This window comes from Pangasianodon hypophthalmus, chromosome 21, assembly GCF_027358585.1.
Source record: "Pangasianodon hypophthalmus isolate fPanHyp1 chromosome 21, fPanHyp1.pri, whole genome shotgun sequence".
NCBI classification, from domain to species: Eukaryota; Metazoa; Chordata; class Actinopteri; order Siluriformes; family Pangasiidae; genus Pangasianodon; species Pangasianodon hypophthalmus.
The window spans coordinates 18,192,877-18,264,965 of record NC_069730.1 but is presented as its reverse complement, the minus strand read 5'-3'; the positions used below and the strand labels follow the sequence as shown (position 1 = coordinate 18,264,965).

General features: G+C 37.4%; 1 protein-coding gene across 2 annotated transcripts; it reads left to right on the top strand.

The window, feature by feature from the left end:
- Positions 1–19,289: 19,289 nt before the first annotated feature.
- On the top strand, positions 19,290–52,374 carry tmtopsa (teleost multiple tissue opsin a). Of its 2 annotated transcripts, none has more exons than XM_026946159.3 (4): positions 19,290–19,796; positions 26,146–26,474; positions 38,051–38,284; positions 48,538–52,374. In XM_026946159.3, exons 1-4 carry the CDS (start codon positions 19,439–19,441, stop codon positions 48,781–48,783), a joined length of 1,167 nt encoding a protein of 388 aa, XP_026801960.1. In that variant the 5' UTR covers positions 19,290–19,438; the 3' UTR covers positions 48,784–52,374. The 2 variants fall into 2 exon arrangements, with proteins under 2 accessions (XP_026801960.1, XP_034170421.1); XM_034314530.2 differs by lacking the exon at positions 48,538–52,374 and adding an exon at positions 39,175–42,821.
- Positions 52,375–72,089: the final 19,715 nt, after the last annotated feature.

Sequence of the window (72,089 nt, the reverse complement as noted above, 5' to 3'; positions counted from 1 at the left end):
TGAGATTTCTTTTTAGGAGTGTTCAGGAAACTGAACCTGGCTGCTACTGAGTAAAACTACAACCAAAAAAAAAAAAAAAGTGTGTAAAAAGTGTGTATCTTGGCACTGGATGTAATCTCTGGAGTGTATCACCTCTCTGCCAGAGCGATGTGAGATGGCCTGATGACTACAGAAACATTGAGATGGTGCAGGGGTTTGATTGGGTGATAGGTGGTGGTGGTGATGATGATGATGATGATGATGATAGAGGCTTGTTTACTTCCAGATTTTATACGGTTCCTGCTTCCTGATTACTCTGTGCACCAATCCCTTGTAATTAGTCCTGTTTGGCTGCTTTCACTCTTGGTATTTTTTTTTTCCAGAAAAAGTGCTGGCTGGAGTGACTTAAAAAAAAAAAAAAAAACAGCTTATGCAACACACTCATGCAGCTCATGCAACACCACTCTTATCGTCCTAACTAGTATCAGCGAATTAAATAGCCTAACTTGCTCTTTAGATTAGATTTATTATGTAATGAGGTTGTTTGCCTTCACTGTAGCTTTGGGGACAGAAAATCAATAGAATTTAAGCTCTTATTTTTAGTTAAATTATAACATTGGAATATTGTCAGTGAAATCCCTTCCATTCAAAATGTCATAAATCTCCTGAAATTTGCTCACCAGCACTTTGTCCTCCATGTCTGTTTTTCCTTGCTTGCACCCTATCTTACGACCTGATTGGTTGTCCTTTTCTGAAAATGTGGCCTTTTTTCAGTGTGGAACCTTTACTGTGAGCATGAAATTACATGCATGACATACACTGGTGGGTGAGAAAAAACACCAAGTGTGAACTGCAGAGAAAACAGAAACTTCACTGACCGTGTCGTGCACATGGCAGTTGGACAAGTCCACGGACAAACACACTACATTACTAAGCCTGTGATTGGTTGTTACAAACTAGGTGTTTATTCCAAGATGTTTGGCTCTTAAGAGCGACTGTCTTCTTCCTGTGGACATGGAAATTGTCATGCAATTTTAATAGTGCCATCTGCAGTACTGGAGCACTCGTACACTACGGCAAATACGAAACTGCAGAGAGTATTCAAAGGTGGTTTTGTCTGATCACAGCCCTTGCATGTTGTCTTTGAGGCCTTTAGTTAGCATGTGTGTTTTGTAAAGTCTTGCATATTTCTGTACTTTAATTCTAAGTCAAGGTTACACACTCATAGTTGGTTTTGACCCTTTGCCTGCTTATGAGGCAGGCCTGTGTTCTGAATAATGTCTGCATACTAAAAAGATCTCAGCAGTGGCTGATATAATCTTCCATCATTGCCTTAATCTAGTATCCAATACTGTAAATCTTCAAAACGATTCAAGAAGTGATGAATTGGAATGTGCAATATTCCTTGAATCTAAACAGAATCTGAGCTCATTTCCTCTCCTGCTACACCCTGAACAGGTGGTGTACTCGATAAGTCACAGCTCCTGAAGTTAAATTAAACACTGAAACACCAGACACTCCAGTGTGTCCTCAATGTAAATCAGTTCCAATTATTCCACACCCTGTTTTCCTTTTATAATCATTGCTGATTGAGTCTTCCCCTAGTGCTGAAGTAATCATGGTTATGTCACACTCACTACTAAGGCTATACTCTTTACAGGTCTCTCAGTGAGTACTTACTGAGATATTCCATGGATGTGCAATATCGAGCCTGATATAAATTGGCCCAGAAAGACTTTATTATTGGTCTATTTTTGGTCATCATGGTCCACAGTGATGTTACCTCAAATATGAGGGAGTTACACTCAACAAAAACAGGCCCAGCTGTGTGTTCTACGCTGTGCTGTCAGTCTGTGATTACACTAGAATTTCTTGCATGAGTTCCTGTGGGCATGGCACTCTAATCAACAGTCTGGGACTGGAGGAGGTAAATTATGCAAGCTGTATGCTAATTCAGCTTCATTTGGACAAAGAAACATGGCTATGGCTCCCAAGGGGGAGATCCAGGGGATCTTGAGACACTTGAAATGTGAAATGGTGTAATCTGTGATTAATAGCATTATAGGTGATGGTGTGGAAAGCTGCTGGGACTTGCAGTTTATAATTATTCACTTCCTGTATTAAACAAATGAAACAACAGTTTTTAAGGGAATAGCTCATTCTGACAAATCACAGTTCTCAAAAAACATGGCGCAACTGGAGCATAGATTTTGCTCTACTGAAAGTTTAACTCCTGATGATGTCACAGCTAACCATACATCTATCCAGTACTTTAAAGAAGTGTGTGTTTTCCCCCACATCTTCCCCCCAATTTGGTCACCTACCAGTTCCCAACCACCAGCCAGCTCTTCCCTATCACACAACAACTACCACCTGGGGAAGGTGAAGGCAGCCAGCAAACTGCATCTTTTCCAACATGCTGCATCACAGGGCAGTGTAACAGTGGTTTCTTGGTAACAAGCAACCAGCTTTTTTTGTCATATTAACTACAGTTTTTTTCATATTAATTACAAAAGTCTTATGGTCAAAAGTTCAAACCCTGATTATTTAGCATCAGATGATTGTTATGAGTGTAAATGAATCAAGCTGGTTTTGAAGATATCTAAATGGGGCTTGTCCTCCTGAACTGGTGCTTTGCGACTTATCTGCCTGAGCAATTGCACTTCTCTGTTTATGAGAATTGCATTGATCCAGTTGCCAATTCATTTGCATTAAATCAAGGTTTATATCCTAAAACATTTCCACAAAGTTATATTTTCTAGCATCATCGACATTTGACTGAAGTGGCACTGAAACGCCACTGTCTGATGAAGTGTCTGGTGTCCTTGATATAATAAATGTCAGCACAAGGAAGCTCACTTCATCACTGCTAACAGATGGAGTGTTTCAGCACTCCGCTGTAGCTGTTACACAATGCTAGCCTAACCACTTCACTCATGTATCAAGGTAGCTCCATCCTCAGGGACAGCACAATCCAGTTACAGGCAGTTTTTAATGAATCTCTTGTCAAGATTGGAGGAGTGCCCCAGTAGAGCTCAGGACAGCACCATGGGATTAGGCAAGCAGATGTTCCTGTAATAGAAGTGTGTCATGGTCATTTGTCTTGTTTTTTAGATCCGGACATGTGATTTCTGAGGAAGCTGAGTACCAGAAGAACCACAAGCACAAAGACATATTTGACATTTTGATGTCTTTTATTTTATTATTGTTTTCATAGTAACTGGACATCGTGAAATGGGTTTTCATATGAGTTTATAGTGAAGACTTCTTCATCAGCCAATCACTGGTGATATTTAGGTAAATAACTGCTATCCATAGCTGAGAGAGTAAAAACACAATTTGTGGATGGTATTTACATCTTGTCTTCCCTGCATAACTGCACATTTCACTTGACTCCAGCATTGTTCCTAGTTTCAATCTTGTCCTCAATAACATTAGGATTTGTCTCAAAATTCCATTAGTAATTTTACATTATTTTGAAATATTACTTGGGAAAAACAAACTATTCTTTTCTGCTTGATTTCTGCTTTGTGATTTTTGTGAGCATCTTTGATCTATTATTCAAATTCTCAGCAAATTTACTCAATAAATAAGTAAAAATATATCAGCAGTGCAACCCTCCATCACTGTTTTTCCCACTGTTTTAACCCAATAGGTTTACATTTTTAAAAGTTACTGCTGCGTCTAAGATGCTATGTAGCCGCCACTAGTCGCCATTAGGAGTCTTAATATTAGAGTGAACACACCATCTGTTATTTTCACTCACCTACCATTGAAAAACCTGTAGAAGATCTGTAGATCTGTTTTTTTCACATATTCAGTATTTGCTGCAGTGTTCGTTGCTGCTGTGTGCTGCCAGCAATGAACTCCTCATGCTGGGGATTATGTTTAAAGTGTTGTATCAGAAATCCTATATTATCCTATATTGTATTATAGGAAGTTCCACATCTTGATATTTTTGCAGTGTGTAGTTTGCAGTCTGCTTTGCTTTGATCGCTGTCAATGTGTGTCATACACTAGGATTACATCATGTTGGTATTGATAGTGATGTAACCCTTGTCTTGACAAACAATGGGCCAGTCTGGGAAAGGAAAAGAAACTTTAAAAACCTCCTGCTAAGGAATATTTAAAAAAGCACTTCAGACAAACCCGCATGGTGACTGTGTATAGTTTTGCGAATTTTGATATTCCACTGGCCTCAGCTGACCCGTCACTTGAAACAACCGTTGACGTGGACCGTCAGCAAACGGAGCTGACACTGAGGTGCTGGTTTTCATTCAGGATGGCAGGCCAGGACAGAGGGAGCAGTCAGTCACTTCACATCAGAACACTGTCTCTCCAGGAAGCTGCTGAATGTCAACACTCTATACCATATTCCATTTAAGAGAGGAAGGTCATAAGTCATAGGTGATAAATATTTCAACCACTCTTAAGCGACTTTCATATTGTCTTGACTTTCAAACCTGCTCCCTACTTCCTTTTTCCCTTCTTCCATGTTTCCTCCCTAGTTTCCATGTTTTTCCAGAAGTTTCCTCAAAGAACAGGGAGAAATTAGACTTGATAATGAATGATGGACGATACCAGGCATTTGGATTTAAAAAAGTACTCTTCAAATAATGTTTCCAGTTTCACTCACTGTTCCCTTCCCTGCATGATTGGTTTTTTCTGCTCAAATAACTCCCAGCATGGAGTACAAGCTCACAGCATGCAAACAGTTGTCTAGAGTCAATGTGACCCCAAGACACCATCCTCCAAAGGACTTAATAATGGACTAAAGTCTGAATTACTTATTGATTGGATGCTCTTTGGTGCATCAGCTTTTTGGTTCCTCTGGGATCATGTGAAGATGGAGAGGCTGCTAGACGTTTTGAAAATGAAATGACTAATCAGAGTAATCATCCAGTAATGATGAATTGAGTAATTCTGGATAATTCCTTGCTCTGTCTTTGTCTCCAGCTCTTTGTGACACCCAATTAAATTTTCACTTACCACTGTGGATAGAGGGCCATAAAAATGCGCCATGTACTGGGAGAAAATGGCCTCTCAAAAAAAAAATGATATGGATTTCATTTCGTGTGTACCAGGGAACTTATTCAGTATGCAAGTCGAATGGCTCTGAGATATGCACAGCTTCTTCAGCCAGGGAAAGAGGCTCTGTTGTTGTGGTGTTGATGGCACTGCAAGTGCATTTTGCCTTTTTTTTTTTTTTTGTAAATGCTTACTACAGACAGGAATGATTTTGGTTATTCAATTATAATTTGGTTAACCAATTAATTAGCAAGATAATACTCCTGCATATTGGCTAGTGGACAATAGGACATGAGAATCACTGACTACACAATTTTTCACCTGGAGAGATCCTAGACAAAGTGTGCCTGATCCCCAAATCCCGCTTCCTTATAAAAATAAACCAGGGATCTGTCTATCCCATCTATCTGTGTTGTTTTGTATGGACACAAGAAATAAGTGGAGTGGAGGAATGCTTGTTTATGGAAATGTGGGCAGCGAAGATTGACTGTTCCGCAAAGACAAATGGAGGTATACTACAAACTAGCTATTTTTGTACTGTGTGCCACCAGTAATGATGATGTGGTTTTTTTTTTTTTTTTTTTTTTTGCTGTTCCTAACAACCATTTGGTTATGACATGCCAAATAATTTCTTATAGAAGTATTTTTATTGTGCTTTCATTTTGCCTTCACCCAAATAAATGGATGATGGAACTGTATTCTGGGATCTGCTGCGCGTGACAGTGGATGAACTCGATTTTCTCTCGGACTCTCATGGTTGCTTCTTATAGCTGTTCTTGTTGTTTCATCACAGAGAATTTCAAATATGCTTGAAATATCGAAGCATCTGTGACAGCTTGCAGAATGAGAAAATCATGCCATGTCACTACAAAAATGGTTCTTTATTGCAGACCCGAATTAGACTGCAACAGAGAAATCGGGCTTAAAACTGTGTAGTGTACATTCAGTAGTACTCTTGTGACCTTTAGCAAGGTTGTACTGAACTGAATTTCTGAGATTCCACAGAGGCTTTTTTCCCTTTGACCAGCAGTGATCACTCTGCAATGAACCTATTTGTCTACCTTCTGCACAGTGTGTAGAAGCCATGGCATGTTCCAGTCTGAATTATTATCCCTCTCATGAGCTTCCACTCTATCTCTCTATCTCTGTATCTCACCTTTCAACTACCCCTTCTCTCTATTTCTCTGTTTTATACTCCCTGATGTCTTGATCTCTACATCCACTGGAGCTGAGAAATGCTGATAAGTGATGGCAGGTTTTTGAAGACACTGTGATGCGTTTATTGCAAAAATATTGCTAACGATTTTGTAGGTGCACTGTAGCATCATTTCTACCGAAGGCATTTGGTTAACTACTCAAATCTTGAACTTTTAAGGATTTTTAATTTGATTTCCAACCTCAAACCTTCTAGGAAGCTTTGACTATACAAAGAACCTTAGGAGGAACCCTCGAAGAACCATTTTTATAGAGTATAGCTACAGTACAACCAAGGTAGGCAATTGTTTTGTCCCAGAAATGCCAAATATCAAAAAGCATGACTGGTTTATACTTTGTCAGAACTACTTATGAGAATCATCCAAAACAAACTCTGGAAAGTTCTGAGTGTAGGTTGAACTTAGCTGTCCATCAGAAACGTTGGGCAGAAAACAGCAAGGTGTAATATGTGAAAGTGCAGGTTTTAATGAACTCACCACTACGCAACACTAGAAAACACTGGGAATAACCCAGAAGTAGAAATGTCAGCAGAAATATCAGTAGAAATGTCGGTTTTGACAGTTCCTCAACCTCAGCTACATCACTCTAGTTTATAGCTGGTCACAGCTAGAGATGCCCCTTATATTTTCTAATGAATGTAGTTAGTTCTCAAATTAAAACAAACTAGCAGCCTAATTTAAGCAACCATGACTCTGACCAGGCAGTTACTAGGAATGAATTTTAATAAATGTGGTCTTTCCTTGTCCCACAAGCTTCATATCTGACTGCTTGCTTGTGCCGGCATGAAAGTAAAAAACCTCCCACTTGTGTTACATTTTGTTGCTTCCAGTTGGATCCCAGTCCCAATGCACACCTATAATATCAAACAGATGTCCTGTGAACCATTCTGATAAAACCATTCCGGCAACCATTCTTTCTACAAAAAAAGTACCAGAAACAAATAGTATTTTTCTTAGTTTTTATTCGTATGTGTACGTAATCTGTTTACAACACGTTATCTGTTCATTCTAAATAATGTATTCATATTCAGTTACATCCTTATACCATACATTTCTGACCTAATAGCACTGAATCAGATGAATCAGAAAGTGAATCAGATGAATCAGAAAGTGAATCAGATGAATCAGAAAGTGAATCAGATGAATCAGAAGAATGAATTAGAAAGTGCTTGTGCTTTTTATTTCCTATATCCTCTACAGTGTCTAAAAGTGCCTCAGATTTCAATTCAGTGGTACAGAGCACAATTGCTCACACACTCATTGCTGTGTAGGCTTGCATACAGCATCTCACACACACACACACACACGCACACACACACACTTACTCTGCACTGAATCTCGGCTCCATGCTCAGCTGGACAGCGCATTATTGAGTCAGATATTACACTTCTTTATCAAAATATTCACATTTCTGTCACCTCCATCACATCCTGTTTTACATTCAGTTCCACAGCAGCACTAAAGAGGAGACTGCACTAGACATGTAGACCTGCACTACTACATTATGCATACATTATTCCACTTTGCAGTATAGAGTGAAGGGTTTTCTGAAGCACATCACTGCCCCAGTTAATATTTTTCTCTCAGCTGTAATTCACCACAGCCAAGGAAGCGGTTTATTACCAGCTGATGGGTTCAGGCGTGTTAGAGCATGGAAAAGAGAAAGCGTTATTATTTCGGCTCTCAGGGATTCATCATGTTCTATAGCATGATCATGTGATTTTACTATGTTGGGGATGAACAGTGAAGAACTCACTTTTCCCTTCTCTATGCACAGTGGCACAATGTGATGTGAGATATTAAGAGTGCTATTAATATGATAATAAAAAAGTAATTTTTGATAAAAGTAAAAGTTGATATGATGTAGTTTCCTGTGAGGAGATGTTCATTTAACATTATGGAAGGAGTCTCCAGTGTCAGCGCTTTGTAATGGAAATTTTCCACCACAGGAAAGTCTTCAGTACAGAGGATAGGAAAAAGAGAGGCTGGTGGGGGAACAACTGTTTATATCTGCTATAAGAACTTATTCTGTGGATGTTCCACAACTTTATATGTAACTCTAATTGGATAATGAAATGTTCTTTAATAACTAAAAATTGTAATCATTTGAGAATTGCTGTGGTATTTAAGGCACAAGGCACAGGGCACAATTGCACACACACACACACTCATTCACACACTACGGACAATTTAGACATGCCAATCAGCCTACAACGCATGTCTTTGGACACAGTATGACCAAATGTTCTGTTTACTTTTACTCTGCTAGCGGCAATAGATACCGAAGAAACCACACTCACTTTATAGCACGTTGGCTATAAATTTATTTATATTTATTTTAAATTACAGAACTATTTGTAATTTATAAGAGAGCGCTTAGCTGGTTTTTGTAATTGTGTTTGGGGAATTTAGCCTTGTCTTAGCTTATCCTTATCCTTATCTTATTATAGAAGGTTTTTTAGCTGTGTTAATACCACATAATCCATTTCATCTTCAGCAACTAAATCACACTGCTTAAAATTCAGGAGGATTTCAGTGGATTTCACTTTGCACTTAATTAGAGCTAACCTCTAGATGCTTTCCTCTGTTTGTCTGAGAGAGAGCTGTAAAGGTTTGTAGGTGGACAGGAGAGAGAGAGAGAGAGAGAGAGAGAAATGAGCTGCTAATCGTGGTTGATTTCCATTACTGCTTGTAAATATACGACTTTTTAATAACACTGTCATGAATGTCCACAGGGAAATCAATAGCTGCATAAAACTTTCTTTCTAAAACCTGAGCTTGAGTATTGATTTGTTAAGCAGCATTAACATGGAGGAAAAAGTGCACCACATTAACCCCGAGTCCCAGGAAAGAGCAGCGTGGTCGTGATTTACAGTCTGTTCTAGAGGTGTTTCTCGGCTTGATTTGTATTTCTTAATATGATGTAATGCTGTAATTTATTATCTGTGATCACTGAAAGCTATCCAGAGCGTCAACTGATGCAGATTTATTATATTTAAATCTGACTGTTACACATCCTTACTGCAGGATGACTGTTTCTACTCATCCATCCATTCATCAATTTCTTTTTTTCTGTTTTGTTTCTTGCATGCTTTCTTTCTTTCTCTATCTATCTATCCATCCATCCATCCATCCATCCTGTCTCTCTCTCTCCATATATTCATTCATCTATTCATTGTATTTCTATCTTTAGCCATGCATTTATTTGTTTTTGTTTGTTTGTTTTTATCAGTCAATACATCTGTCCATCCACCCATCCATTCATTCATTTACCCATTTCTTTCTTTCTTTCTTTCTTTCTTTAATAGATTATATAAATCTATTCATCCAATCATTTATTTCTTTGTTTGTTTGTTATATTTATTTTATTATTATTTTATTTGGCATTTATTAATCCAACCAAGCATCCATTCATAGTTAGTTAGTTAATTAGTTATTCCTCAGAAAAGAAGACAAACAATATTTGACCCATTCCTCCAGACTACTAAATGTTTATCAGGGTTGGCAGGTCTTTGTAATGGCCAAATAGTCATTGAAAAAAAATCACATCTATTGTTTTAATTGGTTCTTTTACAAATGTCATAAAATCATCTAAAAAAATCTGTATTATTACATCACATTATATATTGAAATAAATCAAGAATAACTGTATGACTGAGTAGATCACTGACAATCCACATAATACACTTAAACATTAATGTACAGAGTTGTTAAGAAGAGGAACAAGGCTGCTAATGCATGTAGCAAGATGCAAATTTTAATCTAAAGTAGATCATCCAATATCCAACTCCATAACTCACAGGTAAAACAAATCAACCTTCAGGAAACATCCCAAAAAAAACCCTGGCCAATTACAGTTCCAGTATTGTGTTCCTCTCTACTGTATTCCTCATAATCAAATCCTAATGAATGTCCCACGAGGCTTTCTGTTCCTGTGTGTGTGCAAATGAGACGTAGCTTTTAGCTAAGTGGAGGTGACAGGAGAGGTTGCGTCCAGGATCGGTCGACACAGCACGTTACTCAGCAATGAGTTAACGTTATTGTGCCATTTATCAGGGTTAGAACAAGCATGGCATTTTATAACATTATGAAGACTACAGGGCAGTTTTTTAGACTAAATCAGCAAGGGCACATACACTTCTAGCAAACTTTGTTTCACTTTTCTAGGTGAATGTCACCGTATTTTACACTTTAAACTAATTCTGACAAAATGTCACAAGACGACAACACTCTAGACTTTAGATTATAAATATCTCTGAAAGGACAAAGTCTGTCAAAAAAAAAAGCCTGTCTGTAAAAAAAAAAAAAGCTTGTGCTGTTCTGCTTCATGAAATTTATTCTGTCCTGATAAAAATATCTAGAGCTGCTGCAGATTCCCAGGCGTTTATTAAGAGCTTCTCGCATCATTTGTCTCTGAGCACACGATTCAAGGCCGACCCAGAGGACGTAATGTGCTGCCAGTCATACGTTTGAGATGGACACAGACGCCCACAGATGAATTTATTAGTCTCCTGAAGACACTGAGAAAGACAGGAAGGAGAAGAGGTTGCGGACTCTGAACAGGTAAGATGTGGGACAGCAAAAATTCACTGAAATATTGCAGAAATTCAGTATAGATTCAAAATTACTACAGTACAGTACAGTCTTCCAGATAACTGTTAAGAAATGTTATCATTTACAGCAAAAAAAAAAAAGTTCCAGTAGTCTCTAATACTCTCAGACAAACTTATATCTTCCTGTGTAAAACTAACCGAAAGCATTACTACTCTGAAATGTCATTCTGAATGTTCTCTATATTCTACTGTTTATCATTTTAAATTTCTCTAAATCTTGATTTTGGCTTGGTTAGGATGGGAGACTGACTTATAGTGCCTATAAAGTGATCATGGGGACAAGTGGTACAGTTTTGGTACAGTTTTTACAGTTTTTATGTCATTGCATTTGCATTTACAGGAGCTTCCTTTTCAAATACTGAAAAATACTGGATGTTTTTTTTTCTTATAATCAGCCACCCATTTTTCCAAGATTGATTAATAAGTAATTATGGACTTTGTGACCCCTTTAGGAATTTATTGCCAATAATGTCATTTTCAGTGCAAACATGGCTAAAAGATTAACAACTAAAGAAACACCATATTCAAAATGAGAGAATCAAAATCACCTGCAAATTGCTTGCAAAATCACCTAATTAAGAATTTATAGAAAGACATAAAAAGATGTTTTGAAATTAAACATGGATTTTTTCAGCTTTGAACCAAGTGCCATATATACAGTATATATATAAAAGTATAAAATGTATATATGTATATGTGTATATATTTTGTATATATATGTATAGATTTTGTTTTTTGTCCACATTATCACAGTAAAATGCATCAGTGATGCATTTTTTTAATGTATAGATGTACTGAGCGATCCCTGCTGATCGAAGATCTTTTATTCGACCTTTTATGAATCCTCTGTAGGGTTTACGTCGAACTTTGAAATGTTCCCCCAGAAGAATTTGAGTGTAGAATTGAGTGTAGACCAGCCTGCTTGGTGGTCCAATAAAAAGAAAATACAAGGTTTTAGTTGCTGCGGTTAGCTTTTTGATATTGATAAAGCATTGCTTTGAAGTAGACATATGCACTCTTCCTCATGCTTCCCACCAAAAAATGTGGGTATATGTGAATGACATGCCTGTCTACATTGTTTTCTTTAATTTAAATAGAGAAATGAAATACAGAATCTGTCACTTGAAAAAAAATGACAGAAGAACAGGTGCAGTCACCTCCTCAGTGCCAACATCCTTCATGTAATTGCTTTCCTGGGCATCGTGCCCGAGCTGAACGGCAGTGTGGCCTCTGAGATCAATATTAGTGTGGATTGTAAGGTCATCTGTTTCTGCCTGCTCAGCCTTGACCTGCTTTGACAAGCACAGCTGTGGTTATTGAGGCTTTAATGATACATGCTTAATGTCGGCTTGTTGGCAAGACCTCTGATGATGAGTGATGACCAGTTCCTCGGCAGCTGGCCCTCAAGTTCTGTCAGAATTATTCCAATGTCTATGTATATATAAAACGGAAGTGCACTGTAAAGATTCCCGACTTTCTTGTGGGTGGGATCTTTCCTCAGACTTTGAGGCTTCCTGGAGTTTGTTGGAGCCTAGTTGCTTCATTGCACCATTGTTGTTTTTTTTCTTCCAATTTCTGAATTCTGAATTTCTTCTACTGGTCACACACCAGTGATTTTCCACTCCAGTTTCGGGGATCCACTGTTTGAAGCTCTTTCCAGCTCCAGCTCATGAAGGTCTTGTAGGAAATAATGGCCAACAAAGTGCCCTGTTATAAGAAAATAATGGACAAGACTCTGTATTGGGCAACTAACTAAAGAATCCTATTTAATTTGTTTATTCAACTTGAGTAAGAGCGTTATCCTTGTCAGGGTTGTTGTAGAGTTGGAGTCTGTCCCAGGAATACTGGGCGTAAATGTGGGAATACACCCTGGATGGGACACTAGTCCACTGGAGGGCACCACACACAAATTCACACTTAGGGGTAATTTAGCTAACCTATCAGCATGTTTTTGCTAGGTCAGAGGAAATCAGAGAACCCAGAGGAAGCCCATGAGGACAGAGGAAGGAGATGTAAAACTCCACCTGAGCTCAGGATCGAACCAGAGACCCTGGAGCTGTCAGACAACAACACAAGCGGAGATATTTTCACAGCCATAGTATGGTGTAGTGAAGCATTTGTTGGTAAGGACTCTCTAGCACTAACTCTGCGGCCTCTAAACAGAATATAACACACTAAAATCCATCTCATTCATTTTTCATAATTCAAAGTAGCGACAACACAGCAAAGGCAATAATCATAAATACAGTAAGTGTCCAAACTGTTATTTGTAGTCATTGGAGTTGCTTATCTGGAAACATCTGGGGTTTCTTATTTTTCATTACAGTTTAATAACTGTAAAAAATTACATTTTTATCACTATGTGGTTATGACTAATGAATCTTTAATGCTACTCATGCATAAATACATAGTTCTAAGCCTCAAAAGTATACAAATGATCTTTGTGGATGTAGTAAGAGACGAATGGAGTGTCTCTGTCTTAATGTGATGCATTACATAAATATTTTCCAGGTGTAATTGAAGGTTGATGGATAAAAGCATCATATTCATAGCATACTGTACATGTTTGTGCTGCAGGTTTAGATGTCTTAAAATCTCGTTCTGATTTATCGACTTACTGTTTGCACATATATAAATTCACTACAGGGAAGCCAAACTCGTTGAACTCCACTCAGACTTCATACAAAAAGCTTTACTCAAGATAGATGGAGGAGTGAAGTGGTTACTGTGAGATAAATTACTCTGGAAACTGGAAGCGTTCTGAAGAATAACTCTCCAGAATTAAAATGGTGGAGTGTTTGAGATCTTTCCCGGTGATATAGAACTGAGTAATGGGAAAGGAGCACAAACAGCAACTGCTGAGGATGCAATCTAAGCATTGAGTTGAGTAGCTAAGGGTTAAATGTCTTTGCTCAGGGGTCCAGTGCTGGCATTCAGGCAGTTGTGCAATTTTAAATGTGTGATCAGCCACTCAGAACCTCAACCACTGAGCCACCGACCTGCAAATGCTATTTCAGTTCATAAAGGGGGCAAATTTGATCTTATACCAGCCGTTTTGAGGTTGCTGTTGTTGGACTACAGCAATGCAGGATGTAAAAACACAGGATATACACCATAACATCTAATTGAACTACTCCAGAATTTCCTTGATAGAGATGATTTAGTATAGTCAAGGCTATAGTCTAAACTATGGATAAATCAATACAGTCTTTTCTCAGACAGAATCCAAGTATGAGTACATGTTGTTTGGTACTCGTCAATACCATTACTGATACTGTACTGAAACGAGTACGCTACTGAGTATTAACCAATCAGGGACATCATGGAACATTTTATTTATCCCTGTTTATGTTGGTTGCTGCCATTCTGCCTTCAGCTATACAATTTACACGAATTCATGTGTTTGCAACATTGAGATGCAACACTATCATAAATATATTAATCTAGTAAAAGTAGCAGAGTTAAAACACGTGAACATTTTATTGTTATTGTAGAGTCTAACTTTTCTGAACTTCCTTTTCACCCCATTAATAAGGTTTTTTTTCCCTGACATTTCGGAAGCCTGTTCAGAAGGGTATAGAATAATTTATAGGCATAAACTGGGCTGAGGTAAAGATGTCAAGTCGGGATTGTCAGTAGGTCAAAGCTGTTTTCATCCACTGTTCACGGATGATTTGTTTAGTTTGACAAAGTTCATCTTCTTCACTCTGCCAAAATGTTTTATTTCCACATTTTATTTTATTTTCCACAGTTTTCCATTGTCTTTCAGCTGTAGGAAAAATTGGCTCTTCAATTCTCAGAAAAGTACTTATAGCCTTTTATTTTCTTTTGCTATGTCTATGTTTTGATGCAAACTGCTGATCTTTTGCATCTTTATTATTTTCTACCATTATTATTGGGGCAGAATGCTCATTCAGAAATACCAGTATGCCAAAGAAATCAATCCCGAGGGTTGTGTTTCCATTAAACCAGGTTTATATAAATGAAAGCATCTCAAACTGCACTCTTCACTCTCACACTCTCAGCAATATATCTGTAAATACACCCAGGCATTTAATAAAGGGTTTTTATCACTGCAAGAGGCATTCATGAAAAAAAAGATCTGGCAATATTATAAGACCTAGAGCTATCATTTGGCTGTCAATCACATCTCTTAAACAGCTGTCTAAATAAGCATGAGAGATGGACAGGTAAACAAAATTATTTAAGCATGAATGGTTTATGGCTGAAGTCTGCTTTTCATTTTTGTTGAGTTCATTAAGTGCTAGTCATGTTTTTATTCTTGGTATAAGCTTCTGCTTGTGCATGTACATTTAAAAAAAGGTCTTTGCTCTCCTTATTTTCCTTCTGAGCCAAAACTTGAGCAGCGCCAACGTCTGAAAGTTGCAGTGCTGTTCAAATGTTCCCACAATTAACCCATGATAAGTCTATAGGATGAAGGGCTTTGAAGTTCCTGATTTCTACATAACTTGACAAGCTGTGTTTTTTGTCTTATTAACTTCAAGAGAGAGAAAAGAGAAGGCAGTGAGGGAACAACCTAAAGTTACAGCTTTATCTCTGACTATTACAAAGCGCTGACTCTGGAGACTTCTTCCATAAGTGTTAAATAAACCTCTCCCTAGAGAAAACGTCAATGATCAGTGATTCTTTGGTGGGGGGAAACAGAAGACATTTAGAAAAATACAAGCCTTGTGGGTTTTATTTATTTATTTTAAAACTTGCCTCTGTCTGAATGAGATCTCACTCCTGCAGAGTACAATCACTGTTTTATGTTGGAAAAGCTTCAATCAAAATACTCCGCAATTGCAAAAAATCTTTTTGCCTCTGGCTCCTATTCAATACACAAAGTCTACTGTGGTGTGCAAAAGAAATGAGATTCAACATCTCAGGTTCAACATTTATAAACTGTGCAGCAGCAACAAATAAAAAATAATAAATGATGCTCATGAGTTTGTAGCCTGTCTAGAAAACTCAAGGTTTAGTAACAGATAATCATTTTAAGATTCACAGTTTCCTTACATAAGTTCACTGTTTCAACTTGAAGAGTTTATACTTGCTATTTCACCTGAACTGAATCCTTAAACAAGGCCGCATGAATACCGGGGTGGATGACTTGAATTTTTCTGGAATAGACAATGAAGCCAGTCCTGCTCTTTATACTAGTGTCAAAATTCGTAGAAATATTAGTCAACAAATTCCACATGAATTCTTGGGAAAAAATAACACTCCTGGCAACACTTGTTTCAGCAAATGATGAGAAAAAGTCATAATTTTGAGATACTGTTGGGGTTATTGAAAGTTCACACACAGTCTAGCCTACTCCTCTGGTTTTCATCTGTTAGCCAGAATGATTCTAGCATACTAAAGTATCACAAAATTATTGCTTAGTATGCCATAATATTTCATAAAACTTAGTATCTCAATTATGACTTAATAACTCATAATTATGACTTAGTGTCTTGAAATGATGGTCCTGTATCTTACGACTTGATATCTCAAAATTATGACTAAATATCTTGAAACTATGACTTGGTATATCATAATTATGACATAATATCTCATAATGACTTAATATCCTGGAATTATGACCTGTTATCTCATAATTTTGACTTAGTATCTTAATATTACAGCTTAGTGTCTTGAAATTATGACTTATTATCTCATCATTGTGACTTGCTATCTCAATTATGACTTAAGAGGTATCCCTATGGCTATTCTTACTCATTATTATGTCATTAGGACATTTGATGTTAAAACCCATCCTAGATCCTAGTGTTTTTGCTACACACCCACACACCATGAATGCGTTTTTACGGCTCTTTTTGTATTTCACTTCCACACCATTGTGCCTGTTAAATCAATGCAGGTTGTTTAATTGTGTTGTTTTAGCCTGCCCTTTTGTTGTGTCCCTTTTGTTTTGTCCCCTGAGAAAGAGCCCATAACAGTCTGATAGGATCTGCTCTGCACTTCTGTGTGTATCTGATCAATATTGAAGCCCAATAGGTTTAAATCTCACGGCTCGGTCTGAGATTATAGTGTCCAGTGTTCTGAAGCTGGTTCACTGACTCTCATTTATTTTACAACGAGCTAAATAAAGCAAAAGAGAGAATTCAGGAGGAAGCCACTGTATATTCGTGATCCATAACAGAGAAGGAGTCTAAAAGAAATGGAGGAGAAAGCAGTTTTTAAAGAGAGGATGCTTGAAAGATGATTCATAATGCCTCTAGTATGCAGTGTGCACAATTTAATATGCTCCATGCAGTCGATAATATGCAAATATGCAGTATGCAATACTGCATGTAGTATCCATTCTAGAGTATGGTAAATGCAATAGTGCACGTAGTGTGCAGCAATGTATTAGCAGGACACAGTACATCGCATGTACTATGCAGTGTATGTATACTATGAAATATACAGTAATACATACAGTATGTATTAAGTTACATGCAGTATTCATAGTTATACTGTATGCAATGTGTGTTATGTAACATATAGCACGTAGTACACAGAATGCAGTAGGCACTATATATATAATTGCATATTTAATGGTACCCCAAATTCTGAACAAAGCTGGTCACATGTCGATCATAGGCTGCGAAATCAAAATCTTATCATATTGTATCAGAGCATACATCATCAAATATTGAATTGTTGCCTTATGAATAGAAACTGAATCGTACTGAATCTTATCATAGCAGATTCCCTGCTATCTTCAAATATCGAATCACTGCCTTATGAATCAAAATGGAATCATATTGTATCATAGCAGATTTAGTTTCGATATTACTAATTATTAAATCGTTGCCTTATGAATCAAAATTGAATCGTATTGCATTGTATCATAGCAGATTCTGTGGTATAGCCAAACATCGCATCGTTGCAAAATCGATTGTTTTGTACCATACTAAATTTTAGTGGTATCATCAAGAAATATCGAACTGTTGCCTTAAGAATTGAAATCATATCGTATCGTGTGAAATCCTGAGGTTTACACCCCAGTTAAAAGCGACTGCAGGGAAAGTTCAGGACCATGGACAGCATTCTTGTGCTGTTTTGGCTAATGGAGGCCGTTCCTATGTGCACAGAGTGTCCCCTCATTACGACTGGAGTGGGTTTAATTTAAGCTCACTAAAAGCCCTAGGGCAATATGACTCTGCCCAGGATCCAGACAGGATAGAACACTGTCATGAATTAAGGTAAAAATAAATCTAGACATCCTCCAGCATTGACAGACAGAATGTCCTCCAATCCAGACCAGACACTTACTCAGCTATACATTTCACTATAGTGCACTTTATGTCCATTAATGCTGCATTAAAGCTGGAATGTGCAACTGTTAGCACAGAAGCAAAAGCTGACCTATATTGTATATTATTATATAATTAGAAGTGAAAAAGACATGTTATTAATACAGATTAAACAAAAACAGTTTAGTCCTATTCATGACTTTTGGGAAAACAGATCATGTGATTGAGGTAATTCCGATAATCATGTTGCCAGATTTGGTGTCTTTCCCATTTGTTCCACTTTTGTTTGGTTGGTTTTGCTGTGACTTTTTTGTACTTTTAGGCTACAGTTTAACATTCATTTGGCAAAGGTGTATTTTTCTGTAATTTGGGAGGGAATTAGCAGATTTTCAAGAACATTGCGTTCCTCAACACCCCTCCATCAAAGCTGACAGTTATTCCTGAATTCTTTGTATAACATGCACACACACACACACACATACACACTCACACACTCACAGATCATACACTAAGATATCAAATGTAAAATTAATCTGATTTGAAAAATGTTCATTATGACTATTTGTCTCTTTTACAGATTATTAACCAGATTATGCTGCTTTTTATTTTCGATTTAATAGTATGCATGCATATAATTTCCTTCAGCTATGCATGTGTGTGTTATTCATTCCGAGTCAGATTTTTAATGGATTAGTAAACTAAACACTAAAAGGTTACTGAGGTTAAGGTTAGGGTTAGAGTTAAATGATGCATTTATAGTCATGTCAGTGGAAGGAACTCACGAGGATAGCAAGGCAAATGTGTGTGTGTGTGTGTGTGTTTATATCTTGGTTAGGACAAAATGCAACCACAATGACAAGAATATCTGTGACCTTGTGGTGACCTTGTGGCTGTTCCCCAGGAGGAAAATTGCTTTAAAATAAACAGATTTTATTTGGGAAAAAAAAAGCTGGGCTAAATTACTTGTGGTTACTGAGGTTGAGATTATTATCATTAATTAATATTATTAATATTCAGTCAGTGGAATGGCCTCACAAGGATTGCAACACAAACTCTGTGTGTGTGTGTGTGTGTGTGTGTGTGTGTGTGTGTGTGTGTGTGTGTGTGTGTGTGTGTGTTTGGGGGGGGGGGGGGGGGGGTAGGGGGGTCGTCCAATCACCACACGGTGGAGCAGAGCCACTCCAAACTTCTCACGTTCTCACCGAATGAAGCACTAAAACAGAATCTTATAGTAAATTTTATTGCACCTTTTCCCACAAACACTGTCTTTCTCTCAAACCCTCAACACAAATAAAACCGTTTCATCTCCGCGTGCGAACTCGGGGATCTGTGTGTGTCCAATGCGCGCGGACCGGCGATGGTTTGGTCCAACGGGAGCGCGAGCGGCTGCTGCGGATCCCCGGGGTATGTCTCGGACACCGGAGCGGCTCGCGACTCCCAGCTCAGCCTGAGCCCGACCGGACACTCGGTGGTGGCTGCGTGCCTCGGGCTCATCTCCACCTTCGGCTTTGTGAACAATCTGCTGGCGCTGGTGCTGTTCGGCCGCCACAAGGCGCTGCGCTCTCCCATCAACCTGCTGCTCATAAACATCTCACTGAGCGACATGCTCGTGTGCGCGCTGGCCACGCCGTTCAGCCTCGCCGCCAGCACGCGCGGACGCTGGCTTGCGGGACGCACCGCATGCGTGTGGTACGGCTTCGCCAATTCGCTCTTCGGTGAGTATACGCGGTGTCTGGTGCTTATTTCAGGATTTTTAAATAGTGCTACTGATCTCACTTTAAATAACGGCATTAATGAGCGCGAGGAAAGTTGCATGTGCTTGTACTAATGGTACTAAACGGTAGCGTTCCTTATCACCTGCGCGGTACCTTCAAGTACCTTTAGCATAATTCCCTTACCTATCAGGTTCAAGCTGCTATAGCCACATATTTCAGATTTCATGTGAAATGCGTATTAAAAAGGCAAAAAGGAAAAGTACCTTTCTGTGTCGCTGTGATGGTATCCTCAAGGGTACTCATTCTGTACCTTTAGTACCTTTTAGTTTGTATATTTTACCTGGAATTAGTGTAGCATCCCCATAATACACTTCATTTACCGGTACCTTCAATCATTTTTAAAGGCACCCTTATACTTTACTATGTACCATTCACCATTTCCAGGTGAAATATACATATTAAAGCTACCAGATATGTGTACCTTGAAGATACCACCTCAGAAACAAGGAAAGGTACAGTTTAGTACCCTTTTTCTGAGACTGTGAGATGCATTCTTAAAAATAAATCTTTAATAAGAAATTCCAAATGTATTTGCATCATGCATTACAAGTGTTCACTGCTCTCTCTCAGAAATACAGCTACTAAACTGTACCATTCCTTGTCACTGGGATAGTAACATCAAGCATGTACCTTTAGTACCTTTAGTACCTTTAGTATGTGTCTCTTTCAAGAGGGTGAACGTAATGTCAGCCTACTTTTAAAGCTTTACTCTAAAAACAAAATGCAGTCCATTTACTTATCTTAGATCATTTTAAAGGTACTATATCTACATTTCCATGTGAACGATGCATATTAAAGGTAAAAAGGTATACCACTGAGGGTACCACCCCAGCGACAAGGAAAAGCACAGTTTGGTACCATATTTCTGAGACTGTGAGGTACACTCTTAATAATAATAATAATTCCGAATATGTTTACATTATGATACAATTATTCATCGCTCACTCTCAGAGGTACTAAAGGTACCTTTTGTACCTTTACTACCTTCAGTGTGTATCTTATACCTAGGAAGTAGACCTGCCTGGAGCAAGGAAAGGTTCAGTACCCTTTTTTATTACTCTTTTTATATAAATGCATAAAAGTATGATGTCATTAATTAATTAAAGGAATAATCCATGTGCTGTTATAGGAAATTAATAAACTTCAGGGTGGTAAAAGTGATTCCGGCTCATCACACAACCCATTCGTTGATTATTTTCCTATAAGTTCTAAAAGTGCCGAAGAAATGTGAGAGAAAATATTCCCAAACAGGGTCCATGTTTTAATTGACTTCCCAGATACTTCTTCAGGACTGGACTTTAATTCATTAACCTCCCTGTATGTTTGCTTTGCTCCCACCTGCTAATTGTCCATCTGCTTCACCCTTTGACCTTGTCACCTTTTCTCTCTCCATTTATCTGCATAGCCTGTTGACTTTGTGTCTCTTCCTCATTAGCTTACGAGCTAAATTCTCCCTCCATTAAGCTGAACTTGAACCCAGAACTCGGTTAATGACGCACCCAGCAGAGACAGGTGGAACCAGCAGGAACAGCTTAGCTAAATATAAACATACACAGTTTATCTCTTTACACCAAATGTAGTTGATTAGCCAAGAAAATCTGCTTCTTTAGTTTTATTGGTGCTACTTAGCTAATGTAGGGAAGCATGACTCTGTTGATTAGTTGATCATTGTGTTATTTCATGTTCAAACCATCAACACACGCTATAACGCACTAGGCCTCATTTATCAGTCCTTTAATAAAGTTGTAAATGTTTTAATAGACCGAACTGAACGAAATATTCCCGCCAGATTTACAATACTTTCGGTAAAGCTGATTTTTCTCTGAGATAAATAAATGCCAGTCAGTTTTAAATTACCACGCACACTGACAGCAAAGTTGATTTACATTTAGCCACACCCACAAAACTCCATAAAAGGCAAAGCTCATAGAGCTGTGAGCAACAAACAGATGACTTGCACTAAAGCTTCCAGTAATGCAGCTCAGCCACTGCAGTGAGTCAGCTACTCTAGACACACTAGGGGGCACCATTACTATTGTGCTAATCGAATGGCTAGTCTCATTTGTCTTAAATTTGTGGATTTGTTTTGGCTCGTGTTCTTAGTGATTTAAATAAGTGATTTAAACTTGACAGCGTAATCTGTATATAAAATTGCAGTAGCTCATTGCTGATTGTACGCTTTGAAGCGATCACTCGAAATACACACTACTGAGTCTCCTTGTACGTAAATTTACACGAACTCAATAGCGAAAAGTAGGATACGAACATTTTTCTGAACTAGCTAGATTTTCACTAATACAATATTTCTTGGTAAATACTCCTGCCAAAGTTTTAGGAATAAATTAGTTTGTGTCCAGCTGAATAAATGAGGCCATTGTTTGGCTCAGTTACAGCATTTATACATCAACTGTTCCATAAAACAGCACAGCCAGATTTAACTTTAACTATAAGCTGTAAGCTGTAACTTTAAGTTTATCTGACATGGGAAAGTGTTCAGGATAGAGGAGTTTACACTGCAGTTTCTCGCTACCGTGACCAGCTGCGTTGTTTTCTTATTAACTTCAAGTGAGAACAAAAGAGCGGATGCTGAGGGAACGACTGTTTATAGCTAGATAAAACAGGAACTAACCGGTTTCCTGGATGTTCCACAACATCAGACTTTCAACATCATAGGTACATTAAATGTAAGTATAATTGAATAAAAAGCATTAATAAATTCAAATTGTAATCACTGGCAAATTGTTGTTGTATAAAAGGAATAAACTAAAGCTCTGCTTCAATACACCACCTCATCATTGTTCATTTTCCTATAACGGCATGCCCTCAATCATTTTATTCCTCTTCTTCAGAGTCTATGAGACTCTATTTTAGATTTTTATTTGTTGGCAGAATGTCACTAGCTATTCTATTGTCACTAGTATTGACACAATGAGTGTGGTATTATGGGAAAAAATACAATTTATCACACATTTATTTTCTACAGAAAAAAGTTAAATTCAGAACTAAATGTTTTTTAGCTGTGCTGTCTGAGAAACAACCTAATAACAATGAACCATGTCTGTAGGGACTGGGAGCAATAAAAGAAAAATAAAATGATATTTTATTAGAATAAATACCTTTTTTTTTTAATCGAGAGCAACGATGCAGAATCAGCCAGGGACAAAGTCATAACTCTGATCTGTTTTAAGATAGAAAAGCAATAAGAACAGGAAAGAAGTTCATTCTCATAAGACACACACACACACACCTTAGCATTGAGATTTTACCGATCTAGCTATTCAGTTTGGCAAAAAGTTTAATTAGCCCTTGTTGTTTCTTCTAGCAAGCTGAAAAGAAGAATGTTTTGTTCAGATCCAGCAGAAGGAGGTCAGGCGTTCAAAGAGGAAATTTTTAGTTCTAATCACATTAAATTTAATGAGCATGAAGTACCCTGTTATGTTCTCACTGGATGTCATTTTCCAGGCTCGTCTTTCCATTTGCATTCGATTAACACCATTTTTCATCAATTGGAGCTCCAGAGATTTTCTCACCATATGCTCCAGCAGTTTGCTTAATGGATTCATAACAAAAAGAATTTGATGTATCAGGTTTCAGGTGGAATATTAATTTTAAAAAACATCAATCTCAGTAATAAAAGACACGGTTTATTTGTTGAAGTGGGATTCATAATCAGAACAGGATCGCAAAAGGAATGTAGGCTTGTTTTTTTTTCCAGAACAACAGCAACACTACTTCTGTACAGCATTTTTTCTCTAAATTACAACCTGTTACAGTTTCAAACAGATTTTAAAAGGTGTGTAATGTTTGATATGGTTCTTTTTAAGGAGACATTTATTTAACATTTATGGAAGGAGTCTCCAGTGTCAGTGCTTTGTAACAGTCAGAGGAAAAGCTGAAGCTTGAAGTTTTCTGACATCTACAGGACAGAGGAGTTTACGCTCTGTTGTTTCTCTGTAACATGACAAGCTTCGACAGACGAAGCGACAATAAAAGGAACAAACTTGCTTCACAGACATTCCACAACATGAGATGTAACTTTAAACAGATGAAAAGCATGACGTGTCATTTTTTAAGAAATAAACATTTTACGATTGGTAAATTGCCATGATATAGGAAGAATAAAACACTACAGGATGTGCTCTTATTGGAAAATAATCAACTTCTAGGTGGGAACAGTGACTCCACTTCATCACACCACCACATATTCCTATAACATTATATTCCTATAACAGCAAGCTCCTGAGTGTTTTATTCCTTAATTACTAAATAAAGTTAAAAATTCACAGAATAGCATGTGATTAAATTAGCCAGGCAAAAGAAAATAAATGTTAGAGTTGTGATGTGATGAGTAATTGAATGGTCTAAATGAAAAATGTTATTAGTAAAAAGTATACTTTTTTCATAGAAATTGAGAAAGGTTACATCTGTTTTTTTAAATTAATATTTTACTAAGGTAAAGTACAAATTCCCTAAATTGATCCTGAAGTATAGTAAGAAAGGATTATAGCTTAAGTTAAGTACTTTCCACATCGGGTTGCTAAGCATTTGTCTGGTTTGGTTCTTTGAATAACCCCTATTTAATCAGAAGACACATTCACAAACCTGAATGCACTGTGCTTTACACTAAAGCATTGCATTTATTTTATCACTTTTATTTCTCTTTGTCCAAATTTATGTGCATCAGATAAAGCGGCAATTCAGCAATGAAGTACAGCAAACAAATCTTTTGTGGTGGACTAACAGGTAGCTGTAAGTTTGATGTTCTGTTTCTGGACATGTTTGGCAGGCCTTCAGTTAAATTTGTTCAGAGCACACTGCAGAATGTTTTCCCTCGAGCCTTGGCTGATTCATAATCGCTATGAATTTGCTCTTGTCTGTGCATAAGCCAAACAAAACAAGTCAAAGAAAATATTCGAAACATTTCCCTAGTGACATCCAAAGCCTGTTTTCAGCTGTATATATTGTGTTTTCATCATGCTGAGCTACTTTATATTATTAGAACTACCTTCCATGATGTCCAGTACATTCCATTTAACGTGAAAAATGAAATTTATTTGCCATGTGATTAAACTGCATTAAAACTACTGCATGTCTGGCATCTGACAGAAAATCTTTGTTTTGATCTTGTTGTTCAGGCTTGTCGATTCGAATGTGGGCCGTCCCAATATTCTCAGCTCCAGGCACTTTAATTAAAATGGAATCATTAAAACTAAAATATTTCTAATTACTTTTGAATATGAGCCACAGAGAAATCAAAAACCTAGATCCATTTGCTGTCCAAGTGTGGTTACTGCTCTGAATCAAAGAAGCATTCATCTAAAGCAGGGCATTGATTGCCTGTTTGAGTGCTGATTGCTGTATTTGAATAGAAATGAATCCAGTTGTCTGTGCACTTCTTCACTAAAAAATTATATAAGATCTTCCATTTTTTGTCTGTGTTTTAAAAACAAGTTGACTGAAACCTTAGTTTAAGTTCTAATTGTGAATCCCTACTTTAAATCCCTACTTTCTTTTAAATCTTTTACACAGAACACTTAAGTTTACATCAGAAGGGCCTACAGGATTCTGAAGCTTGTGGCCAGAAAAGTGTAAACGGTAGTTCGCAACTTATGTGCTGCAACTTGCAACTTTCACTAGAAAAATCAGGTCATTTGTTTTATTTCTCCTTTATTATCTCCTACCTTTGGTTTGTTTTCTCCAACGGAAAACAATTGATGTGAAATATATGAAATATATGAAAGTGCGACAAGTGATCCTGAAGCATGTCTCCAGCAGACTGTGCTAAAATATCTGCTTATAGTCCAAAGTGTCTGAAACTGGGACTGGCTAGTAACTTGCATGCTGTCTTGCCAGTTCTTCCACTCCAACCGTAACATATCATGTCTTCATGGAGCTCGCTTTGTGCACAGGGGCATTGTCATGCTGGAACAGGGTTGGGCCTCTTAGTTCCACTGAAGGGAAATTGTAAAGCTACAGCATACAATTCTATAGACATTCTATACAATTGTGTGTTTCCAACTTTGTGGCAACAGTTTGGGGAAGTACCACATATGGGTGTGATGGTCAGTTGTCCACAAACCTTTGGCCATATAGTAAAATGCATAACCTTTAGGACCATAGATTATTGATACATTTGCTTCATTTGTACCTTGGGTAACAGGAACGTCTGTCATCTAGTGCTCAGGAACACTGAACCCTACCCTTTAAACCTGCCTGCTTTCTACATCTAGAGCTGCCTTATGATAATACACTGTATGATGATGATGTATTGCATCATGCATCTCTGCAGGCATTGTGTCACTCATCTCCCTGGCTGTGCTTTCCTATGAGCGCTACTGTACCATGACGTGTCCTGCCGAGCCTGACGTCACCAACTACAGGAAAGTTGCATTGGGAGTTGTGCTGTCCTGGGTCTACTCCCTCATCTGGACTCTGCCACCGTTCTTTGGTTGGAGTCGCTACGGACCCGAGGGGCCCGGAACTACCTGCTCGGTGGACTGGACTGCCAAGACGGCCAACAACATCTCCTACATCATCTGCCTCTTTATCTTCTGCCTCATCCTCCCATTCCTCGTCATTGTCTACTCTTATGGGAAGCTGCTGCATGCTATCAGACAGGTGAGATCTCTTGGCTGGTTCAGAAAGCTTGAATGTTATATAGGATGTTGCTTCACTTTGTACTGACGAGTGGGTTTTTAAAGCCAAAAGCAAATAGTCTAGACAGTCATATCGTTGGAACCATGCTGACTTGTGTTTATATGTTCTATTCATCTCTGACAAAAATCAGCACGTAACATACAACACACATTTTCTTAATTATATCATCCCCATGCAATAATATGACGTTAGCCTTTATTCCGCAGAGTTTCCTGCAGAGTTCAATAAAAACAGTTTGAAGTCTCCATCTCCGCTTATTAATAACACTCTATTGTGCTTGAAATGTTTCTTTTTCCCTCATGCGCTCTTGAAACGAACAGAGAAATGTCCTCATAACATTCGCTAATAAAGCCGACTCAGATTTTGGCCATTTACTAAAGCACTGCTCAGACTGTATGACAAGGTGAGAGAAATATCACTTAATCTCCTTTACACCCTGACACCCTTGCTAAGGGATAACCAATCATAGAAGGGGAAACAACGGGGGGTGCATGTCAGGACGAAGCCACTTCCCTGCAGCGTTTTGTTCTATTTGTGGTGTTGTGAGTTATGGGTCTCTCGGCTCTCTCCCCTCCACTCAACAGTCGCTCTTAGGGGCAGGAAAATAATCAATGACACAAAGTTGTGCTGCTACAGTTGTTTATTTTTCTATAACACCACGTCCAGGAGTGTTTTATTCCTCTTAGATCACAGCAATTTGCCAAAGCTTGCATTTTTAAAATTATTAATGAACATCATACTTTTATCCATTTATAGTGATATTTAATGTTTTCTGAGTAACAAGTTATCACTTATGAGAAATCACAAAGCACAATCTCCTCTGGGGTGAAGACTTTCCAATGGCGGAAAACTTGCTCACTGTTACAAAGTGCTGACGCTGGAGACTCCTTACATAAATGTTAAATAAACACAGAAAACATCATCAACGATTATATGATTTTCTTTACTAAATAATTTTTAAAAATCTGTTTATTATTGCCTTGGGATTATGCTGTGCATCCACCATACAAGTCCCTATGAATTAGTCATTGATTTTAATTACAACCTGTGATTTTAATTAAAACCAGAGCTGCTGTTGTAGAAAATTAATCAACATCTTCTGACCAATCAGAATCGGGAATTCAGCAACACTGTGCTCTCAATGCTTCTCGAGAGCTTCATTCAGGGTTTCTAGCTCTTTCCATCTCTAATCACTTGTAATAACTCTTGAACGAAGTCCATAAGACAAATTTTTTCACATACTGTTGCAAGTTTGTTCAAGTGGAGAAAATAAAAGGCAGTCGTAATAATGAGCACTTTGTTGTTTACTTCAAAGTCCAAGATAAAAGATTTGTTTTTTTCAGGTATCAGACAGTGGGATATAGATGAACAGAGCAGATGTGCATGTTTTCACTGGATTACAAAGTTGTTCAAGTAAAAAAAAAAATGTCGTTTCAAACATATGGTTAATAGTTTGAAGCTGACGCTAAAGTCCAGCTGTTACATAATGCAGCAGACATTATGTGTAATTAAAGCACAGAGTAATGTGTATAATGAATGCTGCTGTTGTGTAAGATGTCTGTATTCCTGAAAGATCTGAAGGATTTTCAAATTTGCCTTGAATAAAGGTCATTTTCAGCTTTCTCCACCACAACAAAGTTTGAAAACAGAGGTGCCAACATTTATGGTTTAGTTATAAATTTTTGATATCTTGCTATGGCAATATTTCAGGGAGACACCAGAAAACTACCCTTTTTGGTTCTTCAGCTAAAACAGAGGTCACATGAAACACACGTGAAGTTCACCTGATAGAAAAAGCAGTTCACAGAAGGGGAAAGGGCAAGGCATGTGAAAAACATGCATTTGCTTCTGGTAACGGTTGCTTTCGTGTTGCACCAAATTTATCCTGTGAATTCATGAACCTTGGTCTTGTGAGCCAATAGAAACCAAGTGGGCGGGACTGTGGTGTCTTTGGTCAATTAAAAAAAAGTAGTTACTTATTATTAAGTAGCATTCACGGATGTTTGCCTCTATGTTTTCTTATTGTTGCTTGGTGCACATCTGAAAAAAAAAAGTTAGTCGTCTTGTCAGCTGATATACGTGGTAAAATTCTATTTTTGTGTCTCTGCCTGCTTTTCTCGTTCAAGGTAAGACACTGATCAACATATTACAGATGTATGGACAACAGTTATGGATGTGACTTCACATAGAATTTTTTAGGACATAACACGCTTTCAAGTGCCTATCCCGGGAACGCTGGGCATGAGGTGGGAATTCACCGTGGATAGGATCTCTTTGCTAATAATTTATTTTTCTTCTGAGTGGGAGATACCGCAGTCCATGAGTTAGTTTGCAGTCTGAGGTTCTGCATTTTTGCCACTGTTCTTCCTGCTTCTCAGCTGTATTGCAGTGTTGCTTTCTCTAAGATTGGAGATCAAATCCTTCAGAAAACCCTTCTTGGATGTTGGATGTTCTTGGGCTATGACATCATGATACATTTGACGTTTTCAAGCATTTCACACTGAATATACAAACGTCCACCTGCTCATTCGTGACGTTATCCAAACCACCGATCATGCATATAGCTTCAGTTAATGTTCACAGCACATGATAGAATGGGTTTGAGCTGACAGGAAGGCTACAGTCATACAAATAACCACTAATTACAACCGTGGTGAGCAGAAAAGCATCTCCGAGTACACAGCACACTTATACTTGAGGTGGATGGGCTCCAACAGGGGAGTCAGCCTTGAACAGAAACCTGATACTACAGTGGGTACAGGCACACCAAAACTGCACAGCTTCTGGACACCTTTCTGCCACATGATTGGCTGATTGGATAACTCCATGAAATGAGTGCAATAAAGTGCAATACAGTAAGAGTGTATTGACTGTTGCCACAGAAAAGAGATTCATCTCTACATGGTACCGTGTGCCGCATGGTGATATGAGCGGGAAAGCTGATACTTTCAAACTGTCCACAGATCTCCATGTGCCAATAGACTACAGTTTCAAAATGCATCAGTTGTCATTTATATCATTGCCTTTGTGCAACTTTAAGATAAAAACCAGACGGTCTAATGCAGTTTGTGAATCTTTTTATGACTTTAGAGCCATAAAATCAGAGATTCCAATAAGGGAACCTTAAACAGAGCAAGAGCTGGTATAGAATTTATCAGTCCTGCTGCCGCAGTGTGAAGGTTATTGGCTCTGCTTCTGAGTGTACACACACACACACACACACACACACACACACACACACAGGTACATCACTAACAGAAAATATGAGCAGATAAAAAAAACCATCTACTTTTATAAACAAGAAAATACAATCAATAATTCGTTGTGTTATTTATAGGTTTGTAAGAAGAGCAAGATGAAAAATCTTGCGGCGTTTTTTATGTTATTATTTCATAAAAGAATCTCAGTAGAAAAAGTTCTGTAATAGTTTATAGTTCTATAGATCAAGGACACAGATGAGGAGGCAAATTGATGCAGTGCATTTGAAATTCACATTTCATTTACTAAGTGTAACATTGTCGACATTATGCTGTTCAGAAGCACAGCAGACCCAGGGTCCATGTGATTTTTTTTTTTTTTTAGGTCAGACAGTAATGTAAAAGTTTTCAAAACAAATAACTTTCTACCTTACTCAAGATCACATTAATATACAGGGAAAGCAGGGCTAAGGTGTTCCACATTAGTCAATGCCCCTAGAGCTCATCCTCCAAACACCACCTTCCTGTTGCAATAAGCCACGCCCCCACCGGCTACAGTATGGCCGTAGCTTATCCACAAACTGCTGATTAAAAGCCAGTGTGAAGTGGTGGAAATGGTCCACAAGACCGTCAGAAAGCTTGGTACTAAAGAGGTTAAATGTGATCCTATCCTTTAATGGCTACTTTGTACTCCCTCTTGATGCCTGGTGTTCCCTGGATAACGAGAGGAGATTAGAAATTAGCAATGTGGACCTCAGTAAAATGTCGATCCTAGTTAAAGGAATATAGAGTAATTATACAACAGTTAGTCCCAGGCCACTAATTTGATTGGACAAGCGGCTTTTCAAGAGTTTTTATATTTAGTATAACCACATTGGGTTGTTTCGCTGTGTGTATCACTCCACTAGTCTGTGTTCTGTATGTAAGATTACAATTCTAGCAACAGTCTCACTGAAACGGAAATTGTTAGTTGAATAAGTTAGATGCAGTCCGAGAACCTTAACTGCAGAGCAACCCTTACCCCACTGCACAAAAAAAAAATGAAGGCAAAAATCAGTACAAAAGACGCTTTCCTTGAAATGATGTGAAACGAACACACCTGTAACAAATCTTTCTTGGATGTTTTCACCGTTGCATCATGACACACTGGGTATTTCCAGGCATTTCTTCCCTGCTTTGAGGAGTTGCCATTAAAACACAGGCTTCTAGTTTTTATTTTTTGATATATTCAATACGAAATGTGTATCATGATGCAATGTAGTTGACTAAAACCTTTTGGCGGTTATGTTACTACGATTTGTCGGTTATTTACTAAAGCCATTTTTATGTATACATATAAAGGGCTATGTATTTTACATATGCATAGCATCTTACAGTATCATATTATAGATTGCCTTGTGTTTGTAGGCTTATTCATAGTTTTATAATGATGCAATAAACAGTTTTCATGAGTCAAGGGAGCAATGTGCTTGCCATGTGGACTTCTCCTCCAGCTTCAGAATGGAGACGTGGCTCTCTGCAATGCCATGTGCTGCGATCAACAGTGCGCCATTTTGGACAAGAGTCCGTCTGTCGTTCTCAACATTTTGGCTCCTGTTGCTGCAGGGAGCGCACAAACTTATGCCATTTCAGCTGGTGTGCTCAAATGACTGCGTGATGAGATTTTCAATTTTCTGCGTTGTGGGTGGTGCATGGCATTAGCATATATTTGCCTGAACCGAGTCCTGCGTAGGCTGCAGGCTTCTCTCTCTCTCAACCAGTGGAAAGATGCTTTTTGTTAGCATTAAGAGATTGTTTAGCTTTGAAGTGTTTAGTATAATGTCTTCCTCCCTGTTGTTTGTCCTTTATTTCCAGCTTTTATCAACATATCAACATATTTCCAGCTTTTATCATCTTTTGCTCTGTTACAACAATCACGCTTTGGGAAATTAGGGTGCAGTTAGCAAAGGCACCATTTTGGTTTCAGGCCCTTTTGCAATCCATTAGTTTTGGGGTTGGATCTACTGTCTGCATTCAGTAATGCCATTTTAACCAATGTCTGCGCTCAGTTGAATGACTGGTATCATACCTGGTGTTGATCTTATTTCTCTAACCAGTTTGTCAGCATTAATGGAGATTCGTTAGAGCTTCAAAAAGTTCAGTATGGTGTCCCACCTGGTTTTGTTTTAGGTCTCCTACAGTATTTTTTCTTTTTATCTATCCTGCTTCGGCATGCAGTCTAAAAATATAATGTTGGCTTTTGCTTCTTTTACTTTGCGTGTGAGTTTAGCCAGTTGTGTGAAATGGAAAATGGTCTTGAAGGTGTAAATGAAATACTGATGTTTGGTATCCAGTCTGCCTGTAGAAAGGTTCCTGATTTCGCCAGAGAGCTGGAAAAGTTAGTGTAACCTTGGACGCATAAACCTTGGTTTATCATTTAATTCCCGTATAAGAACTATCTCTAAAGCTACATATAATTCAATGCTAAACTCTGGAGTAGTGTTACAGCATATAAAAGGAACACTAGATGTGTAGGAGTTTGGGATAAAATATATTTGGTATAAAGTAGCATTTTCATATTTCTTTGCAGTTTTATCTCGTCAAATAGCTTTTTATTTAATATTTAATTAGTTTAATAGCTTTTTATTGTTTGTAATTATTGTTATATGCTTATATTTAATTAATTAGTGCTGGGAACATCTATGGCACAGTTTTCTCTGGGGAATTGTATCTTGGATGCTTCACATAAACAGATTAAAAATGTAAATGTATGAGTTTTCTTTGAGGAGATGTTTCTTTAGCTTTTTGGAAGGAGTCTCCCGTTTTAGTGCTTTGTAACAGTCAAAGGCAAAACTGTAACTGCGTTTTCCGACATGGTAAAGTTGATTATTTTCATATAACAGAGCATCCTGGAGTGTTTTATTCTTCTTTGATTCATCTGCAGCACCAACACATGAAACTTTTTAATCTAGTTATAGTTAATAATTTAATGTTGTGGAACATCCTGTTTTCACTTACGTTATAGCAGCTATGAACAGTCGTTCCCTCACCTGCCTCTCTTTTTCTCTCTCATGCTTCACCTCTGACTGTTACAAAGTGCTGAATACTGCAGACTCCTTCATAAATGCTAAATCAATGTCTCTTCAGCACTTATTAATTAAAGAATTACACCCAGGAATTATAAATTCAAAGTACAAATTATACTATAAATTCAAATCACTAAATTATATTTTTATCTGGATCTAGTAAGACTTGTATTGACTTTTTTACAATATATGACAGAATTAAAGGTATTTTCTTAAGAGAACCAGAAATAATTATGTAGAAGGATGCTCAGTGTTACTGCTTTTCACTCACCATGACATCTTTTTGTAACCTGTTTCATTTTAAAGGTCATATTGTATATCCTACTAATAGATGAAAACCTGCCTCTGTAATGCCCCTGGAGAAGCAATGATTGAATCAGATTTAATCATTTGCTAATTCCGAATCTGATCATGTGGCTCTCAGTCTGGCCAGCAGAAAAGTTTATGAAATTAGTGACACCTGTTAGTGTTAATCTATTTAGGCCTCATGTTTGGCGGTGGTTTTGCCACAGTCTTCGTCTCACATGCTGTTCCTGCATTAATGATTAAACTCAGAGACACTCTGTTCGCAGTGCATCGAAACGCTGAAGGTTTTTTTTTTTTTTTTTTGCAGCGAGCCCAGATAACGACATGCGGCTCTCATAAATATCAGGCAACAGGGCAGACATTTGCCAGGCCTATGAATCTCACCTGCATCTCCTGCTGGGATTATGACTCTTGATTCGTGTGCTGAGGAACTGCTTCAAACTGATGACCGAATCTTTCATTTTCATCCAATTTTTTTGCACTAGGATTTATATTACATGTATAATTAGGTCCAGACCAAGCGAGACTTCCAATTTCTTATTTCTGTCTTATTTCTGTGAGACTCTGCTCTGGAATTTCTGGCTCTAGTTTGAGGATTTGTACTTTATTGGAGTCGTATAAGAGATGCTGAGGCAGTTCTTTAGCAGAAAGTGCATCCGCTTGCCAAGGCTTGCTCACCAGATGGGTATTTTATTGTTTAAACTGAATAGATTTGACCTTTTGGTATCATAAAATATGACACCGTGACAGTGTACATACATTAATCTGCACTAGGAATTGCAGTGATTAGTCAAGTAATATATTCATTAGTTGTTGCTATGGAGCTTCTTGATTAGTGAGCCAGATGGTGTAGAAAGCAGCTAAATGTACAGTACGATGTTCTAAAAAATATTTTAGTCAGCTGCACAAGACTCCACTGGGAAACGTCTTTTTTAAATTATCTTTTGCTTTCATGGACCGTTAACACTGATATCACTTTGCATTTAGTGTAGAAGTCTGGGCAAAACTATTTTTAATCCCAATTCCACCCTCTCCTGAAGGAATTCCTCCCACAGTTATTTTGTTGCCGAATAAAATGTAAATAAAATCCTTGCACAGACACAGTGCTGTGTGAAAGAGCGCTTTCTGAGCCGTGGGTTGCACATCACCAATCCCACGCAGCTAGTATTGAGTCAGATCAGCGGTGCATCCCGACTCAGAATGGCCGATCCTGCCTTGCTTTCGGATGCTCCCGAGGCACTGAACATGGTGGAAAAACCTCGGAGATGCTGATGTAGACATCGCATCCTCCATCCTTCATTAGGCTATAAGGAGCCGCTAGCTTGTCAACACGAGTGCATTTTAAGAATTGGTATGTCCGTAAATAGTGTAATATGATACACATCATTTATTATGCTGCACACTTATTGCATGAAATTATTTACCTATCCTAAAAAAGCACTGAAGCTGGAAATGTAATTTGTACCCTCTATATGTCTAAAGTCTGGTTTGCTGCACAAATAAAACAGCCTAAAAATAGTGTCGTTCTGAAACTATTTTTGATTTAATTGTGGAAAAGATGACTAGGTGACTACTTTTTTGAAATACAGGTCGACTAGTAAAAATAAACATCAGGAATTTGGATATTCCATGGTTGTCATTTCCTGTCATGGAATACTGTATGTCGCTGCATGCATTCCACAGAACAATTTCATTTAATAGTCTCATTTGGCAGTTTGTAACTCATTTTCGGATGACGGTGTCTGAGAAATTATTAAATTTAAATCTAAATTTGGACTTGACATTTGACTGATTCCAGTGAATAGACCGTTTGCAAAACATTTACACCTCATAGAGAAGATTTAAACCCACGTTTATGTGTGTTCAACCCACATTAACTACTAATGTTTGCCAAAATTCATGGAATGACTCACTAAAATTTCACGTCCTGATAATTTATTATTCTGATGCCACGTTGCAGTGATGAATAATAAACAGCCCGAGTTGAATGGGAGCCAGATGGAGCTGAGTTTACTGTGTATGAGAGACTGTGCTTATGTCTCGCTTTTCAACGCTGCACTTTTACTCTCCTGCTTCCTGAACTAGTTGAACTATGACGGTGTACGAAGTTTACAGTGCATCTGTTACATTTTACAGGAAATTCTATTCTTCAAATGTGGGGAATGCTAAGACTTTTCTGGCATCCGTCAGTACCATCCGTGCACCTTATTGTAGCATATAATATAATATAGTGCTCTATTTTAGCAAGATAAATGAAAGCATTTTGTTCCATGGAGATTTTCACATAGCAGTTATGGAAGGAGTCTCCAGTGTCAGCACTTTTCACCAGTCAGGGATAAATATGTAGTTTTAACTGGTCCACTTGTAAAAAATTAGTAGCTGTTCATCCCCTAGCCTGCACCCAAATACACAGCAGGAATTTGGATGTTGTTTAGATGTCTGTCATTTCCTGTTGTAGAATACTGTATGTCGCTGCATGCATTCTGCACCATAACTTAATTTAATTGTCTCATTTGTAAGTCATTCCAGATGAGAGTGCCTGCGAAATGATTACTTTTAAACATAAACATCATATTTTGTCATAAACGTCATAAATTGTCATATCTGATTGGTTGAGAAGGTGTTGATTGATTTTCTATTTCTATTTTCTATAGTAACGATTTTGACAGGGACGCTGTGAGCAGATTTTCACCTAGCAGTTATGGAAGGAGTCTCCAGTGTCAGCACTTTGTAATGGGTCAGAAGTAAAGCTCTAACTGTAACTAGCTGATTACTTTTAAAAAAAAATACCAGTTGACTAGTAAGAAACATTAAATTTTCTGACATTTTCAGGACAGAGGAGTTTACGCTTTATCTTTATTCAGCAGCATGGTATTTTTTGTCTTGTTAACATCAAGACACAGAAGAAACAGTGGATGTGGGAACGACTGTTTATAGCTGTAAGTCACAGGTTCCCAGCCCTGACCCTGGAGCAACACTTCCCTGAATATTGTAGTGTTTTCCCTGCTCCCAATACACCTGATTCTGTTAGAGCAGGGAACACACTTGCTTCATGGAAGTTCCATCCCATTTAATGTAGCTATAAATGGATAAAACTTTTTTTTAAATTTAGTATGTTATTTTTTGTCAAGAGTTACAAGGACTAAAAGGCCCAATTGTGGAATCACCCATTTTCTTCATTCATCTTTTATTGAGCTTCATACACCATGATGCTGCATGTTTGGAGCCATTGGCGCTCTCCTCACGTATATTTGATCCCTACAAAAAAAAAAAAAAAAAAAAAAAAAAGAAAGAAATTTTTCTGACAAACGTCTCTCCAAGAAGCATTATCAGGCTGATGCATACATCTTCATACGTATTCATTGAAACACGTTGCTGTCAGGCTATAATTCTTATATCTCTATTCACAGGAGCTTGAAAATCTCCTATGATTTAATATGTGAGACATTCAAAGCTTTTGCCTACATTTGATCTTCAGGTCCTTGGTACTGTTTGTTGTCCCTTTGGATTTGTCAAGGAGATATAAGAATGACATGAAAGTATAATATCTGCCATTTGATCTTGTTGTTCTTTGGGAAAAGTTTGAAATTTAAAAAGAGAAGTGCTTAAGCTATGATACTTTTCAGATTGTCTAGTGACTTTCAGGATTTTATAGGCATCCTGCATTGTAATGCTCCTCCGACTGAAACTTTAACAAGGCTTCTTGCTTCAATTTATTACAGTACACAGAAAGCTGGAGATTTATGGTGGAGATGATGGAGATTTTGACAATGGACTTTATTCAGATTCCGTGACTTCAGTCCAATATTTGCGTAAATATTTACACAGGGAAAGTTTCTCGTATTTAGAGTTGGGTTATGCAGATATTTTAGGCTCCCCGTTCAGATTATTGAAATTATGTGTGTATAGTTTACACCGCTGAGGTTGCCAGATATTTCTTGAGAAGATGTAACATAAAAAGAAATGACAGTTTTAAAAGTTAGAAATAAAACATTGAATGAGAATTTAACAATATGGCTTCCACTCTCGTCTCTGAAGCTTATAAAAATAGCACTTGATCCAGCACATCGTATTGTTTAGCATTTTTTAAATATTGTGTGCACAAATTAATGAATCCATGAGATACTAACTTGAGGTCATGACATCATAATGTGTGCAAGTGATGTTGACTATTTTAATAAAATCATGTCCTTTTTTTCGTTTGATGCGCTCTCCTGTAAAGAAAACATGGCCATGGTTTGGTTTGAAGGATAAACTGACCGAGAACTCTGGCACTGTTACAGCTGACTTTAATTTCATTCATAACTTTATCCATAAAAAAATTCAGTCTTTGAGATAAGCAGTGTGTCTGGCAACAATGTCTCCTCTGATGTCTTCTGTGTGGAAAAAAACCTTTTTTAGTGTATTTAGGGCGCAAAACAGAAAATCACACAAGATAACAAAGATGACAAAAATGAGCTTGCTAATTGGGAAAATCTTTTAGAAGAACGGTGTTCATCGCTCCAATACCATTCCAGAGACTTGAGTATTAATACTGTTTTGGCAGTGTGTGGTGGCGCAACACACTTTACTTTATGTTGGTTTTTCCTTTAATTTGTCACCCAGCTGGATGTTAACCGAGAGCAAGAGGGAGTCAGTGAAGTGAGAATATATTTCGACAATATTTAACTGACACCAGATACCTTCCCAACTGGTGCATTGTTATCGTAAACAGTTATAATTGAAATGAAAATAAATGAAATACAGTGTGGTGTGGTGCCTCATTACCCAGGAAATGAGGCGTCAGGCATTTTGCTACCCATGCACGACAGATGACTGAATTATTTCTGCAACATATGCATAAACTGAATATTGAGAGGTGATGGTTGAAAATTGCATTGCATTTAAATTACCATAATCGTTGTACATGATGCAGAGAACTTTCAGTCTTGCTGTATCCACAATATTCTTTTCCTGTTTGGTCCTGAAGGTGAGTGGCTTGAAGACTTCCACTGGCCGGAAGCGGGAGCACCGTGTCCTCCTCATGGTCATCACTATGGTGGTGTGTTACCTGCTCTGCTGGCTCCCGTATGGCATCATGGCACTGCTGGCTACGTTCGGAGCGCCAGGTCTGGTGACAGCCGAGGCTAGCATCGTGCCCTCGCTCCTGGCCAAGACCAGCACCGTCATCAACCCCGTCATCTACGTCTTCATGAACAAGCAGGTGAGGACGAGTATCTGTCATTGATCTACACTCTGCACTCTTAAAGTGTAGACCAGCTCCTCAGTTTCTAAGAGCATAGACCTGTGCTTACAATTACGACTATAATTTATGCTGCCATATTCCCCACAGCTGAAACTGGTAATATATAGCACCATATAGTATCTCTACAGCACCATTAGACCTCCTGCAAGAAAGTCAATTATTTACTAGCTTGTCTTATAGCTATCCAGTCATATTTGTGTTCATATCTGTGATCATAGTTTGGCAAAAGGTGTTCCGTGGATAAAAATAACTGGCTAACATACAACTCACAGCCTCACAGCATATGTACCTAGCACAGTGTATTAACTTGCTAGCTGCTTGCTGCTTACTAGCTAGCCTCTAAGAATAACTTGCTAGTTAGCCTTAGGTAGCATTTTATTCAGTAAACAGCTGTCTACTTGTGTTCAGTAACAGAAAAACAGTTGGCGCTAGTTCAGGATCCGTTGTCAGGTAAGGACATAAACTAGCAAGTGATGTTATTACATTTACATGTACATTTATTCATTTAGCAGACGCTTTTATCCAAAGCGACTTACAATTGAGGAAATACAAGCAAAAATGAGGAAATACAAGCAAAGAATAAAAGCCATAACGTATGTGGTTTTGTGTTCTTTGTCCAAGCTGAGAAGCTAGTGAGTGACTGGATTGTGAGTAAACACATACCTTGGACTGTATGCTAGGTAGCACTGAAGTCATGTCGAGCTGTAACAATACCTAAAAATAAATTAGCCATGGAAAAAACTCAATGCTAGCATTAATCATTAAGCTTTCTGTAACTCATGTGGTGGAAAAGATTCTCAAGTGATACATGGCTGACTGTTTTTCAGACTCTGTTCTGTGTTTTCTAGGCTTTAAGACATCGTCTTTATATTAGAAAACAACACTTCATTTTGTATCGTTTCAAGCACCGACAGCAATTTGATTTCCAGCTTTTCTCATTTCACGTATCTACGCCTGGGGAGATACTCAAGCAGACGGGAAGTGTTGAATGATATTGCACACTTCATAAATTACATTATATACTAGGATTTGAAATCATTTTTATTTGCATGGGTGTGTGACTGTGGTCTTCTTGTATTAACCACGTGAGGATTTATTCCGAGGATGTGCGGCCGAAACCGAGATAGCGAATGAGTAATGGCGCAATGCCGGCCCATGCTGACCAATTTACTCTGCACTGCTGTGGAATGATGGCTGACAGAACATAGCCACAGCTCTACCTTGATAAGATTTCAGGCTAATATAAACCTCCTGGGCCTAAACTAACATGATGCGCTAGCACTGGACTCCTTGCATTCAGCGTTATGATGAATATTTGTCTTGTCAGTTATCTGCCTTCTTGGCAGTGTGTCAGTATACAGCCCTGGATAGGAGTGATTAAAGATTTAGCAATTATCATGATGTGAAATTTTAATCTATGGCTATTTCACAGGATGGCTCTTCAGAAATCAGTTGTTCTCATGTTGTGATTGTTCCATGCAATAAAGCGAGACATGTAACTTAATTTATCTGTGCTGCCAGTTTAATAAAGGCATCTAATTCAACCACGTCACTGTTGTGCCTTCAAGTGAAACGATTCAATTCATCATACCATCAGTCAAGCTGTCAGCCGTGATTCGGCACAGAAGGAAAAGAACAAGTAAAATAGCTGTGCTCTCTACTCCCACTGTTAAAGGACATTCAGGAAAAACATACACAGCGCCTTTAACTCAGTAAAGGCACCGAAAGACATAATTTCTTTGGATTTAGATTGGTGTATTTTCTTCTCTTGGGATGTCGTTTGTGTAGATGTCACCAATATCTTTGATACGGAAATGCACTTCTGGCTGTTGTGAAATAAAACAGCACAGGAGGCTATGGTATATGTGCCAAGAAGGCGCCTTACACTGAACTGCTGCCAGGGGAAACAGATCTCAAAAACAAGACTTGCTCTTTGATTTGGATTTATTGATTTGGATGTACAGTACAAGTGAGACAGAAGCCAGTCCAAGCACAAAGCCGACAGCGGAGCTGATAGTGATACAACATGCCAAGTTCCCACCAGTCAACCAAAAACAAATGCGTGAGAGTTATAGGAAGGAACTGAAGGGTTAGAATATACTCCTCAAGGGTTCTTTAGAGGGTTATTAGTTCTAGCTTTTTAAAAGGAAACCTATTTGTGGCATTTTCTGAAAATGAAGCCCCCTTTTGAAAGGTTTTATGTAGAAACTTTAAGTTTCCTCTAGAGAGACAAACTGAAGAACTCTTTCTCAAACCAGTCCCAGTCAGTCCACATTTTTACTCGATCTCTGCGTTAAGTGAGCAAAAAACACGAACTGACTAATGTGGCCATGAGAATTGGTTTATGAACCACTGCTTCAGGGTGCTAGATGAAATTTAGCATATCCAGGCCACCTACTACCATGTTTTTTGGACAGTAGGTGGAAACGGGAGAACCATGAGGAAACCCAGGATTGTTTCCAGGCCCATTGTGCAATAAATAGATCCAATTCCATTATTTGCGCCAGAAATTAATTGTTTTCTGGAGAATAAATGAGATTTCATCTAGCACCCAAACACAGTGGTTCTCAAACCTGTTCACATTTCCGTCTTGTGTGAGTTGAGATGGAGATCGATCCAGGGTTTCCTCATGGTTCTCTGGTTTCCCTCTACTGTCCAAAAAACATCAGGGTAAGTGGACTGGATATGCTAAATTGATCCCTAGATCTCTCATACCCAGTGTTCCTGGGATAAACTCCAGATCCACCATCACCCTGAGCAGGATAAAGGGCTTACTGAAGATGAGTGAATGAATGAATGAAACCCTGTAGTCAGTGATTTCCATTCATTATGTGAATAGACTGTAACTCACTAAAGACGCAGCACCAACAGTGTGATTAATGAAATATACACAGTGAAAGCTTCACATTGCGATAAACACCAGACAATTTTCCTACCTACTAAATGTGCTCTAATGATATTTAACCGTCTAATTAGATTTCCATGTGGGTTACAGAGCAGAAAACTTGACTTTCTAGTCTGCTGTGATATCAAGTCTGAGACGCTGTGTAGAAAACAAAGACGAAATGAATGAAAATTATTCTTGTCTTCATCCAGCCATGTTAAGCCGATCTGACAGTTGCTCTAATGCATTTTGTTTGCGAGTGTCTGAAGCTATTTTCATTATGCAATACAGCAACTGCACACCACAACACATTGTGTTTAGATTGTGTCCTTCACAGTAACTTTTGAATTTCATTTTCTCCAAAATAAATGCGCTGTAGGTTCCCTTTGGAGTTCATTCTCATTGTCTTTCACTCCTTTTACTCCGTTCCCCTTTGTTTTGAAGCTACTGGATGCTACTACAGTATTATATTATCCACCTTATCTTGGGTAATCCCCAGACAAAATGCCAGCTTTGGAAACCATTTGTCGGCCTTAGTTATTAATTATAGCTCCATTTATATGCACCTCTTTAGCAGGGATCACAGCTGCATTAATCCTAAAGCTGAATAATTACCCCTTCATTGCTGCTAAAGCCTGGGTAAAGGTACAGAAAATCTGCTACAGTGTGATTTAATAAACTCGTACACAGAAGATAGAGCTGGAGTTAAAGAGCCAACTGGTACACAGTATTGATTTTTGTGTGAAGCTTCTGAATTCTTGTGCAGCATTGCTCTGAGGTTGAAAAGCAGATTAATTTATGTGTTTTGTGTAATTTGCTGCAAGGCAATTATAAACCCCTAGGACTTTTAGTAGGAATGACAAACGAGCCAGAAGAGCTGTGTAAAAAGTTCTGCAACACCTCTTGATAGAACAAGGTAGTAATTTATTTCTCTAAGGCAACGCTCACATTAGAAGCCTTTTAGCATTTCCTATTTTTCATTCAACTCTGATCTTTATGCTTCGATGGTTTACATTTGGGTTTGTAAATGACCTGCACCTGACATGATATTACAATGAGCACTCTGAACACTATTTTCCTATAACAGCACGTCTAGAAATGTTTTTCTTCCGCTTATAACACAGCAGTTTGCCAATGATTACAATTTTTTTTATCCATTTATAGTTATTTCCTGTTGTGGAATGTCCATGAAAAAAGGTATTTCCTGTGAGCACTTACGTTATAGCAGCTATAAACAGTCGTTCCCTCACATTAAAATTAATGACAAAAAAAGGTGGGGTGTCAAGTTACAAAAAAAATGGCATAGCATAAACCCCTCCGTCCTGACGACTTTCCCACAGTGGAAAACTTAAAGTTACAGCTTTAGCTCTTCATTTTATAAAGTGCAGACACTGGAGACTCCTTCCATAAATGCTAAATAAGTGCCTCAGACAGGCACGGAATCCACTCCACCTTTGCTGGTACTGATAGGCACAGAGGCCAAAATTTAATAAACTGCTGATGCCTTTTATTTTATATTTTTATCACATGGACAAAGTGTCTCAGTCTGTAATCTGTAGTCTCTAACTAGTCTCCCTGCTCGATTAGGCCCCTTGTAAAGACTGTATGAGAATTTGCTGCATCTTACTAGTTGCTGGACTTAATTGCTGTGATGATGATATTTGGTTCAAATTTCAATTTATAAAAATATTATATAAAGCCACTGTCTAGAAAATTTTTAAGAATTTGCAAACCAGCAGCCTGCATTTTAGTGACTGTAACTGTCCACCAATATCCACCAATTTCTCAATAACTCAATAACTAATTCTCAATCACCTTGTCAGAATTGATGCCAGATATTAAAGATTACGGTTCTTTGGAATTCTTTGATATTCAAACTCAGTAATAATATAAAATATTAACACATCAGAGAGTTTGTGTGTTTTCAGTGTCAGTCATAGTGAGCTCAATCACACCAAGCGTCACTACAAATTGTCTATGGAGAGACACTGTTCTCATAATTATCAACTGATGTGTAAAATAATCCATCAATAATAGATCACAAACGTGTTCCACAATAATTAAAAATGTCTCTGAGCAGTTTAAATAAATGAGGATTTGTACCAATGTACTGTAGACCTAAAACACACTCTTTGTAAAAAGATTCCTTGGGGTTGTTTGGGTAGTCAGGGTTTCTACTTGGAAGTACTTATGAAAGAGAAACTCTCCCGAACATTTAAGGGACAAAACCCTTCAGGTGGAACGTTGCTTTACAGAGTGTATTTGTGAATAAACTGCTTTCCTTTTATGTGTTGTCATTTGTATATAAAACTAAACTAAACTTGAAAATACATTCTCTGATGTTGTTCGTGTTATTCTACTTTTTTGGACTGAGTAACATTTGAGCTTTCAGTGATATTGATCTTTATTTCACTTCCATCTTGGCTGATATGTGGTCAATTCATGTCCTTGCTGCACGTTGCCCTATCGATCACCGTCAATGAGATACTGGCACTATAAAACAGCATCGTCCTTGAGCACCTGTCAGACCTGGAAGATGATTACATCAGACATAAGACTGTTAACAGAATATCTTACTGAAAAAATTTAAAAATAGGTCTTAAAGCTATTATAGCTCCAGAGGTTTGTGTAGAAACATAAGAAATTATTATCCTAAATTCTGGTTAATATTGGCACACTTGGCTAACTGGCATTCTGTCACAAGCATACGATGCATTTCAACGTATTAGTCTTTCTCTCAGTGTTCTGCATGCCATGTTCTGCACCAACATAATGTAACCACACCCTCTACTACTACACTATTTAAATAAGATCTATGTGTAATAAATAATTTTACTAAACACATTTATAAATCTTTTAGTATAAATTTTTTAAAATGTTTGTGTAAGCCAAACTGAACTAAAAATTCCATCAGACTTACAAAAGTTTCAGAAAAGCTGATTTTCTTCGTACTCACATGGGTATACTGATCAATGCAAATCACCCATAAAAAAATTTACACACACTCAGGAACACAAGTAGGATACAGATGTTTTTCCATTTTTTTTTTCTGGAAACAAAAAGTGATAATCATTTTCATGAATACTAACTTTCTTGTGTAAATGCTCCTACAAACCAATTAAGAAAAAATCCGTTTGCATCCAGCTTGATAAATGAGGCCCTGTGAGTGTAGCCCACTTCATGTGTCAGGTTTGTGCTTTTTACAACGTGTAATTAGACTTACCAGGCTCATAAATTAAGCCTAACTTCTCCTCTTTGCAAGTTATGTAGTAATACAGTACAGTATGCCGGGTATTTTCAAAAAGTATTTTCGGAACGTCTCTGTAGCTTAAAAATATATTCCACAACCCACATTTATTTATTCTTTAAGAGTATTCTTTAGGCTACAGAGAATGTAGAGATTTGAAAAAGGTACAATGTCAAAACAAAATTGAGCTCTGGTACAGAATATAACAAAAGAATTAGGTGTGAAAACAGCTTCAGGTTCACGTTAATATTTGTATTTGCTAGCAACTTTGGAATGCAATTCTCGTAGCAGCAACTCTACAGAAGGGCATTCTTATATATAATTACATGAAAAAAACTTCCACAACCTGTTTTTCACAAGACCCAACGTTCCCATATATGCTTATGTTATTGTTTAAGACAGCTTTTCTCACTTAAATTTACAGCTTGTTCCTGCTCTCCCCACTTAGCAGCATACCGATGCCTATGTAAGGTCATACAGATCACTTTCAGGCCTCCGTGTCACCTTGTGCACTATACCGGTTCCATACATCTATAACATTGAGGATTAAATATTATCAAATCTGAGTACATGTTTTGTGGTTAATATTTTATGGTTACAATATTTCTATACAATCAACTTGAATCGGGAAATATAGAGAAAATGATAGAGAAAAGATTGATATCTTGTCATATAAAGACAGAGGAGTCTCATAAGGCTAGTTAAAATCTTTGGCGAAAACAAGAGCACAGATGGCTGTTGTGATAAATTGAGTGTTACTTCTTGTTATACTTGAAGCTGACAGCTAAATGAGCCTGAGAAACTGGATTTGATGAAGATCCATGTCTACTTCTCTCTGCGAAAAAAAGCAAAAAGCAACTCCGTAGTGGATGCCTAGACTGTCCTGTCTCGTTTGTAGCTGAGGCATCTGTTTTGCACACACCGTTAAAACAAACGCTGTCTGAGTTTCCTGTGGCAGTCCGTCTAATGAGCACTGACGAATGTTTCAGGATGTCTCAGGATGTTTCAGGAAGTTCGCCGTCCTCCAGCCAAAGAAACAACGTTTCTCCTGTATGTCATTTTCAGTCTTCAATTCCTCCCAGCCCGTAACTATGGAAACTGTGAGTTGAGGCGAGTTGAAGACTAAAAATGCTGTACAGATCCATGAACGATTTCCTGCCCAGCCAAGATCCACAACCAGGACTTTGGTAAGTGTCTTAATCAGACTCCACTTTACTTTCACTGCGCGTATACACCCACTGACCACTTTAATAGGAACACTTGTACACCTGCTCATTCATGCAATTGTTCAATCAATCAATCATGTGGCAACAGCGCAATGCATAAAATCACGCAGTTACAGGTCAAGAGCTGCAGGGAACGTTCACACCAAAAATGTGATCTCAGTGACTGGAAAAAGACCAGGTGATGTTTTTCCAATGTTTAAATGTCCACTTTGGGTGATCCTGTGCCCAATGAATCCTGTGCCTGGCTGACAGGAGTGTGACCTGATGTGGTCTTCTGCTGTACGGAGATGCTTTTCTGCTCACGACGGTTGTAAAGAGTGTTTTTTTTTTTAACTGTAAAATTATCTGTTGAACATGATCATTGATTTTTTTCTGTCTAATTGCCCTTAGTGTCCTTTTCCTCTGAAATCTTGGAGCATCGAACAGAGGATTTACATTTCTTGGGGAAATGTAGTTGACTTAAGGTATACATGATACATATGGTATACTAAGTACACTACGTTTTCCCAAGGAAGGTAGCATCACCTTTTTTTAAAATTCCAGACTCATTCGTATCAGAGCAGCGTGAGTCATCCTGGGTGTCTGCTTGCCCTCGTGTGTATATTTCTTGCGCTGTGTTTTAGCATGCTTACAACCAAAAGATAGATACAGCTCAGGAACATCAAACATCATGACGCCTTAACTTCAGGCATGAAAGAAGTCCAGCTCCATGGTGACGGGCAAGAGCCAGCAGCCAATCAGAGAGAGAGAGAGAAAGAGAGCACGAGAGTAAAAGAGTGAGTCTTACATTATACTATAAGTGCAATATGGATTCATGACTGATGGCCTTTATTTGTTCTCAAATTTGGTGTGAAGCTAGCCAATGATAGATGATCTCATTAGATGATATCAGTCTACTACTTTATACTTTATTGTTGTGGAAGCTGTTTGAATCTTTACTCAGCTGAAAAGTTTGGCTAGAAAACACATAATAAGGAGGTGTTTGTGTGTTTATCTGCATTTTTTAAAATTTAAATTGTCTGCTTGCCCATGTGTGTAGATGTATTGCTCTGTGATTTAGCTAACATGCTAACACTATTTGGCTAATGTTTTTGACAGGCTGATGAACAGAATACGCCAACTAGGTGATAAAATACAGAAAACAGTGATCGGGTAATAGAAATACACCCATCGCAAGCATCCAGAAGAGAGAGTTTTGTTCTCTGTGCTGTATTTTAGGTATCTAGCAAGAGTTAGCAGGCTAGGTTGTATATATCAGTGTGGTGCCATCATCTGGTCTAAGAAAGATGTAGGCAGTGATGTTTCTGAGATGATATTTTACTGGAAACATGAGGATCTAATAAAAAAGTGGAGATCTTGATCACTGATCAGGTACTTGTTACCACCGTATATGTTTAGCTTACAATTAATATTAGCACTCATTCTGAGTTTGTAATACATATAGGTCTAACTGATTCAGCCTCCAAGTGCATACTCCCGTAATTAAACTCTCATTTAGAGATCTTTAGAAGCACAATAAGCTTTGGGAGTGGCAAGTTAATAAGTCGTGACCCACAGAGATTTAGATCTTTGGTGGAACAGTTGTTTAATATTTGTTCTCATTTAATAGCTGCTTTGTGTTTTGCCTCTGGTAGTAATGAATTCAAATCTTCTGGCTATTTAACATTATCTTCTTTTTAATCACATTAAACAAGTGTGCTATCTAGTGAGTTTAATGCTAGACATGCTAAATACTACGCATGGCCAAACACAAAGGAAAGCAGCAGTCAGGAGCGATGTGAACCTTCGGGCTGTAATCTGACTAAACCAGGATAAAACATTTGAGTCTGGGGGAGAAACATGCAAAGAACATAATCCTTCCTGCAGAGCTTTTCTCTTCCACAAGCCCAAGGCACTTCTGACTGAAAACAAACTCAGCCCTCTAAATATGTGACTAAAATGGAACACTTTTCATTATATTAATAATGCTGAATCTAGACATTTTTGAAGGAACCGCACTGTTTTACACCCATACTTTAATGTAAACTTATGCGTTATACATTTTTGTTTTAAATAACGTAAGATACATTTTTTTTTTAAAGTTTTGAAAGCTGTTATATTAGTTGTTTTACTCTGTGTTCCAGCACTGTGGAGTTGAAACAAAAGAGGTTAAATCTTTAATTTAAAGGTCGTAAAATCATAATTGCTTTAAAAATAAGCTGTTGACGTGCTGGGAAAAATATAATTTAAAAAAAAATTGCACTTTTTATGCACTATTTGTTGGTGAAGGTATGTAAGCTAAATCAGTTAGCCTTGACATTTCCTTGAATGCCATTCAATAGCTGTATGCATTTGTTGTTTATAGAGCATTAAAAAAATGCTTTTTTTTTGCTGTTTGCTGCTGGACTACAACCAATGCCGAAACGATCACTTCATCATCACTGAATGCAACTAGTTATACTTCAACATTGCAACTGGGTAACAATACAAATTCCACTGTTGTACTCTTTCTCTCGCCTGATTGGCTGCCTGTCACAGTGTCGTTGGACTTCTTTCTTGTCAGAAATTAGGCCGTGGTAATGTTTGAAGTATCTGAGCTGGTATATGACTTCTGTGACTGTTTACAAATTCCCCTACAATTCCAAGCCAACACCTCTGACACAGTGCTGTTTTTTAACAGAAAATATAACAACATTAAACATGTATTAGCTGCAGTTGTAATTGATTATCTGAAATTGCAGTAATTCATTTAACTGTGTTTGTTAGTTAGTTAGTACCCATATTTGTACTGAATTATATATGTTCATTGCAGTAATGGTTGCTATATCAAGTGACACCGAGCGTAATTTATCTCACCATTCTCTGTGTGTATCAGTTCAACAGATGTCTCCGATCTTTACTCAAATGCGACGCGACCCAACAAGGCTCCATTTTGAAGAGCTGGTCGAAAGCAAACAAACCCATGAGGCGCACTGACAACAACCTCACGTTCATGGCTGCGTCAGTGGATCACAGGTCAGCAGCACCCAGTACCTCAAAGAGCAACAAGGAGCCTCCATCGACAGACTCGGCCAAACCGCCAGCGCTGTCCCTCGTGGCTCATTACAATGGCTCGTTCTGAGAGTAAGACTCTGCAATGCGACACAAGCGATGATAAACCTCCTGTTTTTTACATTGGAAAGAGTGAACTACAGGCTATGCTTGAGATCCAAAATAAGAGAACTCGTATGCCATTCATCAAATACCTCAAACTGATTAAAAAAAAGGCCAATGTTTACATCTGATCACCTCAATTTCTTTATCTAATCTTTGCAGCTATGCGTGCCACATGCGATTAAAAAAAATCACCCTTTTCCAAAGATCTTCAGTGTGTGCAAATATAAATCTGTGCCTGTATAAATCTGGCTCATTTTTGATAAAGCGTTTCCTGGGGCCTGCAGCTTGGGTCTTTTCTTCCCCCAAGGAACTTTTTTTAAATTATATTTGTGAAATCTACTTCTCTCTTTGACAGAACATGGAAGCAGGGTCTTTGCTACACCATAGACTGCAAGAATTTTTTAAAGCCAATATGCAGTATGAAAGAAAACGTACAGCAAAAAAAAAAAAAAGTTCCAGTGCTAGTTAAATGGGTGTGAAGTCAGAGTTGGAGACTAACGCTGTCTGATATCACACTTAATAACTGTTATTCAAGCAGCCTGGTCTATGTTACTGCTGCAAGTATTAAAAATTGGAATCACTGTTCTATATTCCTGCTGTGGTACTTTGTAAAATTGCCATATATTCATTTTCAGATGCTGCTAATCATCTGAAAATTTGATCAGTCATCTACAGTGACCATAAATTGTGCCATTTTTGTACAAATTCATAAAGATTACATAAAATACTACCATTAATCCAACTTTGATATAATTATAGCATTTTTGAAACATAATATGAAAAGAGGTATAGCGTGTGAGAGCAATATTCAATTCATTAAAAATGTCTACTTCTGTACCTACCAACAATGCAAAATATTTTGTACAGATGTGTGTTGTGCAATCTGTCCAATTAAAACGCAGCTCAGCCAAACCCTTGGTTTATTGGAGTGAACTTCCATTGGAAGCACAATGCCAGTGCCATGTCTTTTGGGTTAACATAGTGGTTGCATGTTTTGTTTTATTTTCCTTATCAATTTCTTTCTTTTTTAATAAGAAATCAACTTAAGCATGTTTTTCAGTGAGTTATGTTTATCTAAACTGTGGAAGAATCTTGAGAATGGTTAAAGATGGGTTCCAAGAGAATACGTCCAAGGCTTGACAAGATATCCCTAGTGTCCAGATGTGGAGAAGGGAGTTTTCACAAGATGTTTTTGGCTTATTATAAAAAATCTCATGTATTGTTCCTTTCTCTGTTTTTCATTATTTCAGATTAAGATTTCTGTTAAACTCTTAAGCTTTTGTCTCTAGGATTAGTGCCAAAGATTAATGATATATCTATCAGTTGTCTAATAAATATACATATATGTTGTCCCTCTGGTGGAACCTTTAAAAGTTTCAAGTAGAAACCTACAAAAGAGTTTCTCTTTTTCTGAATGGATGTTCCTTAAGGGTTCTTTGGCTGGTTAAGAGCTCTAGCGTTCTTGAACCTTATCTGACAAGGAAACTCTTTGTTGTAGGGTTCTACATAGGACCTTTAAGGGTTCCTCCAGAGGGACAAATCCACTCCACTGTGTATATTTGAGAAATATGTATATGGATATTATTTTTTGGGACACATTTTGTAAAATGGTAAAAGAACCATTAGGGGAACTCGTACGAATTGTAAGATTTCATTTCTGTGAAAAATAGCCTGTGTGTGGCCAGTGTTCTCTTGTGCATCTTGTGATAATCACGTCTACTGTTCTTGACTTAAATAGCCTTTAGTTGCTTTATCCTTCATACAATTAGTTTTGTTTTTAGCTGTCTCAAAAGGTCAGTCTGTTCTGCTGTCTTTATTAGATATTACTCCATATGCACTAAGGGTCCCTGGAGGTTCTAGTGGTTAGGCCACAGTGCTCTCACCGCTACAGCCCAGGTTCGATTCCCGGCCAGGCAACCAAACAATGCACTCCTAGTGCCGGTCCCAAGCCTGGATACAATTGCCCTAGGAAGGGCATCCGGTGTAAAAACTGTACCGAAACAAATATGCAGACCAATGATCCGCTGTGGTGACCCCTAACAGGAGCAGCTGCAAGAACAACAGCTCCATGTGAGCTAAATTGGACATGCGTTATTTATTCTGATTACTCACAGACTTAAACACAAACTGGGTGTTTTATAGCTTTTAGAGTCTTTTGGCATTGTGGACTTTTTGGGACATCTTGGGATTTCAAAAAAATTGACTGTGATCCAATAAAGGTCACATTTCTGAAAAAAAAAACAAACAGACTGTTTAATGCGTTTAAAGGGATATCAGTTTGGGGCATTCAAGAGTACCGAAAGCTCATTTTTTTCCACCATGGGAAATATAACTACATATTGAAAGGTCCATTTTTATTTATTTTTTTTGCCACAGAAATACATTTCAGTGTGAACACAGTTGACCTGCAAGTATAGTAAACTATTCTACAAGCTAGTCTCTGGTTAAAATATCATATACACTGGAACTTTATTCTGTTTTTATAAATGATATGATAAATATGGGATAAAAAAAATCTAAAAGTATTCTTAAATTGTAGCATCTGGAAAATCCTGACTTATTTTTAGGCTTTTTTACTGTAATGTTGTTGCTTTTTTTTTTTTTTTAAAGCACATAGTACATCCATACTAGCAGTGCATCAGACACTAACTTATTAAATCTGTAACATGTTATTAACTGATTAATCAGAGTTTAGGATGGGGAATCTGAAATGATTAGAAATTGACATTGGACAAAGTGGAAGTGTGATTATTTTGAAATAGTTGTTGGTGTGGAAGTGCGTGTATGAACTTGCTTAAATATCTAGTTTTTAGCTCCTTTACAGTAACTCCAGCATGGAGCATCTCAATGTAGGAAAGTAGCAAAATATGAGCGGCATATATTATCCAAACTCACAGCCTCAGGGTCGTCGTGTTCTCAGGCTGGGTCTTGATTATGGGCAGCTTCCGCCGTAGGGCCTGCTGAGGAGTAGCGATAACTCAGACGAATAAGGACCAGCAGTGTCGTCTCTCCATCCTGCTTCCTGTTTGAGTGTGAGATGACGCAAACTAACCTTGTGAACAGTCTGAAGTTGTGATGGTTTAATCGTGATCGTGAGTTGCCTTCTTGACATGCATGATTAAGCTCTTACCATAATTAATTAATTTTTACTGTGCTGTTGAATTCTTGAATCTGATTGGTCAGAAGGTGTTGATTTACTTTTCTAGAGCCAGCTGTAATTCACATGCACTTGTTTGAATACATTATCGTTGCTATAGAAACAGCTTATTCACAAGGACTTACAGTGGTGGATGATCCACATAATCTAATGCTAATAATACACAAATAAAAAGTGTTTTACGAAGAAAAACGTATAATTGTTGATAAGTTGAAGGCTTCTGTATGAAGACGTTTATGTAACATTTATGGAAGGAGTCTAAAGTGCTAGCAAGTTTTCTGCCATGAAACTTTCTGGTTTTCTTTTTTGTCAAATGAGAGAAAAAGAGAGAGAGGCTGGTGAGGGAATGACTGTTTACAGCTGCTGTAGTGTAAGCGAGAACAGGACAACATGAAATGTAACTCTAAATGGGTAAAAAGTATGACGTGTCATTCTTTAATAAATTAAAAATTGTAATCACTGGCAAATTGCTGTGGTATAAAAGGAATGAAACACCTCAGGCATGCTGTTATATGATTATTTTCCCCTAAAACAGCACATCCTGTAGTATTTTATTCTTTACTTAATGGCCTCTAGCAAAGCAAGATGAATCAATATGGAAAAAGAAAACAATTTTGAGTCCTCAACATCTAAAGGATGTGCATGAATTAATTAGTTCTTTTTCTTCATCTTGCCAGAAACAGCTCACAATATCTTACACTATATTATGATTTTCACACTCTGCTTGTCTTGTGTCCTGCATTTTTAACATGGCTTCCACTTTGAATCAAATCTTAGACAAGCTCACGCTGGTCTGAGGGTCTGAATGTCTGAGTATGTCTGAAAAAAAGGTGCTTTTCATTTTCATTGCCGTGAAGCGAGACGTTCATTCAGACATTCGTTCTCCAATTAGTGTCTCAGCTGCAGATTAGCTGAAAAGGACAGTGAGAATTTTTGTCATAGACAAAAACATTCCTCTTAATGTCAGACATTTACTTTTGTGCTTTTTCATACAACCTAGCTAACGTCTCATGGTTTATAACGCTAATTGTTGAAAATGGCAGGAAAAGTTGGAGAACAGTGACACTGAATTTTTTTCATTCTGCCATTTTAGAGATCTCATGCATTAGTCACCAGATATTGTGGTTTTTCTGGGTACTCAAATAATTTCATTGCTTCTGTCTGAAAGAACACAAAGGGCAAGGCAAACACACACACACACACACATATGCATGCAAAAGAGGGGAAAATTTATGTAAGACCAAAAAAAAACCACAAGGCACAAGTTTTCCAAAATAACTGAAGCGCTCCTAAAATATAAAATGAAATAAAAACCACAGTGAAAAACATCACACAGTTCATCAGCTGCTTTCTGAAGGTGGGTCCAGAAGAGATGCTGGACATTCACATGATCATCAGATGATTACAAAATGCTCCAAATGAAACAAGCATTAAATGCAGAAGTGAATAATAAAGAAAATAATACTGCATTAAAGGCACGTCAAGATGCACTCACTCTGAGCTAATGCTTCCACTAAACATCCTAAATGATCCATTTATTTAAATAATACATTAAATAAATTATTTAATTATAAAATTATATGTTTTTTTCTATAATGAAGAACATGTAAGGAATAAAACACTTAGGGGTGTGTGATTATAGGAAAATAATCAACACAAAGTGGAGTTACTGTTACCACTTTCGAAGATGACAGAACATCCTGAAGTGTCGTATTCCTTTTATACCACAGCAATTTGCCAATGATTACACTATTTTATTTATTAAAGAATGGCATGTCATAGTTTTTATCCATTTATAGTTGCATTACTTCTTGTTATTACTTACATCATAGCAGATATAAACAGTCATTTCTTCACCAGCCTCTTGTTTTTCCTGATTTTCTCCCTAATTTAGTTTTGCCCGATTCCCACCCACCAGCCAGCTCACTCAGATCCTATGACAGCGGCCACGTGTGGAGAGTGAAGGCTAACACGTGAGACATGTGAAGCCAGCCAATTACATCTTTTCAGACTGCTGCTCGTGCTGCGTTACGGAGCAGTGTAACAAACTCAGAGGAAAGTGCTGTCCGCCCTCTTCCACATACCTGAGCTCACGGACCCCTATGATTAGCTAGTGTCGCTGTGATTGACAGGACACAGATAGTACACCCCTCCCTTCCTGAGAGCACGGCCAGTTTTGCTCTCTTGTGCTCCCGGCCATGGACGGCTCTGGCATTATTGGGATTCAAACTGGTGACCTTACGTTACCGAAAAACCACAAAAAGCGTAAACACCTCCATCCTCAAGTCATCTTGTTTTAGAAAAACATAACCTAAATTTACAGCTTTACCTCTGTTCGTTACAAAGCACTGACACTGGAGACTCCTTCCATACATGTTAAGTAAACATCTCACAAAAAAACATTCACCATATCAACATTACACACATTTTTAAAAAATTTGTTTACGTGGCATGGCCACTACACAAGTCTGTGAATGAGCTGTTACTATAGAAACGATAATTAATCAACACCTTCTGACCAATCACAATAGAGAACTCAACAGCTCTGTGGTATAATCATTCTTTTATGTTCTGTCTACCGTCCTGACGTCTTTTGTTTACTTCCTCAGTGGTTCTCTCTCACTAATGTTGGTCTGTATTGTCTTTCATTTCAAATTCTTTTGATGTTCCTTATTCTCTCTTTACTTTGTAATTAAATTTTTACTCTTAGGGAAGATCAATATTAGATCCAAACGCAAAAACATCTTGTAAATTTTATTTTTTTCTTCCTACGTGATGCTTTTTATACAGTTTTAATTGTTAACCACCTACATGATGTCCAGTATCTTCACATGCACAAGCAAATCAGCACTTTATGATTATTTTGGATTTTAGTGAAAGTTAGTGAAGTGTCCATGCTGAACTAGTGTTCATTCTCACAGCATTGTGTGAATAGTGTGTATGGACACACACCTGCACTCATCACACTAAACTTGGCTGTGTTCCCCTGAGCAGGCTGCAGGCCAGACAGTTACACTATACAGACACACACACACACACACACACACACCCAACTCACCACGTCACTTATTAATTATGCATGTGCAGCGTTGTAAGCGTTCCATTTAAATTCAGCTACAGCTGTTTCATCATCCATAAATCATGCAGTCAGTCCAGCCAGATGTCACGTTACTCCCCGAGAAACCCCACGCTGCTCTGAGAGCTGATATTGAGCAGATTACATTTATATCCACTAAATGTAATTCATAAATAAGAGGAAGGTTTCACTGAGGTAAGGCCGAATAGTGAAAAAAATCACTTGTATAACTGGAAGGCTTTTGTTTAATTAGAATGTAATGTTGTGAGATGAAACTATGCTACACAGCACTGCGGTTTGTCTGACATTTCACACTGTAACTGCAAAAAAAAACACAATGAAAATGAGTGTTTAATTTGTTTATTCCTGTATGTATGTATGAATTTATTTATTTATTTATTTTAAACATAATATATTACTTGTTTTACATTGCAAATACATTGTTTTACATTGTTTTATGTGGATAAAAGTTGATGAAAGCTAATCTTGGCTATCTGCAGAAATGAATTTATTTGTTTGTTTGTTTATACACAATATCATATTGTTTGATTTACATAGCTAAAAGAAAAAAGATGTGAGAAAATGAAAAAGGTAGTAAAATAAACTTGTTTATTTATTTACTGCTCATTTATCTTCTTATACCTACTTATTTAATATTTAATATTAAAAAATATATACATATATTTTTTGTTTTATATTGCACAAAAGGAAAGAAAAAATCTGAGGAAAATCTGAGGTTATCTGAGGAAGACTTATCTTTGGACCTTGACTTTGTTTGATCTGATGATGACTTTTATTTTTAATTACATCATCATGATAGTATATGCTGCCCTCTGGGAAACTTAAATAGCACTTTAGGCCCAATCTGTCATTAGTAACGTGTCATTTATTGCTCTGTGTACTAAGCTTCATGGATTTCACAGAATAAACTGTGAGACAGGAGCTTTGCAGTTGTGGAGTGTTTAGAGATCGCCAAAATCCCCTCTGGGCTTTACAGATACTTTATATCCGAGGTATAGAACCTAATATCTTATCTTTGCTGGCTTCTTGAGCCTCATATTGCAAATCACACACACACACACACACACACACACACATGCACACATACCTCTTCAAATTACACGAGTAGCAACTAAAGAATTATTATGAAAACACAGCTTAGTGTACAAGCCATCATTTCAAGCCTGTGTGTTATGCATGCTATAGCCGGTGAGTATAAGATGTATTTGGTGTCTCTGTTCATGTAGATATAGAAATCACAGTTTAAACTGAATCAGTGTGCCACACAGTCGACAAAGTTTTCTTCTTTGTCCCTGGCCTTGGCAGCGATGACAATATTTCCAACATCAAACATCAGAATAGGGAAATAATGTGATCTCAGTGACTGTGTTATGGTTGGTTGTTGGTGCCAGTTTGAGTATTTCAGAAACTGCTGATCTCCTGGGATTTTCACACACAGTCTTTAGAGTTTACACAGAATGGTGTGAAAAACAAAAAAAACATCCACTGAGCGGCATTTCTGCAGGCCTGTTGATGCGAGAGGTCAGAGAAGAATGACCAGAGTAGTTTGAGATTACAGGAATGCTACAATAACTCAAGTAAACACTCTTTATAACCACGATGTGCAGAAAAGCATTTCAGCGTGCACAATACACCAAACCATGAGGCGGATGGGCTACAGCAGCATGGGGTTCCACTCCTTATCCTGTATCTGCATGATATTATACATTGCACTGTGACAATCCTGATTCATTTATTTTTATATAACATTTATAAAATGCAGTTTCCATGGAAAGAATTGCACTCTATAATTTAGCAATTGCTTTTTGTGCATCTGAAAATTCAAATCAAGTGTGGGGAAAAGCATGGAAGATAACCTAGCTTTTGACATAAAATATGCTTCATAAATTGCATGAACTCATTAAATTTAGCCTTTTATTTTGTATGTGGAAATAACTTATGACACTTATAAAATAGTTTCTGTGTTTTATGCTAAAAAATGTAACATATAAGAGGCATAAAAGAGACCAGTGTTGCAGAAACACCTAACAATGAAAATCAAAACGTGGTGTTGAGGGCGGAGCTTCATTAAATCTAATAGCCTCCTCACCTGTTAATGATTAACCAGAGAGTATAAAGAGTCATCATTCCAGCACTCACTTTGCCAAGAAACTCGATTCATGTTGGGTTCTTGACCATGAAATCTTTAAAAAAAAAAAAAAAAAAAAAAAAAAAAAAAAAAAAAAAAAACCAACACCAAAAAGAAAAGAACAGCATAAACAATAGAACAAAAGCATGAGACAAGTTTGCACAAGAGAAAAGAAAGAAGTACAAAATAACAGAAAGAGATTTGAAGCTTTGGGACAATATCTATTATTAAAAGCGCTATACAAATTGAAAATTGAGGCTGGGAAAAGAAAGACGAGCTCTCAGTGTCCTGGCTTTCTTAATGGTGTTTCAGCTGCGTTGCGCCTTTTTGAATCGTAATTGCTTGATTGTGTTCAGTGATTTCCTTGAGCCTGCGAGTGGATTTAGCTCTGCTAAATGGATCTTTAAATGTGTGCAATTTCCATATCCATCAATGCAGCTCTGCATGGCACTGGCACACTAGCGCACTTGTTAGGTTAGGCTTCCTTGCGAGGCATTATATACAGTGCAAAGCATAAACTGGGGCATATAATATAACACAGCACAGTTGTACTTATAGAGGCTTCCATAACAAATCTGCATTGGTACAGGCTGATCTGCTAAATTTAAACCAGCTGAAACAGTGTCCATGCCATTGCAAGATACAGTTAAAAGGAAAATCCACCCTGAATGACCATTTATATAGATTTAAATTGCATATTAATCTATATAAATCTTTACCCTGGGCTTGTCAGTGGAATCCAAGATTGATTATAGTTTAAACCAGCTCTCTCACCTCCTCATCTGTACACTCTGCTCAAACAAATCTGCTTCCAAAGCTTCAGATTTAATGCTAATACTGCCAGTTTCATCACTCTCATCATCTCCTAGATCACTAACTAGCCGAGCCGAGTCTCTGCTGTAACTGCGTCATATAGCTGCATTGCATTGCAACCATGTCTCCACTGCTTCTATATTGGAGTTCTCATTAATAGAACATCGAACATCACAGGAAAATGATAACCGAAAAAAGAAGTGGCTGTTATCACTTATGTTTGAGATTGTTGAAGGTTTTTTTCTCCTATTAAACTCCATTGTAACTGTGCTAGCAATAGCAATGTCTTGCTGATATGAGAACTCCACACAACCACTAACGTCTTGCAGGAATAATGAAAATCCCGCACCAAATGACAAATTAGCATCAGAATCACTGAAGATAAATATTTCAGTATAAAGTGTCTCAGACATTCCTTTAATTAAAAGCAATTTACAGAAGTACCATTACTGCTTCATCTGAAAAATCTACGATAGCAACGTAGGCATTTTTTGGTCATGGTGGACTAAGTTGAAAAAAGTTCCCTTTCCAGAAAAGTGCAGCATTATATCATTTTTGTCATACTGAAACTTTAACAGCGCTGAGGGAAACGTTGGTATTCCTAATGGCTTTCCTTTGTTTTCAGTGCCACCATGCCATTATATGACTTAGAGATTTGTTCTAGCTAGCTTAAGCTAGGTGTTCATAAAGTATCTCACAGTTTTTTCAAAACATGAACCACTTGAAAGGTGATTGTATTGTGTTTTTATGTCAAAAGCATAAATACAAAAGGTACATTTGGTGGTGGATCCAGAGACTATACTGGGAATACACCCTGGATGAGATGCCAGGCCATCGCAAGGCGCACACAGACACACATTCACGCAATTTAGAGTCACCAATCCACCTCCCACAGAGGAAACCTGAGAACACAGAGGAATTCTGTACGGGGAGGAACATTTGACTGAACTCCAAGCTCAAGATTGAATCCTGGAACACTAGACTAGACACTAGAAACTGAAAGCTCCACTGTACCACTTTATATCCCTGATGAAAAATACGGGGTTGTGCAAACTGGCTTTCCTCCCAGCATTTTTCATTTTACATATTACCTTCATCACTGGTTCCCTCCATCTTGCTATCCATCACCTCCTTCTGCCTCCATGTGCCACTCTGAGACAGCAAAGGGATTTCACTCCACATGAAGATGGAGTGCTGGTATCTGCTTTGCTTCAAACCTAGGTTGGGAGTGGTGTGCTTCACTTCTCGCCTCATAAATCTCTGACATTTCCTCTGAGCTGCAGTGGCAGGTGCTGCATTTTGTTTGACTTCTTTAGCAGCGGCTCCTCTACTGTACAAACCCACTTGAGTAACAATTTGCTCGTAGTGTTAGAGGCATCTGTCAGAAGATTTGAGACGTTCCTGAATCCCACCCAGGAACTTCCGTCAGTATCTGTTCTGTGCTAATGATAATTCCAAGAGTTGCAGCTTGAGTTCAGTTTAAAGTCAGGGTTTTGCCAGGAATTACGATCAATAGCCATTTTCACTCATTACTCCTCAGAGAACATGTCCTAGTTTAATGCCAGAAAGAAAAAGCATTGACCAATGGGACAGATTTTCACTCCCACTCTACTTCAGTGTGCAGACCTCTTTCATGTGAATAAAATGGTGGAACCAGAGGGACGGTTTAGTAGCAAATTGCATTTTTGTAGCAAATTGCAAGATCTTCATGAGTCAGGGTCTTCAGACTTTCAACTGAAGCGCTCCAGGGTGGCACAATTCTTCAACTCAGAATCCAGCAGTGGCTCATAATCCTGTCTCATCTGTTGATAACAGCAGCACTAGCAACTAGCATAATAATGGCAAATGCATTTTAGGTAAGATAGCCCAATGTCAAGTGGGCCAGAATTAAAAAAAAAAAAAAAAATCAGTTTAGTAGCCCAATGAAACATCAACATCTCCTCTTAAATATTAAGAATTTATCTGGAAGTTGCATTCCAAATGCGCAACAGGATAGAACATCCTTCATCTATTAAATAGACTGCAAAATATTAGAAAATTTTTCAGTTTATATATAAAAGCTTTCACGTTCACGTTGCTGTGAAACCTCATGGTTATGTCAAATTTTTTAGCTTGCTCATGCACAATTACTAATTAGCACATTTTCTGAATAGTTGAGTTCATGGTCCTTGGTTGTATGAGCAAATAGAGCAATCAGGGCTAGGTTTCCCAATAACATCGTACCACAAAGGTAGACCAAGCATCACTACTCTCTCTACCATGTAAAATGGGTTTTATATGTTCATGGATGGAATTATTGGAGTATTTGGCCTTGATTTCCTCAGTTACTGTACCATTGACACCATGATTTTTTTTTTTTTTTAATCTGTAAGCAGTATATGCAAGTGCTTGGCCCCCTGAGCCACCATATACACAGTATTTGGACCCAAATAGAATGTCACTTCGCCCCAAAAGGTATGAATATCAGTGGAGAAAAAATAGAGATGGATATCTATGGCTGACTAGAGCCAGTGTTAATTCTGACCCATTCAATCCATTTTTTAAAATGACATTTTTACTGTTTATATGACCATTTTAAAATTAGCCTGACTCAACTGAACTACGAAAATCAGTCTTTCTCTAGACTGCTGTGTTGTGCTTTCTGTCCACCAGTCGCCTGAGGTTTTGTTAAATTGGTTTTGTTAGTACATATTTGTGCACAGGAGTCCAAAGCCAAAGTGCTTTTAATTTGCAATGTTTACTCTGCAATCTAATCAATCTAAAACTTTCTAAAGCTTTCTTTGCCACAAAGAACATTTTGTAAGCCAAGACCTAAAATGCATAGTGTGCCACTGCATTCAGCTTAACAATATCTGGAGCTGAAAGGGAAATGGCTTCTAAGAAATGGAATTAAAATGCAGACATGCTCGCTTAGCATATTAAAGATGTTGTCAGCACACAAGTCGTGATGTCGTCTAACAATTCCTGGCGTAGCAGTTTTCATTTTTTTCACCCCTCTAATTTCAGTGCAACATTTCAACAAGAAGTAGTGGCTTGTCAAACATTATGCACAGTCTAATGGATGCTAATTTCACTTGTATTCAGATGAAACAGTTTATTATATAAACAGTAGTGTGCTAAGCTTGGTGAAATTAATGCTTTCATTAAAGCATGTGATTATGAAGTGTAATGTAGTGTATAATGTGCACAAGCGTCAGCACTGAATCCTATTAATTAACTCGGGCTTCTGTTTAAACTTCTGATATGTTCCAGTAAATGAGGCCAGAGGTTAGTGAAATGCTGCTATATGAAAATAATCAATGATGAGATGGTGTGATGAATCAGCGTTACTGTTTGCACCCAGAAGGTGATTATTTTCCAATAATAGCACTCCCTGTAGTGCTTTTTCCTTTTAAAACTCAGCAGTTTGATGACACTAATTATTTTCACTAATATATTTTTAATAAAACTCTTTGTGTGAAGCTTGTGCCACACAAGACCCTGCGAATGAGTTATTATACAAGAGTGTACTAATATAAACCTGTGATCTGAACTGTCACAGCTGCTGTTATAGAAAATTAATCAACACCTTCTGACCAATCAGATTTGAGAAGTCGACAGCGCTGCGGTATGGATTCGTTGCGTATTGAAAACAAAACAATATAAAAGAAGCAAACAGGAATTCACCCTGAAGAAATACAAGCTGGCAGTGAGGCATGTAAAAGCTTCCCTTAAAGCCAACATAGTGAAGCTTAGACGACCATCATGAATAATGCATTATTGCGGATGTGTGCAGAAACGCATGGATTCTGCTTTTCATTGCCTTGTCTCATTCGTGATGGTTCCTGGCAGCTGGAGGACTAACATTTAAAAGTTGTTCCACTGTGTGATATCCACGTCTTATGAATTCAAATCCTATGGTAATGAATTTGTACAGGCTGCTAATACACATTTTCCCAGTTCAGGGTTGCTATGTAGCAAGTCATTAGTGAAGCAAAATTGTTCACTCTTCATCGAAATGTCAGGGACAGTTGTCTCAGTTTAATCGTTTTCATAGAATCCAGCAAATGATTTCATTTATCAAGTCATCATTTCAGTTAATTGACTCATTAGAGAGAAGTGAAATGACTTTGTTTTAAAAGAATTCCAGCATGTAAGGAATCGCCCCTTCCTCTCCCCTTCTGTATTTTCACCATTAAATTGAGTTTCATTTAGTTTTTTTTAATGATCTAATATTTTATTTAAACTCTTCTTTTATTGAATGCTTTTATTTCTTCTGTAAACTGACCTCTATATTTTTTAGTGTTGTGTCATTTTTTAAAGCAATTTGAACTGATTTTTGTATGAAATGCTATATAAATAAAGTATTATTATTATTATTATTATTATTATTATTATTATTATTATTATCCATCTTCAACAGTCACTTACTGTCCTTTGATACGGGTATATTAGTTAACATACCACATTAGAATGTACAAAGTATTAGAACAAAAATATTAATATAAACATTATATAAATTACAGCCAGAACTACTGCCAGGGCCGCTGTTAGGAAATTATTCAACACCTTCTTTTCAAGAATTCTGCAGTGCTGTGGTATAAAGATTTATACCTGGACTGAATATTGTTAATCAATGAATCTTTGTCTAATCAGAAGATTAAAGCTCTTACATTTGTATGAAACCGTTTGGCCACCCCAGGCCAAATTACTTTCTTTTTTTTTTTTTTTTGTAAATGTTAATGCACAGTTACTTTATAGTAAGTGTTTGGACACTCTTCCAGTTGTAAAGTCTCAGAATGTAATTAACTCATTAGGCCTTAAAAGACTCATTAGTACTTGTTAGGCAGGTAAAGAATTGTCATTAGGAATAGCATAATAAATACTCTGACTCTTCAAACCCTGTGTTAATGTATTCAAATTAGCACAGAAGTGGGAAGTCAGAGCTCGGAATTCCATCATTTGTGATCTCTGTGCATTCGAGCTACAAAGTGGGGTTAAAAAACATGGACGTCTCCATGTTTGTCTTTTGTTAGCAACAAGCTAGCTAGCTAACTGTGAGTGATGTGTATTTTCCACTTCAAGACCATGAACTCTACAGTCTGTGTTGAACATTTTAACAACTTAATGTGTGTATGTTTATTTGATCTAAAGCAAAATCTCATTAAAAGGTAAGAAGTGCTGTTTTGTTTATGCTGCTGCTGTGCACAGCCATGTTGATTTGACATCACTTGCTGAACTCAGGGGGTTGAGGAGACCGTCCTGTCTTTTTGAGTACGAATTCCAGGTTCTTTGTTTTTCCCTAGTCAGAGATTACAAGTTTACAACATTTTTATTCGAATAAAGCATAACACTCAACAACCATGGTTCCTCAAAGCAGCTGACTGAGGATCTGAAAATGAAGCTAATTGATGCCTACAAAGCAGAGGAAGGCTATAAAAAGATACCAAAGTGCTTCCAGCTTGCAATTTCCACTGTCTGAAATGTCATGAAGAAATGGAAATTAAGGGAAACTGTGGAAGTGAAAGCAAAACCTAGAAGACCAAGAAAACTTTCAGAAAATAAATAAAGTAAAGTAAAACCTCAGTATAACACTAACAACTGTCTACCAAATCTGTTCAGATCAACTACAAGAGTAAACTTTTGGTATAGTATTGCACTGTAATGATGAAGAAAGGGATGAGATGCACTTAACAGATAACAGAGAAAACCTCAGTTTTTCAGTATTTTGCCTTCATACGAACCTCCTAACTTGCTGATGTTGAAACACTGAGCAGCTCCTGTGTGGCCCCTCAAAAAACCATCAATACTGTTCAAGTCCAATACGTTTAAAGACATCAGGCTTTGGTCAGCATCAAACAGGAGAGATCAAACAGGTCCTGGCAGGAGAGAATCAAGGGAGCGTGAAAATACAGGTGCTCTAGGGCAGATTACCAAACCGATCCGTGATAAGCAGACAAAATGAGAGAACCAAATCACTGACCAATGTCCAGGCCAGCTGAGCTTATAATAACGCATTAGTGGTGGTGATGGAGATGTTCACATCTTACAAACGCTCGCTCATTTGTCTTGCGGGGAAAATAAGGAGAAGATGTGAGACCTCACTGATTATACGAGTCAGGAGTTCATCCATCAGGGGTGTGTCTGGACGCTGGCTTCTAATTTATTACTGTGGCCTTGTAGTCTGTGTTTTTAGAGCACGTTTAAAAAGGGAATTGAGCATTGAGATGTCCATTGCAGGATCAAGGATGAGCCCTTACATCGTTTACAATTTTCATTTCACACAATGTTACACAAATAAACTGCAACTATGAGATATTCTAGGGTTATTCATGTTGAAATATTAATTTATATCAGAATATTCAAATGGCATAACAGAACATTAACCCATTTAAACCTGGTCAGTATTATGAGCAAAAATAAAGTGTTTTTATGGAAAAGCAAGAGCAAGAGATATTTTAAATGATTATATATATATATATATATATATATATATATATATATATATATATATATATATATAAGTGTAAAACTACTGAAAATGCTTGTTTTGCTTACTTTTCTAATTTAGTACAGAAATTTTCATTGCAACGTATATTACTAGCAATAACCTGAGTGAAAATTAGAATTTTAGTAGTATTTTCATGAGTTTCTTAGTATTTGGTACATCCCACTTTTGCTTTCTTCCTTGTGGACTTGAGCTAGCACGGACTTCATAAATCTGTGTAAAACATGAGTCTGAGCTGACCTGACGTTCAGCTAGACTAGAGGAAAATCTGAGCTTCTGTACGAAGTTGTTAACATGGTCAATATCACAGATTTGCTTCAATTTGAATAGTGACTCAATGCAGAATCTTGAATATTCAAGATATTGAACCTTTCCTTTCTTCGTTTATTTTTTTCAAAATTGTAAACATTGGTTTTATTTATGAACAAAAATCCCCAAATTTCTATTTTGTACAAGTTAAAACTGTAAGAAAAAATAGTAAAGATTACAATAGATAAAATGTTTCGCTAAATGTTAGCTTACTTAAAATGGCAGGGAGTATTTTATGTTGAAGGGGTTGAAATATAAAAAATAATGTTATTCTCTGGAGCATTTAAAGCACTGTCTAATTGAGAGATTTTTTTAACGCCAAAAGTACTTTGAGTATAAACGGTAAAACGTAGATGGACTTGCTGAACCCATCCAATCCAATACTGGAGATTGTTTTCAGAAGACAGTGTAAGGACAAGCTGTACAAAGAAAGTCCATCTTTCTCTTTTGAAGTGTCTCGTCTTGTGTTCTCAGCATCCTTCTTCATGGACACATTCCATGATCTTTTATTGAAGAGGTGAAGCGATGACTGACAGTGGCTCACACACATTCGCATAGAGCGCAGTCATAATTCTGCACTGAAGTTTTACAGGTCTCATAGGCTTTTACTCTGTCTGATCTTCGGATTTGAAAGAACGACCCAAGACGTCTAAAACGACTCCTTTTTATGAAGGCTATAGAGTCAGTCACATGCCACAGTTTTTTTTTTTTTTTTTTTTTTTTTTTTTTTAAATCAATGTTACTTGAAGTACAAACACTTCACTTCTCACTTTTTTTTTTTTTTGCCTTATTGTGTCTCTATCGCTGTTGGAAAAGTTGTGATCTTGTCTGAAACTATCTGAACAGTATAGCAGACCACACATCAATATCATATGATACTTGAAGATATTTCGATGATGCACGATATGTATGACAAGATTGAGGCTTGCTAACAAACAGCAACTTTAACCATTACAACTTTAAAGATTAAAATTGATTTTAACCCCAAATCAGTTGTTTCCTATAAGAGGCTGTTAAAAAATCTAATAAAACAAATATATAAATCTATAAAAATATATATATATTTAATACAAGTTTAAAGATTTAAAACTGTTCAAATTTAAGAACAAATCATCTGCAATCAAACAGAATTAAAATTCTATTTTTTTAACAGTTCAATTTTTATTAAAAAAGAAAATGTTATATAAAGATATCGCAATACTTACAAGATCTCAGAAAATTGTATTGTGAAATTAATTCACCCAGCCTTATATCATCAAATCCCCAAGTCTTAAATACATATCTTGACCTCTTAAAAAATATACGAAAAATCAGGCAAAGAGCATGTGTAACTTTTTTTTTTACCCATCTCAATTTATTTATTTATGCATTTTAAATATACACTATATGGCCAAAAGTTTGTGGACAACTGACCATCACACCCATATGTGGTTCTTCCCCAAACTGTTGCCACAAAGTTTGAAGAACACAATTGTATAGAATGTCTTTGTATGCTGTAGCATTACAATTTTCCTTCACTGGAACTAAGAGGCTCAAACCTGTTCCAGCATGACAGTGTCCCTGTGCACAAAGCGAGCTCCATGAAGACATGGTGTGTGAAGGTTGGAGTGGAAGAACTCGAGTGTCCTGCACAGAGCCCTGACCTCAACCCCACTGAACACCTTTGGGATGAACTGGAACACCGACTGAACCCCAGACCTCCTCACCAACATCAGGGTCTGTTCTCACTAATGCTCTTGTAGCTGAATGAACACAAATCACCACAGCCACGCTCCAACATCTAGTGGAAAGCCTTCCCAGAAGAGTGGAGCTTATTACAGCAGCAAAGGGGGAATAAATCTGGAATGGGATGTTCAACAAGCACATATGTGTCATATAGTGTATCACCACTACTCTTTGTGCAGGGATACCTGCTCATATTTCACAAACTGTATGCATTTAAACATCCTGTGTTGTCCGGACATGTGATGTAAGTAGTGATGGACTTGATGGATGACTCCGGTTAGGCTTGAAAGACCTTTATGTTTATCATGATGTGTAGCCGATGGGAGTTCATTTGTCTTGTACAGTGCAGGAAAAGGAGATTTCATGACTGAGATGGTGTCTATATCTCAATCTCGATCATTACATGCAGATTGTGTACTCTCAGAGTGACACCTGTCTGTTTCAGTGATGCCACTTCAGCACTCTGAACCCAAATGCAACTAGCTATAAAAAAGATGCTCATTTCTACTGAAACTAAGATCCCAATGAGGGAATAAAATCTACCAACAAAAAGGTAAGGTCTGTCTCAGATATTGCGTTATCACAAACAGCCATATGGGAAAACAGTGTTTTTTTTTTTTAAATCTAGATTAACATTGTGCTTGAAGCAGTGGAAGTGTCTAGACAGCCTTTTCAGTTTCAGTTTACTCCAGACAGCTTTAACTGGATGAGAGCCTGTGGCTAAAATAAAAATGGTTTACAAAGCTTGGTTTTACTGTAGAGTGCAGCCACTGATTTCATTTAATACTCGGGATGCAACTGAATATAAATACATAATGCAGAATGAACAGATTACATTTTCTAAACAAATACAGATACAAATAGGTGGCATACTATAATTTTTTCTTTGTTTTTTATTTTATTTTTTCAGGTTTTTTTTCTATTTATTTTAGTATTTCTGTCAGTTCCCACCCACCAGCCAGCTCTCTGCTATGATACAAGAGCTACACACGAGTACAACAGCTAGTACAAGCTTCTTCCAAAGCACATGAATCCAGCCGACAGCATCTTTTTATTTTTTCAATCATGCTACATCACAGGGCAGCATATCTCATTCTGTGGAAAGAGCTATCTGCCCTCTTCCACATACATCAGCTAACAAACACTGACAATTGGCTAGTGTTGTGATGATGTGATTGACAGGTTAGAGAGAGTATGCCCCGCCTACCCATTTTTCTTTCTTGGCTCTTGGCCACAGATTTGAACGCATGATCTCCCAACAATAAGATTAAATTTTTTTTTAGAAAGCCTGCCAGAAGGGGTATCTATCTAAAACTAGATCACATCGGGACTGGGATTCTGTGGAACACAACAAAAAGTGTGATGTGAGTGGGAGGATTTTACTTTCATGCCATGTGGGCATGAGTGTGAAGCTCACAGGACAACAAACACCACGTTCATTCACATGAACGTGCGGCGGACCTTAGTAACTGCCTGGTCAGAGTTGTAATGGTGTAAATTAGGCTACTAGTTTGTTTATTTTTAGAGCCAAAAAAATTTTTTAGAATTTGTACCTTGGGCAGGTACAAAGAAAAATAACTGCTCGAGCAGGATTAAAAACAGTCCTGCACACTTCTCTAGTTGAGCCCAATCATGAACTGGAGTGATGTAGCTGAGGTTGAGGAACTGTCAGAGCCATACTTTACACACCAGTATTAGGCCACACCTAGTTCGGATTTAAATCCGTATATGATACAAATACAGGTGTTTGGAGCACTAAACAGATACAAATAGCAGCATTGTGTTACACTGTGTTTTTTAAAATGACAGTAATTTAGTGTATGGGAAAGTTTTAGAAAAAAAGACAATGTGTTGTATTATATTTTTGTTTGAAAGTGTTTATGCTATCCATTATTATTGAAATAAAACAGCAACAATGCTAATACATTATTTTGTGTATATACATACACACACACACATATATAATTTATTTTTGGTTACGGCAGAATTATCTGGCTGTTCTGGGAACTTACCAAATTCAGGCATATTTTTTCTTTTGAATCATAATCTACATTTCCTTGTTATTTGTACAATTAAGAAATTGAAACAAAAATACTGTACCTTTAAGGGTCATTTATTTTTAAGAGGGCAAATTAGGAAATGTTTTTGACTCTGAGTGTTTAAAACTGTTGAGTGGCAGTGTGTATGTAAGAGAGATGGGGGAAGTTTCATGCAGCTGTGCCTTCTGAGGACCAGAGTGTTTAGTATGCAAAATGGTGCACAGTTTCAGCCATCAGCATGATGATGTGAAGCTGACTGAAGTTCAAATCTCGGTTTTCCTGCACCCTTTAATATAAACAACTCCTGATGATTTTTTAAAGAAACAACAGTGTGGCAAATGAAGGCAATACATCTATTTGTCATTGCAGGACTAGTGAAGAGTTCATTCCTCTCTGACATGTTCGTGTGCATGCGGAATGCTAAACGACAGGCGGAAAGAGTGAATTTGTTTATTCAGTCAGTCGGGAAAACATGATAGTGCAGTTCTCTTCGGTGAATCTGCCGAACTTAGTGACAGTTTCAATGAACTTCCTTTTATAAAAGATATTATGCAGAGAATGTCATGTGGGAAATAAAATGGTGGAGATGCTACAGTCTCACCACTGCTCATTTATTCACGTTAATAAAACACAAGAAAATGGCGTGGATAATAAACAGGGCAGCACTGGTGCTGGGAAAGTTGCAAGGGTTGAAGAAGTAAGGAATAAAACCCTTGGAGTGCTGTTATTAGAAAAATAATCAAGAAAATGAGAACATAAATTTATCCATTTATAGTTACATTTAAAGGCAAGTTCCTCTTATCACTTATGTTCCAGCAGCTATAAAGAGGTGTTCTCTGTTAAACAGGAGTTCATTAGGCAACAAAAACACAGCTTGCTATGTTACTGAGAAATCAGTCCACTCTGAAAGAGAAAGTTTTCCATGGGAATTCCACATGGTTGACCTCTGATCTAATTTACATAAAATCTGTATCTTTTTAAATCTATATTTAGGGTTCTTATTTATTAATTTGTTTGTCTAACATCTCATTTTGGGAAGGCAAAACTTAACCCCTAGAAAGATTAAAACAAAGAAGAAAAAAAAAGAAAAAGAAAGTAAACTTATTAAATACATGACAGAAAGAAAAAATATTGAATGTAACCAGTACATAATTCTATAAAATATTTGAAATTCATTTTCAAATGCTTTTGTCTGCTTCCGAGCTCCATACTCAGGCAGATGTTGTTTTTTTAAAACGTGGTTTTAAATTTGAGGATTAATAGTTTAATAGATAAACTTGAATTTAATCCTGGTTAAAGCTTAATCCTTATTGGTACAACCCACTCAAGACTTGATAAAGAGAACAAGGTTGCACTTTCAGTGACTGTGTAGAAACTGAAGTCTAATTAAAAAAAAAAAAAAAACTCAAATGAATGACTAACAGGCTTATTACTCTTCATAACCAAAGGCTCTTTCTGTACCAGAACTCTAAATTAATCTCCTCTGCTGTTCAAGATAACGACACGTCTCTGCAGCTCGAGCTTGACGGCAGTTATAGTAATTAGACTGGATTACCACCCGGCCCTGGCTCCATTTCGTTTGCACCGTGTCAGGATATTTGTCTCCAGAGACCTCAGGAGAACTCTGCGTCTGCTTCCTTGCAGCCAACCTGAAATGTGTTTGGGCTGAAATTCTGTCTCACACCTCCGGGATGGGATAAAGAACAATCACATGGACCGCCACACACCACTGCCTTCTGATGTGAAATACAATCTCTTTACCTTCCTCATTCACTCCATCTAAGAGGGTGTGTTAGGCGTAGATGAACCTTGGGAATGTTTTCACGACCACACAGCAATAAACGAAGGCCTTGCTATTCATCAATGCCACATGCAGTGTTGGATCCTAAAAGCTGGCCTGAATTTGGTTTACTTCATTTACTTCATCCATAAAAACTTCCTCATAGTGAGAGTCCTGAACACTGCTTCATAAGGCTGACATGATGACGTCATAAACATGTCATGGAAGATGTTATGATCATTTACATCAAGAGTGTCGTGTTTCCGTTATGACTAAGAGCTTATGTCACATGCTCATTTCTGCTAATGATGAATCTTTTATATAAAAACTGTCAAGACATACATTTAATTCAACAACCCTGTTGAATACTTCATTGGTCAGGAGGTGTTGATTAATTTTCTATAAACGCAGCTCTCGCAGTAAAGCGCTACCTCTAATATGCTATCGTTTCTATAGTAACAACTGACACACTGACTTTTATATTGGACGCAACACATGAACAGATTTTAAAATGTGTGTAATGTTGATACGGTGTTTTCTGTGAGGAGATGTTTATGTAACATTTATGGAAGGAGTCTCCAGTGCCAGCGCTTTGTAGCGGTCAGATCTAAAGCTGAAACTTTAAGTTTTCTGACACTTCAGAACTTCTCCAGAGGACTTCTGGGTAACATGATATTCTGCATTTTCTTCTGTCTTATTAACTGCAGGTGAAAATAAGGGAACAGTTGTTTATAGCTGCTATAATGTAAGTGAAAACAGGAACTAACTTGTTTCATGGACATTCCACAATATTAAATGTAACTATAAATGGATAAAAAGTATAATGATTTCTTTAATTTAAAAAATTGCAATAATTGGCAAATTGCTGTGGTATAAGAGGAACAAAACACCACAGGATGTGGAAAATAATCAGCTTCAGAGTGGTATCAGTAACTCTACTCATTGATTATTTCCCTGTAACAGCACACCCCCAAGTGTGTGATTCCTTCCTTATACCGTGGCAACAGTAAATACTTGTTTCCTATTGGCTGACAGTTGTCTAAATCAATGCATCTGAAACTATTTAACCATGCTGGAATGTAACCATGAAAACCAGCATACATACAGCATATAACTTCTGACAAATGTCATAGCAAGCCCTTGCTATGACCCCTTTATGACCCCGTTATCACCCCTTTAGACACAGGCTGCTTTCACTAGGCATTTTTTGTGAATGGCCTAAAAAAATGTTATTTTTAGTTCTATTGCAACAATATAGGAAATGAAATATTTTTGCTTCAACATGTCATAAATCTTCTCCTGTTCACTCAATAACAAGATTCATTTTCACTGGCACTTTTATCCTCCATGTTTATAACCCCAAATTGTGACCTGATTTGGTAGGTAAAAAAAAAAAGGCACTTGATGTCACTGATTTTCCTGAAAACCTTTTTTTTTTATTATTATTTTTAAATCAGCGGCATTGTGACAAAAAATAAATAAAACAGGCAGCAGCGTTTTTATGGCAAGTGTGTATTTTATTCATCCATAAAACCTTTGAAACAGTGAGAACCATAACATTATTTACAGCGTATCATATACAGCTGCAATGTTTTGAGTGTACACAACAAAAAAGGCAATAAAATGGCAATAAAATTTGTGATTATTTCTGTTAAAAAAAACTTTAAAAGTCAAACAGGTACTTTCTATAAAATGGTCATTATTTTCCATTTCTCACATTTACATTTGCAGCAAAT

Excerpts from the sequence above, each read along its gene's own strand:
- tmtopsa (XM_026946159.3), top strand. The coding sequence starts at position 19,439 with ATGGTTTGGTCCAACGGGAGCGCGAGCGGCTGCTGCGGATCCCCGGGG. Across the intron at positions 26,475-38,050 it reads TGCTGCATGCTATCAGACAG|GTGAGTGGCTTGAAGACTTC; the intron begins GTGAGATCTCTT and ends TTGGTCCTGAAG. Across the intron at positions 38,285-48,537 it reads ACGTCTTCATGAACAAGCAG|TTCAACAGATGTCTCCGATC; the intron begins GTGAGGACGAGT and ends TGTGTGTATCAG.